This window comes from Phocoena sinus, chromosome 5 (genome assembly GCF_008692025.1).
Source record: "Phocoena sinus isolate mPhoSin1 chromosome 5, mPhoSin1.pri, whole genome shotgun sequence".
Taxonomy (NCBI): Eukaryota; Metazoa; Chordata; class Mammalia; order Artiodactyla; family Phocoenidae; genus Phocoena; species Phocoena sinus.
In genome coordinates, this window is record NC_045767.1 from 88,050,999 (window position 1) to 88,123,087 (window position 72,089).

The 72,089-nt window shown below is 35.9% G+C and overlaps 1 protein-coding gene across 5 annotated transcripts; it reads right to left on the bottom strand.

Moving 5' to 3' along the window:
* Positions 1 to 17,625: 17,625 nt before the first annotated feature.
* SULT1E1 (sulfotransferase family 1E member 1) lies at positions 17,626 to 43,148 on the bottom strand. Of its 5 annotated transcripts, none has more exons than XM_032631774.1 (9): positions 43,067 to 43,142; positions 42,379 to 42,465; positions 39,056 to 39,217; positions 37,118 to 37,243; positions 36,020 to 36,117; positions 25,606 to 25,732; positions 23,400 to 23,494; positions 20,345 to 20,525; positions 17,626 to 18,453 (listed from the first exon to the last, which is right to left on the bottom strand). In XM_032631774.1, coding segments are annotated over exons 2-9 (903 nt in total). In that variant the 5' UTR covers positions 42,380 to 42,465; positions 43,067 to 43,142; the 3' UTR covers positions 17,626 to 18,340. The 5 variants fall into 5 exon arrangements, with proteins under 5 accessions (XP_032487665.1, XP_032487666.1, XP_032487667.1 ...); XM_032631775.1 differs by having other exon boundaries at positions 42,379 to 42,475; positions 43,067 to 43,127; XM_032631776.1 differs by having other exon boundaries at positions 42,379 to 42,448; positions 43,067 to 43,102.
* Between the last annotated feature and the right edge of the window lie 28,941 nt (positions 43,149 to 72,089).

Here is a 72,089-nt window from a genome sequence, read left to right on the forward strand (position 1 = left end):
TTAAGCTCAACTTCCCAATCTTAAAACAGAGATAATGACTTATTTACTTTATAGAGCTATTGTGATGGAGAAATCAGAAAATGGATGTAACATGAATGTTCATAAAACATGGTGGGTGTATTTGGTAAATGGTAGCCATTATTAATATTATCATTATTATTATCCCCCACAATCTGCCTTAATTTATGTCCTTATCATCATTCACCCTGTACTCAGGCAATAGTCTTAAAATTAGTCTCCTTATCTCTAAGCTCACTTCCTCCCTTTCACCTGCTAACTATCATGATCTCTGTAACACCAGATCACAACCCCACGTTGAAAGGATAAAGTTTAAAGAGCTTTGCCATGGTTTTTCCAATTAAACTTCTCTGACCCTCTCTAGTTTTTACAAATGATAGATCCACCCCCTTACATCTAGCTGTTGCATGTGCATGTTTCTGTCTTTGAGCTGATACTCTTATTTCTCTTGTCTATCCAGGCAACTCATTCTTTTCTCAAACTCTTGTACAAGTTTCACATCCTCTGAAAAGCTCTCCTGGTGACCTAAAGAAAAATTAATTACTCTTTCTTCTCCATTTCCATATACTAAATATACTGATATTATTTTATATATTTTAGTATGTTGTTATTATCTGTTTACAATGTGTTTCCCTGATTAGAATTTAGGTTCCTTGTCCCTAGATTGAAATATATATTTGACTTTGTAATTCCAAGGCCTTTACTGTAATGAGATTAATAAATGTATATTGAAATGAAATGAAGTTTCTCTAATATTCTAGGTGGAATAATCAGGGTTTTAATTCTTTTATCTTCCCACTATAATTTTGATTATCAAGTTAGCACTTTGGGATATACTGGGAAGTATCAGTAGGTCATAGACCCAATCAACAAGGAGTTTACATTCTAATTCGTTATTCAAAATACATACACATTCACACACACATTTATATACACACACAACCCTGCTTTCAGTGCATATATTATGTTATTCAATCATTGAAAAAATCTTCTAATTTAAGTTCTATTATCCCTATTTTACCAAGAGGAAAATCAGTATAGAGAAAGCTTAAGTAATTTGCCCAGGTCTCATTATCAGTTAGTGGCAGGACTGGGTTTGAACCCACATAGTCTGACTACAGGGCCAGCAATCTTAATCACTATTCTACACTACCTTCTAAATATAAACACTGAAATTTTAATACAACATGATATAGGAGAAGTGCCAAGTTATGGTAAGGTGGTTGGTTGGTAGATCTCTAGAACAAGCTGTGCTTTGATTTTGACCGCAACGTTTGGCTAATTAGAGATTCAAAAAATATTCAAGGTAGAAAAAATAAAGAAACAGTATTCTTTTTTGCTCAATATCACACACACTAAAGTGTTTCATATATATGGAAAAGACTACTAAAGTGCATAGGAAATTACTTTTAGAAAAACTGGATCACACTAATGATTTCTTTTAATAATATTTGTTTTCCTTTAATACTCATATTTTTACCTGATTATATATAATTTCATTCAGAACCATTTCTAAAGGGAGATATTATGCATTTTAACCTTGTTTCATGTATGAAAACTGTACAATGAAATGTTTTAATTTAATTTATACACAGGGTTTTGTAACTTTTGGAGTATTTGTGTTTTTTCCCATATCTGGTTATTATGGATCATACATTGAGGGTGAACTAATCACATCAGTGTATTTTAATAATTCCTGAACTGGATTCAAATTTTGCATGAGTTTAATATTCTAAAGTAACATTATGACTCCTAAAAAACTGAAAAGTATTATTAGAATAAGTACAGTCAAATTTAACTTACCTTTAAACTCCTGAGAGCTTTTATTTTTGTTTGCGGTACGCGGGCCTCTCACTGTTGTGGCCTCTCCCGTTGTGGAGCACAGGTTCCGGACGCGCAGGCTCCGCGGCCATGGCTCACGGGCCCAGTTGCTTCGTGGCACGTGGGATCCTCCCGGACCGGGGCACGAACCCGCGTCCCCTGCATCGGCAGGTGGACTCTCAACCACTGCGCCACCAGGGAAGCCCTGGCCCTGAGTCTTAACTTGAGGATATTCATTTAAAGCTCCCAGGAGGGGCTTCCGGTGGTTGAGAGTCCGCCTGCCGATGCAGGGGACGCGGGTTCGTGCCCCGGTCCGGGAGGATCCCACGTGCCACGAAGCAACTGGGCCCGTGAGCCATGGCCGCGGAGCCTGCGCGTCCGGAACCTGTGCTCCACAACGGGAGAGGCCACAACAGTGAGAGGCCCGCGTACTGCAAACAAAACAAAACAAAAAAAAAATGAATCAGGGGCAGAAAATCATTAAAAGGTTGATACCCTTCAGTGGTGTAAAACTTACACTGTTTAAGAGAAATTGAGTTGGTGAAAGCTCAGGAAATGTTGAAAAAAGATTGTTACTTTCTTTAGTTTACTCCTCTGAAAATGTTCCTTGAAATATAACTATCTCTGGAGGATAATTACAAGACCTGGGAAATAAGTTAGTATCCTTCACGCTGATAAAAGTCAATGTTAGACCACATTAACTTAAACAAAACTATTCACTCTCATGTCCATTAAACAGTTAAAATAATGCAATATTTTATCTAAGGATATGATGATGTGCCTTTATCATAAAAAATGGATATTAAACTAATAATAATCAATACATTATTCTTTTAGAAAGTGATACTTTGATATTCAGCAGATCTTTTACCTTAACAGGATAGATTTTATTAGCTCCTTTTTAAATAGGTGAAAGCTAAAATACTTTAATGTTAGTAAAGCTGTATTTGTAGGACTCTTCTGAGCATATCCTTGGGAAGCTGAAGAGAGGCATTTAGTACAGCTCTTCCACGAACCAGCTGAGTGACCCTGAGCTGCTTACCTCATATTTATTTTTCATATGACCATTGGTAGTTTATCTCTGCGATAAAATAATTCAATTATGTGGCTTTCAACTCTTGTTTTTTGCTCTTTTTTTTGTTTGCTGTATACCTAGAAATGAGGCTATGTTCCTTTCCCACACTCTGTGTCTTATAAATAATCTCAGTCTATATTACAATCATCAAATTTAATTGGCTAAAACTACATGGAACAGCATCATGCCATGGGCTATGAATAAGCTTGATATTTACTGAATACTTACAGGCATTATAATTTCTGTACCATACATTTTCACTTGAACCTAATAATAGCTTTAAAATTCATATAACCATTAGAAATTTTCAGAGTTTAATGTAACTTGCCCAACTACACAAAACTTATGAATGGTGAAATCAGGCTTCAAATCTTGGGAAGTAACACACTAATGGTGAAAGCATTTAGCTTTGTTGCTGGAAAGGCCATTGTTAGAAAAATTTTAAATTTACCACCTATGTAGCTTTGGGCAACTGAACTTTTTTTTGAGCATAGAATTCTTCATTTTAGTTGATAGTATCCAATTCATAAAACCATTGTCATTGTGTCATTTTCATTGTTATATCTCATAAATGAAATAATTTAACACGTATAAAGATGCAGCATGCTGTCTGGCATGTAAAAATCACTCAGTATAAGTTCAAGTATTACCAGGATTATTATCACATTATTGCCACTCATACCATCATAATCTCAAAGTTCATGCTCTTTATTAACGTCAACACTTCTTCAAATCAGCAGAAAAATACATTCTCTTTAACCTAAAGAACAGTTCTCCATCCTTCAGTCAGTTCCACGCAAAAAGAGATAACGGGTCTAAGTTTTTATATTTGATCTCTGCTTTATAATCAGTCTTCAGCAAGTCATTAACCCTATTAGTGCTTGGCAACTTTAGCCTTTGACTAGAGATAATCACACTTCATCTTATACAGATGTTCTAAGGTTAAATATATCCTATTCTTTGATATACTCAGTAATTAACTGTACATAGTCAGGAAGTACTGTATGCCATTTGCTATTAGGTGCTCTTATTGTCAGGGTCTTTTAATATAGGTATTTTATGGTGAAGAGCTAATTATACTCTTCCCCATCGGGGTCCCTGGGGTCTAATAAAATCCAGAAAACAGCTTTCCAGTACCATAGCAATGGAAGAGATCAGTGAGACCATCATCTCAGTTCCTGAAAGCATAAAAAACTCCACTTATAATAGACCTTACTTGTTCGTCAGCCTAAATGAAATACATTATTAGAAATAGGATAATAAATATGGATCCTCTTTAAAAATATAACTGTGTATGTGTGTGTTTGCATATGTGGGTTTCTTTTATCTTTATTTTATCTCTGTTTCTTTCTTTAATGATTTGGTTTTCCTGTCACCTTAGTGCTACATGATTTTACCTAAAGTTTTAAGTAGGAGATTGAGAAATAGACAATATCCTGCAGAGCTGGTTGTAACACAGGTTGAGTCAAAGTTTCCTATTTTGTAAAACCAAAAGTAAGCAAGGGAAGATTGGTGGAGAAATAAACGTATAAGCAGCATCTACTAGAGATTGAGCCAAGTTCTCAAAAGGACCATTCAAGTATGATTTTGAATAATTCATGTACATTTTCTTTGCCATAATGTTCTCATCTGTAAAATGGGAATTATTTTATGCCCCATCACATTGAATAGGTGTGAGAATTAAATGAGTAAAGTACTTAGAGCAATGCTTGATTCAGAGTAAAGATCAATAAAATATTAACAACAAAAAAACCCTATAATAATAATTTAGCCTTACAGCAATTTTTGAGATGGATGTTATTTATCCTTATCTTACAGAAAAAGAAAGAGGCTTAGAGAAGTTATGAACATTTCCCCAAATCAAACAAGTATGTAATGAAGTAAAAAATCATAACCAGTTTTATAAATTTTGGAGACTATTGTGTTTTTTTTTTTTCAGTTAAATAATTCCTTTTTTTTTAACCTAATATGAAAACATTTAAGGTTTTGAATTTGCCACTGATCACTGCTTTGCCCAAATCCGAGAGATTTTAATATTTCCAGTTTTTATTATTCACTACATAATTTATGCTGACTTATATGATGACTGCTGACCCAATAAAATATTTTAAATAAAATGAATTTGGTTTAGTTTTAATTTTCTTATCAATTGCATTTTACAATAATGTTTAATTAGACTCTATATGTTAATTTGCTGGTCTAGAGAATACAAACATCACAAATTCTACATTTTATATTTGGTTGTGATTTTCTTGTGCCAATAAATGATCATTATGTTGCAAGTTGTATTACCTATTGATAGTATAAGCATAAATGTGGGTATTTATATATACACACACACAAATGAATTCAAAAGCAATATATTTTTAAATCTTCAAAATCTTTTTTAAACATTTAATCAGTTGGATAGATTAATATTGTGTTAAGATCACCCTCTGCACATATGTTTCCATCAGTTTTTCTCTAAAATTTAACATACACAGGTGAAAAGAACTAAGTCAGGAATGACTGAGACATGACCTGAGGACTTCCATGTTTGCTACCCATGCGGAAATTCCACTGAAGATTCTAAAATAAAACTTCTGGTTACTTGTTGAGTTGCCAAAAGAAAAGAATAATGCTGAGAACTGGACTCTTTTGGACTAAAGAAAACATATCTCTCCCTAATAAAAAGTGAGATGCATTCCATAACCCAATCATGTGTACAGATTAAATTTACCCTCCAATCCAAATTCTTGGTAAAAAACTTGTGTTAAGTCAGCATTAAGTTCCTCCTTTTTCCTATAAAATTCCCTATTCATTTTCCTCTAGTGGGACACTATTCTGGGTTCCTCTGGCATCTGTGGTCCTCGAGTGAAGTTCTAATAGCCCAAATATAATGCCTTTTTGCCTCTTTATACTTCATGGTCCTTTCAGTTGACACACAGCATGTGAGTTTCCTTTTTACTTTGAAAGTGTGTTATTTAAAGCATAAATTTTTGATTGTTTTATGTTTATTATGGAATATAATATTTATTATTATAGATACACCTTTCTACCACTTAATTTGTTTTGTTTTGAACTCTGTCTTGAGACAATAGTATTGTTAGGTTTCTTTTTTTTTCTTTTTTTGTCTACATATGTTATCTATTTTTCAACTAATCCTTTAAAAAAATCCATATGTATGTGTACATATGCATACACATATGTATATAAATATATTTATGTAGTTTTTATTCTTAGACAATATAGATGCACTTCTATTAACAGAGGTATTTCATTATTCTCCTTTAAAATATGTTTCCTTCTTCCTTACCCATCTGCAACTTCTAACAATACTGTAACTTTTATAGCATGAATTTCTTTTGAAGATAGAATACAAAATACAGAGTCTTTCTTTGAGAAATAATGATATTTATATAGGTTAAAAACTTTGATAATATCTGCTAACTTGAGAAACCTAGAGTTAAGGATAGCCTTAAGTCCACATTTTCAAGGACAAAGTGATCCATGTTGGCCTGAATCAGACCCAAAGAAAATTAGCTGGGCAATGGCAGATCCCTTATTGTTGAACCTTTTCCCAAAGAATAAATTTCTCTTCTCTAGGAAAGATTAATGTTATCTTCTTCCACTCTAAAATCTACTTTCAGGATGTGATGAGATTAGATGAGATAGGTACATTGTGAAGCTTAACAAAGAATTCAATTCTTCAATTCTTCATAGAAGTAGATGACTACCTGCTTTAACCCACTTGAGTATCTTAGATTGTAACACTTTAGATGCTGCCTGGCCACCAGTCCTCTGCTGCCTGGCCACAAGTCCATGAAAGTACTGAAAAAGAGCAGGACCACATGGTCCTTGCCCCCCATGTCCTCCATCTGCATTTCATCTATGGAAAAACTTTAGCCAAAGAATAAAGTTTAATCAGAGAGGTGAAAAAATGAAGAAACAAAGGAAAACAGTCCAACAAGGCTAAATAATAATAGTTTAGTCATTAAGCATAGCCAAGGACTTTTAGTTATACCTCAAGGGCTATAGGTAATATTTTGAGCCACATCCTGTGAGCTGTTTGGCAGATACTGAAGCCCCACCAGGTGGAGGAAGATGACTACATGATGATCAAATTGAAGCCATGACATAAGCTGCTCCACTTCACACAATTCTGAAAACTGGCATCAGAGAAATGGGAACAAACCCGGGCACTAAAGATTAACTGTACTGAAAACAACCAAGATGACGCTGATCAGACCACTGCATTACTGATTTTGAGATTACTGTCAGAGCTGACCATGTTGTTCTGCTTCCTCCCTCCACTTATACAATCCTGAAACTCCCCTTTAAAAGCTCCTGTCCCCTAAGCAAAAATTGGGAGTTGGTTCTCAGGCAGGAGTCCACCTTCTCCCCTGGTTGCTGGCCTTTTAAATAAAGCAAACTTTCCTTTCCTACCAATACTTGTCTCTCGAGTATTGGCTTTCAAGCAGCGAGCAGCTGGACCTTGGTTCAGTAATAGTATTCTGCAAAATTTTAAAGGCTTTTGAAAACTACTTCCTATCAACTTTTGAAATCACTTTCAAAAACTCTTTCATGGTTATTTGTATCAAGTTTCAGACCACAAAAGGAAGTCACTCTTAGATGCAATGAACAAAGTTATAAATTTGCTAATGCTCAAAGGAGAACAAAGAATCAAAATGATGTTGAAGAGTATCTTCTTAATATGCTGGGCCATCATGAAATACTAAATGAGTCATGTGACCCAGAATGAATGTTTTTTTTTCAATCACATGAAAACCTCTTTTAGTATATACGTTGATAGTTAACAAATCTATATGCCATTAAAAATACAATTTTGGAACATTTTCAGAGCATTGGCTTACAAATTAAACATATATATATATATTTTTCCTGCATCTGAGGAAAATATTTAGATTAAAAAAATTAATAAAACAGTAATTGTGAAACATTTATCGATTGAAAAAATCTTGTATTAACTGGTCACAGGCATTAGGCTAAATCGATGAATCTGACTTACTAGAATTTTATTTAATTTAAAATATTTGGGTTTAAAATGTATTGAACCTTTTTTCATTTTTTGTTAAAATATAAGGTTAGGGCTTCCCTGGTGGTGCAGTGGTTGATAGTCCGCCTGCCGATGCAGGGGACACGGGTTCGTGCCCCGGTCCGGGAAGATCCCACGTGCCGCGGAGCTGCTGGGCCCGTGGGCCATGGCCGCTGGGCCTGCGTGTCCGGAGCGTGTGCTCTGCAATGGGAGAGGCCGCAGCGGTGAGAGGCCCGCGTACCACAAAAAAAAAAAAAAAAAAACCACGAAAACCCAAAACCCTCACTTAAACGTGATTTATCCTTACCTCTAGAAGTGCCAGCATAAATTCAACAAGCAACAGCATGCTCCCTGTGTAGGATCAAAGGGAAACGGAAATGCAGCCAAGAAAATGTGGAGCATAGTGTGCATATTAGATAATGCCTGTACCATCTAGAGGCAAGTCTCTATATCACCTTTCTTAGTCACCTAGTAATAGTAGTGACTCTGGTAAAAACACCTGATTCAAAATAGAAAAAAAAACTTGTTTGAAACTCTTGTCATTTTCCATATGACCAAAATATTTTCTATTACTTGGTTCCTTTTTGTCTCTAGATACTGAAATCATGATACTGACAAAGGACAAAGTTTTTAAAATCTTTGAGTTTTTAGATCTGTACAATAATGGAATTTGAAGTTGAAACCTCTCATTCAATAAAATATGAAGATGTAAATATTTTTTATTGTCATCTTCTGTGAACATCCTATACAAATATTTTATTTGAATCCCTTGGAGAAAATCTAGATTAAGATATTTTCTGTCCTGTGATTCAGGGAAGAAAACAAGAAACAACTTGAATGTCAAGCTGCTACAGAGTTACAGAAAGGCAGAAAAACTAGAGGCAATTAGATGCTTTTACAGTTTAGTCTGAAAAGCAAGGGAAAAGTATTCCTAGTTTGCCTGTCTACATGCCTTGTAACCAGAAAATGATCCTCAGGTTCTCAGCATGCCCCATGTCTGCCCCATTTCTCTCCTTGCAGGAGACTGGGGATTTATAGTCTAGAAAAATGGCAGTGTAGGGATTCAGGCATTAGGATCACTAGATATAGCCAAGGAAAATGTGTCATAATGAAAACAAGGGAATTGTGGTAATATTACTGAACATGAGGGAAAACTAATATTTAGTTTGTCCCTTATTTTCTTTCGCATTTAGAAACAACCAGCTCTAGGACAAAATTACTCTCTTTTTCTCTAAACAAAAATATTTCCGCTTTTTAGATTGTATTTTTGCAGACAACATATATCTTACATTTTTCATATATTGAAATACTATTATTTTTAGCAGCTTTCCTAATTATATATGTATTACAATTTTTAACCTTTAAAAACTTTAATCTCTAATGCAAACAAAGAACTGTTTGTTATATTAGCATTTTTTGATTGGCAAACTTATGAACAGATCTTAAAACCTCTAAAAATATGTATATTTTCACAGCATAATTTCTCTCTTTAATGTGATATAAGATGTCCGTTTAACAAATCCAAACATCTTTTTTTTTAAATTGAAGTATATAGTTGATTTACAATATTGTGTTTGTTTCAGGTGTACAGCGAAGTGATTTAGTTATATATACATATGCATTTTTTCAGATTATTTTCCATTGTAGGTTATTATAAGATATTGAATATAGTTCCCTGTGCTATACAGTAAATCCTTGTTGTTTATCTATTTTTTTTTTTTTTTTTTTTTTTTTTTTTTTTTTTTTTTGCGGTACGCGGGCCTCTCACTGCTGTGGCCTCTCCCGTTGCGGAGCACAGGCTCCGGACGTGCAGGCTCCGGACGTGCAGGCCCAGCGGCCATGACTCACGGGCCCAGCCGCTCCGCGGCACGCGGGATCCTCCCGGACCGGGGCACGAACCCGCGTCCCCTGCATCGGCAGGCGGACTCCCAACCACTGCGCCACCAGGGAAGCCCTATCTATTTTATGTATAGTAGTTTGTATCTGTTAATCTCATACTGAAACCGCACTCCTTCTCTGGAGGGACTTGAAACCAACCAAAACTCAGATTGGGACTTGAACCCATGATCACTGAATTAGGAGAGGACTCAAACTCATTGTTCTTTTTAATTGAAACTGCTCATCTGGTGTCAGGACTTGCCAAAGCTCAGGTTCTTTTGTCTCAGCACAGAAAGATTCTAGCCAGAGGCAAAGTGGCAGGCAAAGATTGAGTTTATTAGCATTCAGAACGCATGTGAGAAATACTAGCCTGCAGGCGAGAAGGCTCTGCCCTTAGGTCTGAGAGGACTTTATTTTTATAAACAAAAGAAAAATGGGGAGGGGGAGAAGACCACCTCCTTCCTTATTCTTGGGCAGACATCAAGGCTTACATCATTAGCTCCTCCTTTGACCTTATAAGGTTTAACCAAGACTGTCATGGTGCTATTTAAGTCATATGCATATTAGCTGAAGGGTGGTAACCTATAGTGATATATAGTAATTCACCTCAGGTTTCAGTACAATGTCCCCTTTCACCTAGTTTTTTTTTTTTCCCCCTTTCACCTATATTCCTGTTTTGGCTATATACAGAAATGCTACTCTTCAAGGACTATTAACTCCCTAACTTACCATGTAAGAAGATTCAGACAGCTTACCTATTGTTTATCAGGATTTGTGGTTGGAGTGTGTCTGGTGATTGGTTGCACCTGGTGTTCCTGCAAGGTAATGTAAATTGTTTCTAGGTTACTGGATTCTTTTCTTGAGTGGTCATTAAATTACAAGTCTCCCAAACCCCCTTAAAATTCCCTTTCTTTAATATGTTAGTGTGATTTCTAAACTATTTAATTATCTTACTCTATTCTTATAAATACTCTTAATTTATCCCTCCTCCCCCTCCCTGTCCCCTTTGGTAACCATAAGTTTGTTTTCTATGTCTGTGAGTCTATTTCTGTTTTGTATATAGATTCATTTGTACTATCTTTTAGGTTCCACATATAAGTGATGTCATATAATATTTGTCTTCTCTATCTAATTTACTTCACTAAGTATAATATTCTCTGGGTCCATCCATGTTGCTGCAAATGGCAATATTTCATTCTTCTTTATGGCTGAGTAATATTCCATTGTATACATACCAAATCTTCTTAAGCCAATCATCTGTTGATGGGCACTTGGATTGTTTCCATTTCTTGGTTATTGAAAATAGTGCTGCTATGAACATTGGGATGCATGTATCTTTTTGAAGTAGAGTTTTTGTATTTTCTGTATACATACCCAGGAATTGGATTGCTGGATCATATGGTAGCTCTATTTTTAGTATTTTTAAAGAACTTCCATACCATTTTCCACAGTGTCTGCACCAATTTACATTCCCACCAACAGTGTTATAGCGAACTCATCTGAACATACTAATTACTAGTAGTGAAGTTGAATTTGTAATAAAAAAATTATAAATATATACACACAAGACAACAAAGTCCCCAAAATATATGAAGCAAACCCCTGCAAGGTCCTTCTCCATTTTAGTAAGACTTTTCCAGTTAATTTGATTGAAGTATGCAGCTCACTTAATTTGACCTCATGGGAAAGAGTCAGGAATTAATCAACTTGACTTCACTGTCTTTATTCCCGTCTTTATTCCCTCAGATCTCCGGGCAAATAGAAACCAGAGGGCCCAGAATCCTGTTGATGTAATCCATATGCATCAGCCTCCAGTTCACAGAACAGGATGAAAAAAAAGTGGGGAATGAATCTGGAGGGGTGAACTAAAGATATACAGCATGGCAAACTTGTCCCATTTTTCAGAGGGAAAACCCTAACAAAACTATAATTATTGTTTTCCTAAAAAGCATTGTCAATTTGATTGGTGAAAAAATGTGTTAAATATTTTTCTGTATGGATACATTTTGTAACTAAATATTCTCTCTAGGAATAAATCTTATAAGTTTGCGTCTCCCTAGGAACATATATATGTGTATAACAGATTCACTTTGTTATAAAGCAGAAACTAACACACCATTGTAAAGCAGTTATACTCCAATAGAGATGTTAAAAAAAACCAAAATAAATAAATCTTATAAGTTTGCAGATCATATGTGTGTGTGTATAGAAATCAAGATTGAAATAAATGAAAATACATACTTAAAGATGAATTATTCATAGCATAAGACTGTGAGTTTTTGAGAGAGAGTATCATATCAGTGGATTTTATCAACACTATCCTGGATTTGATAAGGCTGAACCTAAGGGTAAGATTATCTCAAAGCATAGATCTCTAGTTTCTCATCACTAGATTTTATTTCAAATCACTAGATTTGGCATTATGTACTATGGATGATTTTTTTTTTTTTTACACTGGATAGATTGCCACAGAGATGATCATCTCATGGCAAGTTGACTAACATGACCTTAGCCCAGCTAATACCTCCCTTGTTTAATTTGCTCTCTCTCTTTTTTTAAAAATTGAAGTATAGTTGACTTACAATATTATATTAGTTTTAGTTGTACAACATAGTGATTCAATATTTTTATAGATTATACTCCATTAAAAGTTATTACAAAACAATGGCTATATTTCCCAGTACTGTGCAATGTGATATAGAGAACAAACTAGTGGTTACCAGTGGGGATAGGGAAGAAGGGAAGGGCAAGATAGAGGTATGGTTTTAAGAGTTACAAACTAGTATGTATAAAATAGATAAGCAACAAGGATGACCTTTAAGGTGTGGATCAATTTGATGTTTTCACTGTGGCCCAAGAGTCACAAATGGTTCTTACACTTTGGGCCAAATATTGGGAGACTCAGAGGTCTTAATGTGAGTACTGTGTGATAAATTTAGCATTTTCTTAACAGGAAAATAAAAAAACTGAATTTTAGGGATGGCAGGGGGTTAAGAATGAAACTACAAAGTGCTTGAACTCTTGAAAATGCAATTCTTCCTGTAGAATATCAGATAGATAGCAACAGTTCTGATTATGAAGGCTATAAAAAGGTAAGAGAAGATTGTGGAAGTTGATGTTAACCTTGGCAAATATTCACTGTCCTCCACTTTGCTGGGAAAGGAGTATATACTTTCCTGCCCAATAACTTTGGACTTGGCCATGATATCTTTGCCCAATTAATTGTGAGCAGAAGTGAGAACACGCCAATGATGCTTTAAGAGACATTGGATTTTACAATGGATCTCTTGTTCTTTACTGTGTCTAACTTGAGAATGAACATGTACCCCAAGGGGGCTGCTTCTTCAGCTTGGGTCCCAGAATGAAAAACATGTATCAGAGTCTCAGCCTGTCTAAATCCTGGAAATGCATGGCAGTATAAAGGTAATATGAACTAGGACTAGCCCTCTGTTATTGTAGGTAATGAGAGATTTCAGATTGTTTTGTTTCTTTAGTAAAGCTGGCTAACATAATTGCTTCTCACAGACCTTCCCTAAAATAGTTGCTAAGTTGGAGACTGGTTTAACATTTTTCCTATAAGTAGTTGTTCTAAAATATGTACAATTAATCTTTCCCTTTATAGACAACTTTGGTCTTAATATTTAGAGATTTGAAAAAAAGTACTATATAATTCAGTTAAAATTAATGTTCGATGGTTTCAAGAGTTGATATAAATGAGAAAAATGACATTTTCACTGGTATAAGTAAGGAATTTATTTTTTAACTCTTTTTAATAACAGAGATGTACATATGTACCTCGGTAGACATTCATTCATTCATTCATCTAATATTCATGGATATATACTGTACACAAGTCACCGTACACAAGGCTTTGTATTGATCAGTGAATAAAACATAGTCCCTGCCTTCGTGGAGTTTAACTGTGTTTAGATTGGAGAGAGACAAAATAAATGTTATCTTTGATTATTGATCAAGCTGGAGTCTGATAGGTTATGTGCATCTTAATGTCACCTTTCTCTCTTTATAATTGATTAGCATTGTCTGGAGAGGTACACTTAGTATCTGCGATATCCAGTTCTACACTGGATTCGTTATATACTATAGTGTAACAAATTACATACACTAAAATGTAGTAGCATAAAGCAACAAACATTTATTATCTTACGCAGTTTCTGAGGGTTTAGAATATGGGAATGACTTAGCAAGAGAGTTCTGGCTCTGGGTCTCTCACAAGGTTATAGTCAAATTGTTGGTTGGGGTTCCAGTCATCCAATGGCTTGACTAGGATTGGAGAATTCAGTTTTAAGTTCTTTGACTTGCATGGCTGTTGACAGGAAGGCTTAGTTCCATTCCAGTTATTGACAAATGACCTAATTTCTTTGTCATGAAGGAATGTCCACAAGGTTGCTGAGTATACTCATGACATGGCAGCTCTCTTTCTTCCTTTGCAATCTGTGTGCTATTTATTTATTTATTTATTTATTTTTGCCTTATTACAGTGGCCAGAGCTTCTACTACCAGGTTTAATAAGAATGATGAGAACAGGTATTCTTGCCTTGTTCCTGATTTTAAGATGAAAGGATTCAGTCTTTTCACAATTGAGTGTGATATTAGCTGTAGGCCTTTTACAGATAGTCTGTATCAAGTTGATATAGTTTTCCTCTATTCTCAAATTGCTGAGAATTTTTTTCAATGAATTCTATAAAACGATTTTCCTACATCAATTCATATGGTCATATGATAACTCTTCTTTAGCTTATTAATATGGTGATCTATATAGATTGATTTTCAAATGTTGAAAACTCCTTACATATCTAATATGAATTTCAATTGGTCATATTGTGTGTTTTGTTAATATATATATTGCTAGATTCAGTTCACTAGTACTTTTGTTGAGGATTTTTGTGTTTAAGTTCATTATGGATATTGACCTATGGTTTTCTTTTTTGTACTATGTTTGTCTGCTTTTAGTATCAGGATAATATTGGTTTTATGAGTTGGAAAGCATTCTTTTCTTTTTTGTATCCTAGAAGAGATTGTGTAAAATTGGTCTTAACTCTTCTTTAAATGTTTGGTAAAATTCTGCACTGAAGTGACGTAGGAATGGCTATTTCTTTTTCAAGAGTATTTTAATTAAAATTCAATTTTTAATAGTTACATGACTATTCAGGTTATATATTTCATCTGGTCTGAGTTTTGATAGCTTGTAGCTTTTAAGTAATTGGTTCATCTTTTTCTAAGTTGTCAAATTTATGTGCATAAAATTGTTTATAGTGTTTTCTTATTATCTTTTTATTGGCTATGTAATCTATGGTAACATCTCTTCTTTCCATTCCTGATATTGATGATTTACATCTTGTATCCTTTCATCTTTGCCACTCTTGCTAGAGGATTGTCAATTTTATTGACTTTTTTTAAGAACTAGTTTTTAGTTTATTAATTTTCTCTATTCTTTTTTTCTGTATTCAATTTCACTTATTTATGATTTCAATTTTTATCATTTCTTTCCTTCTGCTTCTTTGGGGCTTATTTTACTTTGGTGAAATAATGAAAATACTGTTCCATAAATCCAGGAGAAACAGAAATCTAGAGAATCGAACCCTGCTAATCCCATAAAGACTTCTGATTTTCTGAAAGGTGGCTGAGAAGCTGAGCATAGCTTTTGACAGCCCTATGGGTTTAGGAAGATAAAAGTTGGATTCTAGGCCCCAGAAAAAGATAGGGGAGAGGTCTTGTATAACCACTGTGCTTTCAATTGAATCCTGAAGACCACATAAGTTCAAATTCATATTTCTTTTCTTCATATTTCTTTTCCTTGAAAATGGTAACATTACTAAGGGCTAAAGAGTTACTGGGGTCTAGCGGGCAACAGCATGCCTGGGTGAGGAAAAAGTGGCAGTGAATCTAGGGGTCAAGTAGGTGGCAGGCAAGAGCAGATAGTAGCATTATCATGAGGTTGGTTACTATGGGGAAAGAGGGGTGTGATTAAGCAAAAAATAAGTACATTAAAGATAATGGGAAATAATTTAGAAATTTGGAAAATGAAAAGATTGTATAGTATTATTGAAGTTATAGGTGTAGATGTAAACTTGTATTTTTCATAGTATATATACTTTGATTCAAATTACATATATATATATAGAGAGAGATTTATCTATTCATTTACCCCTATGTATCTATATGTCTATCTATCTATAGAGAAAGATATTGAGAAATGAAGAGTGCCATAGCTGTGCCCTAAGGTGACTCAGAAGCAATGACAGTCTAGAAACAATGAGCACACAAAATACTCAAATCTTGATTTCTAAATGGTATCTTCCACTAAATTAACTCAAATTCCTTGGAAAAAATAGCTTGTTCCAAGGCTGATGCAAGGAAAATACATAAGTCAGATAATAAGTTCTCAAAAGATGAAAAGAGAATGTCAAGAAGGCACAGAGCCAGTTTGAAGGGACTCCCACTGGCCAGAACTGAGATAATTTGAGTATCAAATAAATTTTGATATGACATATAGTAACTTTGAATTAAATGGGAAGTCATGAGTTCATATTGATATGAATAAATAAATGAGGGGAAAGAAAAATTCCTTTCTTATAATGCCATGCAATAAATTAAGAATGATAGAAATAGAAACTATTGGCAGAATTTGCAATCATTTTAGTGGTGAAAGATTTAGGCTAAATAATCAATGGATGCCAAATGCAAGGGAATGAATTATAGCCTTAGATTATCTCCCCACAAAATACTAATCAATCACAAAGATAGAAAAGGTGACATTATGTTAGAGAAAAAGGGCAGACACTAATTTAACCAAATGATCAAGTTTGACAACACCAGTGTGCAACAGGCTGGTATTGCATGCCCTCTGATGTGATGTGCTGAGAGAGCCACAATTTTTCTGTATGTCCTGAGAGTTGAGATGGGCAAGATTGGAAGATATTGTGCAAAATTAAAAGTCTATATTCTAAAACTGCAAAGGTCACGAAACACAGAAAATACTGAGCAGCTATTGAGACTGAAGGAGATCTGAATTATGATAATAAAATGCAACATGTTATCTCAGATTGGATCTGGGACCAGAAGGAAAAAACAAAAAGCCTTTGATGAAGCAGTTGGGATGGATGTGATTGCAATATATGGATTGGACGATAGTACTGTGTCAATATTGATTTCCTGATTTGGATAGTTGTGATTATACAGGAAAGTGCTTTATTTGGGGGAAATAGACACTGGCATATTTTAGGGTGATTATGTCTTTATCTTAGATGGTTCAGAAAAAGAATAATGATAATGAATGAGTCTGAATGTGTGTATAGGTATATTCATGTGGTATGTATGTAACAGCTGTTCCCTCCAGAGACTGAGATTCTAATTACCACCTCAACCCAAACAAAATCTTAAAAATTTTCAAGACTCTTCAATTTTTGTATAATGCATAGAAATGTTACACTAAAAAATAGCTTTTATTCTGAAAATCATAATTATTAAAAAAGGGGGCTGAGAAATTCCTAGCTTTTCCCCCAAAGAGTAAGAAAACATATATCAGTTTCTCCCTAGATTTGATCTTTGAGTTTAGGAAGTAATGACATTCTATTCTACTAAAGACCCATAGTGAATTTTTTAAGATCTTGTGTGTCTTCTGATTTAGAGAAAGGAAGCACTGACTGTTAAAAGAAACATGCTATAGAAAAAAATGATCAAGAGAATAGAGAAAAATAGGAGACATAAGCCAAAACAACATTGTTTAAATAAAAAAAAAATTCTTCTTTTACTTTTGTTTGTATTTTATTTACTGGCATATATCACGTTCTTTAAAACTTTACAGAGCTTAATTTTATAATATTGTGTATATGACAGAAATAATACTAAAGCGTAACTATATCAAATTAGCTAAAGACATTCAAGCATAAATAACACTCGTTGGGATTATTTATAAAGGTCTGGAAATCAGTTCTGTTATGCCCCAAATTTACATTAAACTAAGGTAAATTCCAAATTAAGCCATTTTGCAGAAAGTGAAAGAAAATATCAGGAAGGAAGTAACAGATCTATTTATACCCTCATATTTATTTATTCTTTAGTTCTTTCTCTCAAGGTTTTCAAATTCCATGTAAATATATATATATTTATGCATACATGTATATAAATGTATATATATATATATATATATATATACTAACAAATGGAAAAAAGTAACAACAAAGTTAAAGAATTTGGAATGTTTGATTATTTTTGATGAGGCTTTAACAACTTCAAAAATTTGTGTGTTCCTACATCATTCTCATAGGTTATAGATTTGTGTAATAATTTGTAATAAAGAAAGAAAAGGAAAAACATTTTAAAGATAACAGCAGGGAAAAAAATCTTTCTTGCTTTTTTATATGAAGATCTCAATAATCATGTGAACCTGATCATGATCTTTCACATGACTCACTCTCTACTAGTCTAAAATAAATGAGGTAAGGAATGATGAGAAGAACACTTTAATCTCAGATGTGTCAAGAAAACCCTTCCTAGATCTCGGTTCGTAACTTCAGTGTAGACCCCTTCATTTGCTGCTCATAGTGCATGTCAAATTTCTCATTTAGGGCTACTGTAAAGTAATTCTTCCAGTCTCCTGCAATCCCTGTAACAAAAGAGAAAAAAAACAGTAAATATTATGTCTTCCAGCCAGAATAATGAAATTTTCTAATATACATCACTTTCATTAACACTAATCAAATTTTATTCTTGTAATCCTTAATTATAGAAATAAAATATATACCATAAATACTATATATTTGCGACTGCAAACAAGGATTTGTCCTGATTGTTAAAACAAAACAAAACAAAACAAACAGCAAATTTATTTCTCTGACCTTCCCCTGTTATGCTATCAATACTTCACTTAATTTTTCTTCTCCAATTTCCTCTGAAATGCTGGGGCTCCTGAGATCCATGTTTTACCTACTCCCAAGATATTAAATATCATCTTCATGCTGATAATATTAAAATGCAGACTTACGTCTTCATATCCAAGTGCCTACCTGATATGACCACTTTCATTCCATATGAGCATCTCAAATTCACTCAGTTTAAAAATAAATTCATTTCCTTCCCTACAAAATTGCGTTTTATTGGTGACTTTTTCCATAACCTGGTTAATGGCAACAGCAGGTATCTACTGCATAAACTTAGCAGTTATCCTTCAACCACAATATGTAATTCCTTATTTATATTCAGACTTTCTTCATAGCCATTGCCTTCTCTCCATTTCTGCTGCCACCTACAGAGAAGCTCCTCAGCGTTTCCCACTTGTGTGTTACAATAGCCTAGCAGGCTCTTCTTTTTGCTTTTCATCACATCCAACCCTCCCCTGACAGAAGGAAGTCACCTTGTATTTTAAATTAATCAATTGTTCAATTGCCCCTTTAGCTCAAGGAGATCTAAACTTTCCCAATGAAAAGACCCAAAAAGCAGAAGATAGAAAATGTGTCTTGAGAATCATGTGGGTTCTGAAGGTATAACAGTACAAAGCCCTTTACAAACATGGCCATTATTTTAAGTTTGTTGTTTTATCTTAAAAATATATGAAGACATTATGGGAAAAGAAACTGAGATAATCTGAGGATTCAATAATTTAAATTTACTCTGCATGTTAACTCTCTTTCATGTGTGCCCTATTTTCACCCAGTGGCAGGTTTGTTACTCCAATTGTTTTCAAAATTCCTGACCCTCTCAATGATAATTTGGTTCCAAGAGCAAGATTTTCTCTGTTCTGTTTCTGCTTCACATATCAGTAAGACTGGATGTCCCAATACTCTGCATATCCTACATACCTTTGGATTTATAAACTGACTATATCTCATCAAGACCACCATGCCTCCTCCCAATAGATGTCACTTCATTGTATTTTGATATTTTTGCTAAGCCAAGCTGTATTTACCACTAAGTGTTTTGAAACTTAGTCTTTTTAAAAACAGCTTTATTGAGGTATAATTTATATACAGAGAACTGTACATATTTAAATTATACAATTTGATAAGTTTGGAAATTTGCCATTTAGTCTTGAAAAATGCCTTCCACTTGGTTAAGGAAAAGCTGACTAATTGTTCTAAGCTTGTGTCTTCATCTCAAAATTAGATAATAGAATTTTCTCTTAACTCTTGCATTAGAATTTTAAAAAATTAGAATATAAAATTTATATGATGTATGTGATGCAGCACCAAGGCACAAAGACTTAATAAGTAATAGCTAGTAGAGTGTGGTATTAGTGCTAGTACTGAGGCTGGGGTGGCTGCTGGTCATTCTTAATATAATTTGCTGCATATACGAAGTAATCAACAAGTAATGGTAATTTATTAGTAGTACTACTAATATTTTATGCTTCTGCAGAACTGGTCACTCAAATGTGAAACATCTCTGAAGAAAACAAGCAGGGTCCACAGGCATGAAGAGACCTTAATAGATGTTTGCCTATAACTATTTCAACTTATGATTTCCTACAGCAATGGAGGCAAATAACATGACTATCTCACCCTTTCTCATGAAGGGAGATACTTTTTGGTTCATGACTTCATCCGGTAGCATTGTGTAATTGGTAGATGGATTGTTCTTCATCTCCTGGAATGAAGTGTGTTTTATAATCTTGTCCACAAGCTCATCTGATGCCTTCTTTCCCAGAAATTCTATCAATTTCATCACCTCTTTTCTGATATTCTAAGAACAAAAAAATATTTTGAAGACTCAGTTACTAAAATTGAATACATTACTTTGTGGATAAAAAAGGACACAGAAAGAAAACTTTTCTTCCCTCCTCTTCCCCCCACTGATATTGGAATTAGGATTCTAGTGAGCAAATCAGTTCTTGGGGAAGTGGATTTTTTAACTTCTCTAAGCATAATTTTCCTCATTCATAAAATGAACATAAAAGAAACTTCAAAGATTTTTAGAACACTAAATGAGATGGTGTTTATAAAATATTTATTTTAGTCGCTTATGCATAATACATGCTCAATAAATACTATCTATGAATATAATAAACACTCTTAAAGACTACAGTCCCCTTTGACAGATCAAGTTTGAGGTTGAAAATATGCAGACAGCTTTCAATTTTCTTTTAATTTATTGATGTAACTAGTGAGAAGCAAAGGAACCAGAAAGATTAAGAAAGGATGTAAAAAGTCAAATACTCAACATGGAACAATATCAGATTTTCATGAACCATAGCTACAAACATCCCCATCTCTAGTCACTTCTATAGCATACCCTATTATTCAGCTTAATCATTCAATGCAACGATTCTCAAAAGCAACTATAATGCTTATTCTGGTGTATAGTTCCCTTTACACAGAATGCTGTTCTCTAATTCTCTGTCCTACAAATTACAGCTTGCCTGTCAAACTTCAGCTTAAGTATCACCTTCTTTGGGATAATTTCCTCGACTATTCCAATTTGAGTTAGATAACTCTATTTTTGCTCCCATAAATCCCTATATAAATCCATTGTACCATATACGTATTCTCACGTTTTTTATTTACTTGTTTTCCACAAAAAAAGGTAGTATCTCTACATAACAAGGTTACTGTCTTTTTCTCTTTCTACTTGATATGTTGTAGAAACAAGAGAAAACATTTATTCTTCTGTTCCTCATTCACTCAAATAGAGAAGAAACCTAAACACGGCCATTTTTGACCAAAATAGGGAGTAAACGGACATGAACAATTTGGAAGGGCGAAATGGTTGGAGTAACTAATACATTTTTTTCGTGTGCCTTTTAAATTTACTGTCTTCAATATTCTCGTTACAGAACACAAATTTAAGTAATAAAATAAACTACAGATCATGGCTGCTTCTCATTCCAATTTGTTCTGTGTTAAATTCTATCAAGAAGTAATAATTCAGTTTCTAAAATAATACTTATGATTTTATTTTAAATTTGTCCTCATCAAAACAACTCTAGAATTACTGCCACATGAATCTTAATAATTGTGCAAAGATGTGTACAAGACATGGATATCAATTGCTTTCTTGGTACTAATAAAGAATGAGGGAAGATATTTCTTACCCCTTAATAAAAAGACCCAGTATTTTGTCTTTCATTTTAAAATTATTTGATATGTGCACATATGTGCTTTAAAGAATAAAAATCAATATAGCACCCTTACCTACTACCCAATATATGCAATAAGACATTCATAATTGGTTGAGTTTTTCCATTTGCAAGTTTCCAACTTCATTCTTTTCATTCTCCATTTCAATTTCCACAAACAACAAAAAACTTGCTATCCTGAAATTGACCTAATCAATCCTGTGCTTTACTCTGTAGATTTGAGACTCATGCATGTAACCCTAGACAACATATGGTTTGGTTTTACCCAATTGATGTGCACATTTGAAGTGTATTCCTTTTCATTGCAATATAATATTTAATTGTAGAATAATAGTATAAATCATGTATTGATTCCTGAATATATGTATATTTGGGTTGTTTCCAATTTTTATGGTCGTGGGGAATGCTGCTATGAAGGTTGCTGTATATATAAACTACTACACACAAGTCAGTGTTTCTCAAGAGCATATATCTACTAGTGGAATTCCTGAGTCTTAAATTATGTGCATGTTTGCCCTCCCTAGGTAACACGTTGTTTCCATAGTGTTTGTATATTTTTATACTCTTAACAGAAATGTGTTACTTCTCACTAACATACATCCTGACTGGTATTTATTATTGTCAGACTTTTTAATTGCTGTCAATCTGGTGGATGTGAAAAGGCATCCTAGTAATTTTTATTTTGAATTACCCTAATTATTAAAAAAGCTTGAAGAAAAAACAGATTAAGAAGAAATTGTGATGTCCTCACTCTTTTTCATATTGTTGTTCCAGCATTCTCTTTACTCTCTTCTTCTGGAAGTTTGAGTTGATATATGTGAGACCATGTTAATCTATCTTATATATTCATTACCTCTTCTGAAGTATTCTGTTTATCTCACTGTGGTACATCCTGTGGACTTTCCTCAGCATCATCTTCTACATTAATAATTCACTATTTAGCCATGTCTTATCTGTTATTTAAACTATCTTTTAATTTTCTAATTTTAGTTTCTAAAATTTATTTTAGAAATTCTATTTTGCTGGGGGGTCTTCAAAATCTGCTTTATCAATTTTAGTAATCTCTTGTTTCTTTGTAAAATTTTTAATTTCTTCTTTTGTTTCTTTAAACATGTTCATCATAGTTATTTTATGGTCCTTGTCTGATAATTCCTACCTCTATGGATTTGGAGACCAGTTAACTCTTCTTGCCCATTGTGATTCCTTGTGTGCATATGTGTGTGCATGTTGTTGTTGTTTTGTTTTATGAACTCAAATTCCTTCTTTTATCTTTGGTAAATTTTTGAGACTTGGGTTTATATGTATTCACTTACAGAAGGTTTTTATTTACTAGCTTCAAATCTGTGCTAAAGTATCTGGATTATTTTAACTTTTGGAGTTGGCTGCATCATTTATTTAAAGGCAGAATTTTGTGTTTACCATGTTGTCAAATTCTAACATTTTGAGAATTACTAAGTTGCCATATGTTTTGAGTTTCTCACCTCCTTCATGTCTTCATAGAAAAGAAATAGCACTTGTGGATTCTCTCTCTTTTCCCACCAAGATTTTGTGTGTTCATACCAGGAACCATAAGGAACTAAAATTAGAGAGAAAAACAATGTGAGGACACAGCATCATCTTTATATAGCTTGAAAATGAGTCTTCAGACAAAGAAATATAAATAAATGATCATGGAATGAAAACTAGAGATCAGCTGCACATCTGAAGTAAATTTCTCTGCAGCAAAAGCAGCACAGTATGTTGAATAAACTATCCACAGAAACATATTCTCAACTTTCATTATTATGACATGGTTTATGACTCAGGGGAAAAGTGAAGGAAGACTCCATCCATTTGATTCAGAGCTCATGAAAGCATCTTTGAAAATGTTGTGTGTGTGTGTGTGTGTGTGTGTGTGAAATCAGGTTGTTAGTGAAAGGAGTTGAGTAGTGGAATTATAAACATTATTATGATCAGAATTCAGTCCAGGTCTCATATGTACCATTTAAAAACTAGCTTTGGGGCTTCCCTGGTGGCGCAGTGGTTGAGAGTCCGCCTGCCGATGCAGGGGACACGAGTTCGTGTCCTGGTCCGGGAAGATCCCACATGCCGTGGAGCGGCTGGGCCCGTGAGCCATGGCTGCTGAGCCTGCGCGTCCGGAGTCTGTGCTCCGCAATGGGAGAGGCCACAACAGTGAGAGGCCCGCGTACCGCAAAAACAAACAAACAAACAAAAAAACTAGCTTTGGTAACTGAAGCTAGCAGCTATATAATTTTTGTTATACCACTCACAGTTTAAATGGTAAGAGGTGCCCTCTTAAGGACCCTTAGTATCATTCTCACTCTAAAAAATTAGAAGATTTTGGAGATGATGTGGTATGACCATATACAGTTTCTTCCTTTCTCTTCCTTCATCTTCTCTCACATATATCCAAGTATTTTACCCAGTAAAAATCTGACATGATAATATAATGATGTGTGAGTCAAAGTACTCTGCTTTGCATTAAATCGTTACATACCTCTTCTGTTCTTTGACTCTACTGACAATTTTTATTTATTTATTTAGTATAGTTGGCTTACAATATTATAGTGGTTGTACAACATAGTGATTCAATATTTTAATAGATTATACACCGTAAAGTTATAATAAAATATTGACTATATTCCCTATGTTGCCCATTACTTCCCTGTGACTTATTTATTTTATAACTAGCAGCTTGTACCTCATAATCCCCTTCATCTATTTTGCCCCTCCCCATCCCCCTCCCCTGTGGTAAACACTAGTTTGTTTCTGTATATGTGGGTAGGTCTGGTTCTGTTTTGTTACATTTGTTTCTTTACAGAAAAAGTCATATAATGATTTTTATAGTGATCTTATTCGTTCATTTTGCAGAGGTACATTATCTTTCTCTGCCTTATAGCACCTGTTTGATAATCTTGGGACATGTATTTTATTCATGATGCTTTAGCATAAAATTTTCCAAATGTAGAGATAAGCATAAAGCACATATACCACATTTTCACTGAGTCAATATTAAATTTTGTGCATATAAAAATGGTGTTATTATCTTTTTTCCTTACAATGATTACTACAGGATTAGAATGGCCTTCTTTAGTTAATACTAGATTCTCCTGAACCCTTTATTTCTCAAATTTGAATACTCAAGTTGCTTTACTTGGGAGTTAAATAAAAAGACAAAATTTCCCAGAATTTCTGCTCAGGTAGCTCTTACACTGTTCTGAGAAATCTAGTTGAATTATTCAGACTGCACAGTAGTTAGAATGAGTAAGAACTTTGTAGATATTCAGACTTCTTTGTGAATTCTGGCCCCATGTAGTATCTGAAATTTTTCTTAGAAACAAATGAACATTTTCTCTCCTCTGTTTTTCCCCTCTTGTTCAATGAAGTTGAAATAACACACTGTGAAGTGCTTCTGTAATAAAAAGAGATGAGAGAGAATTGGACACACATACATCTGTATACTTATTTGTAGGCACCAAACTAGAGTATCCAGGTTCTGTAATTTTCCATCCGCATCTGGAAACTCTATGCTTGTGCTAAAGTTCAAGGCCTTCTAGAATTTCTGTGTTTTAATTAAGGACTAGGAAGGATAACAGACCAGAATGGACAACAAAAAATTTGCCCAGAGATGCCATTTGTCTTGTATCATTTACCTTGAAAGAATTCAGAAAAAGAAACTGTTCATACCTTCTCCATCCATGAATTTTTCCACAAAATCTTGAAAAGAACCAGGATCTGGATTAGCAGTCACCATTAAAAAGAAATAGTAATAAGAAACAACCACATCCTTGGCATTCCGGCAAACATAGATGATCTAAGAAGATGAAATTAGATATTAAATCAGCTAATATTTTTCAAATATAGTCTCACCAAGATTTAAAAAGGAAATGTTTATGTTTTCAACTATAAACATAACACATATTTTTTGTAGAAAATATATAAAATTATAAAGAAGAAAACTCCTTAAATAATCTAAAGTGACAGCATCTTTTGCATTATTGTTCAACGTTCGTTCTCACTTTTCATTTTTGTGCCATATTCATTTTTATTTCACATATTTTATTTGAGTGTCTCAAATTCCATTGATATAAAACGGATGAGGCAGATTATTATCCCCAATTTATAAGTACAGCAACTAAACTGAAGCTTAGTCAGAATACATGGTTGAGAATAAATGTACACAATGAGAGTAAAATGTCTTCTGGCCTTTATGCTACACCACTATTCCTTATAGCAAAAAAAAAAAAAAAAGTCCTGTTATTTTTTTTGCTTGCAATCTTGAAGAAAAAATCATGTTTATGAGGTTCTTTTTAAGTGCATGTTGCTGCCAGTGAAAAAATATAATCTTCACTCACACCTTGTTTAGTTTCCATTTTATATAGCGAGGAAACATCAATAAATGAACAGACAGGTAGCCTTGGTTTTAGACGCTGGTTCTGGCACTAATTTCTACCATCTTGTGCAAAGCACCAATCATTTTGGACCTACATTTTCTATCTACTAAACAAATGAGTTACATCAGATCGTTACAGTCTTTTCTAGGTCAGACACTCAGTGCTGCTGGAAAAGAGCTGCAAAAGTAAACTTCATCTCTCTGGTCTTCCACTTCCTCCTTCAGGCACCTGAGAAATGCCATTGGGAATGGCTGCTCTTGACTCTCCACTTTTTCCTGGATATGATTAGGCTCATAACCTGTCTTAGTCAAGTTAATACATTTTCAAACAATTTTAAAGAAATCTTTTTGTTTACTCTAAGAAGTATGGTTTTCATTTTTAAGGTCCCACTATAAAACGCTCCAAATGCTACAGTAAATAAAGTGAACTTTCTTTTCTCATTAAAGCTATCTTTAGCCATATTGAACTTTTCCAACCTTACTTAAAACTCTCCCTAGTCCTTTTTGCCTATTAGCTGAATGGAACTCTGCCACTATTTCCAACGCTTTACTTCATAATTTTCATCCCTTTTTTTATTCATGCTGTTCCCTCTGTCTTGAATATTCTCTGCATCTCAAAATACTATCCATGGATTGGTTCAAGATGGAGGAGTACAAAGATGTGTTCTTACTCTCTCTTCCAAGAGCACCAGCATCACAACTAACTGCTGAACAATCATTGACAGGAAGACAAGAAGACAAAGAAAGATACCCCACCTCAAAAGACAAAGAAGCTGAAATGAGATGGTTGGAGGGGAGCAATCATAATAAAATCAAATCCCATAAATGGGGGGGTGGGTGACTCACAAACTGGAGAAAAATTATAGCACAGAAGTCCACCCACTGTAGTGAAGGTCCTGAGCCCCACGTCAAGCTTCCCAACCTGGGGGTCCGGCAAAAGGAGGAGGAATTCCCAGAGAATCAGACTTTGAAGGCTAGTGGGATTTGATTGCAAGACTTAAACAGAACTGGGGGAAACAAAGACTCCACTCTTGAAGGGCACACACAAAGTAGTGAGCACATCAAGACTCAGGGGGAAGGAGCAGTGACCCCACAGGAGACTGAACCAGACCTACCTGCTAGTGTTGGAGGGTCTCCTGCAGAGGTGGGGGGCATCTGTGGCTCACTGTAGGTACAAGGACACTGGCAACAGAAGTACTCCTTGGCGTGAGCCTTCCTGAAGTACACCATTAGCCCCACCAAAGGACCTGTAGGCTTCAGTCCTGGGTCACCTCAGGCCTCACAACCAACAGGGAGGCAACCCAGCCCCACCGATCAGCAGACAAATGGATTAAAGTTTTACTGAGCTCTTCCCAACAGAGCAACACCCGGCTCTACCTACCACCAGTCCCTCCCATCAGGAAGCTTGCACAACCCTCTTAGATAGCCTCATCTACCAGAGGGCAGACAGCAGAAGCAAGAAGAACAGCAATCCTGAGCCTGTGGAAAGAAAACTACATTGACATAAACACAGACAAAATGAAAAGGCAGAGAACTATGTACCAGATTAAAGAACAAGATAAAACCCCAGATAAACAACTAAACGAAGTGGAGATAGGCAACTTTCCAGAAAAAGAATTCAGAATAATGATAGTAAAGATGAGCCAGGACCACGGAAAAAGAATGGAGGCAAATATTGAGAATATACAAGAAATGTTTAACCAAGACCTAGAAGAATTAAAGAACAAACACCTGAAAGAATTAAAGAACAAACAAACAGAGAAGAACAATACAATAACTGAAATGAAAAATACACTAGAAGGAATCAATAACAAAATAACTGAGGCAGAAGAACGGATAAGTGACCTGGAAGACAGAATGGTGGAATTCACTGCTATGGAACAAAATAAAGAAAAAAGAATGAAAATAAATGAAGACAGCCTAAGGGACCTCTGGGACAACATTAAATGCACCAACATTCGAATTATAGGGGTCTCAGAAGGAGAAGAGAGAGAGAAACGATCCAAGAAAATTCTTGAAGAGGTTATAGTCAAAAACCTCCCTAATATGGGAAAAGAAATAACTACCCAAGTCCAGTAAGTGCAGAGAGTCCCAGGCAAGATAAACCCACGGAGAAACATGCAGAGACACATAGTAATCAAATTGACAAAAATTAAAGACAAAGAAAAATTATAAAACCATTAGGGGAAAAATGACAAATACCATACAAGGGAACTACCATAAGGTTAACAGCTGATTTCTCAGCAGAAATGCTACAAGTCAGAAGGGAGTGACATGATATACTTAAAGTGATGAAACAGAAGAACCTACAACCAAGATTACTCTACCCGGCAAGGATCTCATTAAAATTTGATGGAGAAATCAAAAGCTTTACAGACAAGCAAAAACTAAGAGAATTAAGCACCACCAAACCAGCTCTACAGCAAATGCTAAAGGAACTTCTCTAAGTGGAAAACACAAGAGAATAAAAGGACCTACAAAACAAACCCAAAACAATTAAGAAAATGGTAATAGGAACATACATATTGATAATTACCTTAAATATGAATGGATTAAGTGCTCTAACCAAAAGACACAGGCTCACTGAATGGATACAAAAACAAGACCCATCTATATGCTTTCTACAAGAGACCCAATTCAGATCTAGGAACATACAGACTGAAAGTGAGGGAATGGAAAAAGATATTCCATGCAAATGGAAATCAAAAGAGAGCTGGAGTAGCAATACTTATATCAGACAAAATGGACTTTAAAATAATGTTACAAGAGACAAGAAAGGACACTACATAATGATCAAGGTATCGATCCAAGAAGAAGATATAACAATTGAAAATATTTATGCACCCAAACAAAGGAGCACCTCAATACAAAAGGCAAATGCTAACAGCTATAAAAGAGGAAATTGACAGTAACACAACAATAGTGGGGGACTTTAACGCCTCAATTTCACCCATGGACAGATCATCCAGACAGAAAATTAATAAGGGAATACAAGCTTTAAATGACACAATAGACCAGATAGACTAAATTGATATTTATAGGACATTCCATTCAAAAACAACTGATTACACTTTCTTCTCAAGTGCACATGGAACATTCTTCAGGATAGATAACATCTTGAGTCACAAATCAAGCCTTGATAAATTTAAGAAAATTGAAATCACATCAAGCATCTTTTCCAACCACAATGCAATGAGATTAGAAATCAATTACATGGAAAAAAGCATAAAAAACACAAACACGTGGAAGCTAAGCAATACGTTACTAAATAACCAAGAGATCACTGAAGAAATCAAAGAGGAAATCAAAAAATACCTAGAGACAAATGACAATGGAAACATGACAATCCAAAATGTATGGGATGCAGCAAAAGCAGTTCTAAGAAGGAAGTTTATAGCAATACATTCCTACATCAAGAAACAAGAAAAATCTCAAAAACACAATGCAACCTTACACCTAAAGTAACTAGAGAAAGAAAACAAACAAAACCCAAAGTTAGTAGAAGGAAAGAAGTCATAAAAATCAAAGCAAAAATAAATGAAATAGAAACAAAGAAAACAATAGCAAAGATCAATAAAACTAAAACGTGGTTCTTTGAGAACATAAACAAGATTGATAAAACTTTAGCCAGACTCATCAAAGAAAAGAGGGAGAGGACTCAAATCAATAAAATTAGAAATGAAAAAGGAGAAGTTACAATGGACACCACAGAAATACAAAGCATCATGAGACTACTGCAAGGAACTCTATGCCAATAAAATGGACAACCTGGAAGAAATGGACAAATTCTTAGAAAGGTATAGCCTTCCAAGACTGAACCAGGAAGAAATAGAAAATATGAACAGAACAGGCACAACTAATGAAATTGAAAATGTGATTTTAAATCTTCCAACAAACAAAAGTCCAGGACCAGATGGCTTCACAGGTGAATTCTATCAAAGATTTAGAGAACAGCTAATACCAATCCTTCTCAAAGTCTTCCAACAAATTGCAGAGGAAGGGACATTCCCAAGCTCATTCTATGAGGCCACCATCACGCTGATACAAAAACCAGACAAAGATATTACAAAAAAAAAAAAATTACAGACCAATAACACTGATGAATATAGAGACAATAATCCTCAACAATATACTAGCAAACAGAATCCAACAATACATTAAAAGGATCATATACCACGATCAAGTGGGATTTAACCCAGGAAGGCAAGGATACTTCAATATACACAAATCAATCAATGTGATACACCGTATTAACAAGCTGAAGAATAAAAACCATATGATCATATCAATAGATGCAGACAAAGCTTTTGACAAAATTCAACACCAATTTATGGTAAAAAAAAACTCTCCAGAAAATGGGCATAGAGGGAACCTACCTCAACAAAACAAAGGCCATATATGGCAAACACATAGCAAACATCATACTCAATGGTGAAAAACTGAAAGCATTTCCTCTAAGATCAGGAACAAGACAAGGATATCCACTCTTGCCACCATTATTCAACACAGTTTTGGAAGTCCTAGCCATGGCAATCAGAGAAGGAAAAGAAATAAAAGGAATACAAATTGGAATAGAAGAAGTAAAACTGTCACTGCAGATGACATGATATTATACATTTAGAATCCTAAAGATGCCGCCAGAAAACTACTACAGCTAATCAATTAATTTGGTAAAGTAGCAGGATACAAAATTAATGCACAGAGCTTCACTGGTGGTGCAGTGGTTGAGAGTCCGCCTGCCGATGCAGGGGACACAGGTTCGTGCCCCGGTCCGGGAAGATCCCACATGCCATGGAGCGGTTAGGCCCGTGAGCCATGGAAGCTGAGCCTGCACATCTGGAGCCTGTGCTCTGCAATGGGAGAGGCCACAGCAGTGAGAGGCCCGCATACCAAAAAAAAAAAAAAAAAAAAAATTAATGCACAGAAATCTCTTGCATTCCTACACACTAACAATGAAAGATCAGAAAGAGAAATCAAGAAAATAATATCATTCACCATTGCAACAAAAAGAATAAAATACCTAGGAATACACTTACCTAAGGAGGCAAAAGATCTGTGCTCAGAAAACTATAAGAAACTGATGAAAGAAATCAAAGATGACACAAACAGATGGAGAGATATACTATGTTCTTGGTTTGGAAGATCGATATTGTGAAAATAGCTATACTACCCAAAGCAATCTACAGATTCAATGCAATTCCTATCAAATTACCAATGGCAGTTTTTACAGAACTAGAACAAAAAATCTTAAAATTTGTATGGAGACACAAAGGACCCCATATAGCCAAAGCAGTCTTGAGGGAAAAAAAACAGAGCCAGAGGAAGCAGATCCCTGAGTTCAGACTATACTACAAAGCTACACTAATCAAGACAATATGGTACTGGCACAAAAACAGAAATATAGATCAGTGGAACAGGATAGAAAGCACAGAGATAAACCCATGCACCTATGGTCAACTAATCTATGACAAAGGAGGCAAGGATATACAATGGAGAAAAGACAGTCTCTTCAATAAGTGGTGCTGGGAAAACTGGACAGCTACATGTAAAAGAATGAAATTAGAGCACTCCCTAATACTATACACAAATAAACTAAATAAATTAAACAAAATGGATTAAAGACCTAAATGTAAGCCTGGACACAATAAAACTCTTAGAGGAAAACATAGGAAGAACACTCTTTGACATAAATCACAGCAAGATCTTTTTTTTTTTTTTTTTTTTTTTTTTTAATGCGTTACGCGGGCCTCTCACTGTTGTGGCCTCTCCCGTTGCGGAGGACAGGCTCCGGACGCACAGGCTCAGCGGCCATGGCTCACGGGCCCAGCCGCTCCGCGGCATGTGGGATCTTCCCAGACCGGGGCACGAACCCGTGTCCCCTGCATCGGCAGGCGGACTCTCAACCACTGCGCCACCAGGGAAGCCCAGCAAGATCTTTTTTGACCCATCTCTTAGAGTAATGGAAATAAAAACAAAAATAAACAAATGGGACCTAATGAAACTTAAAAGCTTTTGTGCAGCAAAGAAAACTATAAACAGGACAAAAAGACAATCCTCTGAATGGAAGAAAGTATTTGCAAATGAATCAATGGACAAAAGATTAATCTCCAATATATATAAACAGCTCATTCAGCTCAATATTAAAAAAAACAAAAACCCAATCAAAAAATGGGCAGAAGGCCTAAATAGACATTTCTCCAAAGAAGACATACAGATGGCCAAAAGGCACATGAAAAGCTGCTCAACATCACTAATTATTAGATAAATGTAAATCAAAACTACAGTGAGGTATTACCTTACACTGGTTAGAATGGCATCATCAGAAAATCTACAAGCAATAATTGCTGGAGAGGGTGTGGAGAAAAGGGAACCCTCTTGCACTGTTGGTGGGAATATAAATTGATACAGCCACTATGGAGAGCCGCATGGACGTTCCTTAAAATACTAAAAATAGAATTACCATATGAACCAGCAATCCCACTACTGGGTGTTAACCCAGAGAAAACCATAATTCAAAGAGACTCATGCACCCCAATGTTCATTGCAGCACTATTTGCATTAGACAGGTCATGGAAGCAACCTAAATGCCCATCAACAGATGAATGGAAAAAGATGTGGTACAATGGAATATTACTCAGCCATAAAAAGGAACGAAATTGGGTCATTTGTAGAGACATGGATGGACCTATAGACTGTCATACAGAGTGAAGTATGTCAGAAAGAGAAAAACAAATATCCTATATTAACGCATATATGTGGAATCTTGAAAAATGGTACAGATGAACCGGTTTGCAAGGCAGAAATAGAGACACAGATGTAGAGAATAAACGTATGGACACCAAGAGGGGTAAGCGGGGTGCGGGTGGTGGTGGGATGAATTGGGAGATTGAGATTGATTTATATACACTAATATGTATAAAATAGACAACTAATAAGAACCTGCTGTATAAATAAATAAATTAAATTAAATTAAAAATATACTATCCATATTTAAACCTTTGCTCCAAGTACTCCATAAAAGTTTTTATTCTCCAGGATGTGGGGCAGGGGAAGGTGGGAAGTTAAAGCAATTCCTCTTTCCTTAAACTTCCATCAGTTTGTCTTATCTCTTTTTTGGAAGATCCTATTTTCTTCCCTAACTTTTCACTGCACATGCTCTTCCTGCCTTCGAGGTAAATCTAGGTCTTTCCACTCACTTCTCTCAAGTCAAAGTTTCTAGTTTGCCCACAATTCACTTGGGATCATAAGCTATCTTAAAATTCCTACACTTGAAAATCCCCTGATCCTATAATAATTCATACTTCAACCAGCTGTGACATTTTTAAGCTTGTGGTCATTCCCTTGCTTTAACTGAAGATTTGAACACCTGCCTTATAGTGTTACTCTCCATACCAAAACTTTTCACCACACTGTATAATTTTAGTGTCTGTATGCATGAACCATCTGATTCTCTAGGTTCATGTGGTCATTGATCATTACCTCTATTTTACTTCAACTAACAATATTTTTAGCCAAATCTTGAAACTTGTCAGTACCCTAAAGTTTCTGAAGGCTTGTCCTTGAACACCATGTTTTCTTCCAAGACAGTCCTGTTTCTTTATTATTTCTTTCTTATCAGGAATATACCTCTTCTGCAACAACTCCAAGTTCTCAAGTTTATTGACCACAATTGTTTCTTTTATCTATTAGCGTGTTCCCTTTTTTTTTTTACTTTCTTCTTTTTTATCACTTAAAGTTTCTAGTCCAACACTTCAAACACACTTTTACTAACAGTCTCAATCCACTTCTCTTCTTGTCTACCAGTGAATCACCCTGGAAGTACCCAGGATGTGAATCCATCCAGTTGTCTCCTAGTCTTTGATGATCTGTGAGATGATCAGCAGTTTTGTGAAGACTGAGGCTATTATAAAGGTACAGTATGTATTTTCATTTAAAAGTAAAGGGGGGGGAATTCTCTGGTGGCACGGTGGTTAAGAATCCACCTGCCAATGCAGGGGACATGGGCTGAAGCCCTCATCTGGGAAGATCCCACATGCCATGGAACAACTAAGCCCATGTGCCATAGCTACTGAGCCTGCATGCCACAACTACTGAAGCCTGCGAGCCTAGAGCCCGTGCTCTGCAACAAGAGAAGCCACTGCAATGAGAAGACTGTGCACTTCAATGAAAAGTAGTCCCCGCTCGCTGCAACTAGAGAAAGCCTGCGCACAGAAATGAAGACCCAACACAGCCAAAAATAAATAAATAAATAAATTTATAAAAAATATACTTTTTTAATTTTTAAAAATAAATAAATAAAGGAGGTAACATCAAGGCTTCATCCCATTCTCAAAAGAAAAAAAGTAACTTGGCCAAATCTCTTGAAAAAATAGTAATGACATGTTTCCCAAAAGATATATGAATAATATTTATTAAAGAGAGAGCTCTTATGTATGGAATGATTTCAGCAGCATGTATGTGATCTTTCTAAGATTGCCTATGATAAAAACAAACAAACAAACAAAAACCATTGGAATCTTCAAAATTTTGCACCATGGATCTCCAGAAAATGTCATATATGCCCTGTTACGTCAGTGTACAAAATGGAAATGTTTCATGACTCAGATAGATCCCCTTTTTGTCAATAATGACTACGTATAGTACTTTAATATCTTATATGTTTAGTATGGGTCATAGTGTGTCCTAATAAAGCTACTAAGGTCTTGAGAAATGGCTTCAGTGTTTTAAGACAACGTTTTGCCTGTACTTTAGGATTCCATGTATTATTCTTTCTAAAAAGCAAAATTGATCATATAGATCAGCAGCTTAGTATGGCTGTAACTCCTCATTATCATCAAAGTGGAACCCAAACTTTCTAAATTGGCTTCCATATCTGTTATAAACAAACCCAGCTTATCTACCTTCACTCATCCAGCCAGTATGGACACTCAGCTTTCCAGCTAAATTGAACTGGTTTCACATCCCACCTTGGGTTGCCTCTGGGATTATATAGACTAATTCCTATACATCCTTCATATATCAACTGAGATGTTACTTGCTCCTGGATAACTTCTCTTCCCTCAATGTCTGGGCTAGAATTATTCTCTTACTTGACTTATAGTACCTTATGTATTGTTTCTTTATTTGTCACTTTGCCCCTGTGGACCATGTGCCCATGAAGACAAGGATTGCATGCATCTTATTAATTGTCATATTGCTGGCTCAGGATAGGCACTCGGTAAATAATTATTATGCTATTTTTGTCTGGTTTGTCCTTGTCTAGTTCATTTGCATGCCTCACAATGCCAAGCACAATAGTTTTCAAAAAGAGTATATTGAATGCAATTACTAATAACAGCAAATACAAAAGTAGCTACCATATATTATTTATAACATGCTAGGTACTATGTTAAGCACTTTACAAGAATTATTTTAGTTAATCCTTATAACAACTCTATGCAGAATGCAATTATTATCTCTCTTTTATAGATGAGGAAACTGAAGCTTAGATAGTTTACCTGTTTTTCTCAGAATTACCTCTGGAGTTAGAACTGAAATCTAGATTCTTTGACTATACTGACTATGATCCACATTTAAAAAATGTCTATAGATTCAATGAAGGAATAAGTAAACAAGTGTGTAAAAGACACAGTTAGGATGCTACATAACTTTATCATTGTAAAATTCTTTGAGTTCGGTGAAGTTCTAAGAACACTTGACTCTGGTTACCTTACAGTTCTTTTCCCAAAATGAGGCTGGAAGAAGCTCAGGTGGCAGATGAGACTTCACTATTCTAGGAGATGCCATCTGTTTTAATTGTTTTACTCCTAATTTTTTAAAAAAACAAAAGTTAGACAACTTCAAAAATTATAAATATTTATATGGATTTTCATAGATTAAAAAAATAAAAGTAACTATATATTCTATATTGTTTTCATAATAATAATACATATTCACTATGACAGAAGTTTAGGTAGAGAAAATTATAGAGAAAAAATAGATCAAATAAAATTTCACCTTTGAAAAAAATCATTATTAACGTTTTGGTAAGTATCCTTCCATACAAAGATGTCTATACGCCCAGACTCACAGCCATACAAATACCACACACACAGATGAAATATTTAATATCTTCTGATCACATTTTTCTTTTCTTTTAAGATTTTTTTCATGTGGACCATTTTTGTAAGTCTTTATTTAATTTGTTATAATATTGCTTCTGTTTTATGTTTTGGATTTTTGGCCGTGAAGCATGTGGGATCTTAGCTCCCTGACCAGGGATCAAACCCGCACCCTCTGCATTGGAAGGTGAAGTCTTAACCACTGGACAAACAACGAAGTCCCCTAATTGCATTTTTCTTGATATATTATAGCAACACTTCAATGTCAAGAAACATATGTCATCGTAACATGTTTAATGATTTCATATCACTTTTAACTCTTCTTTTGTTGACTAACATATATATTGTTTCTAATTTTTCATAATATTAAAAGAATCTGTGATAAAAATATTTTTGCATATATCCTTGAAAATTTTATGGATATTTTCCTGCATTTAAAGTACTGTTGCATACATCCCATAAAGAGATATGTGTTCACATATTACTAGGCTCTGCTGAAAGCATGTCAGAGCTATCCTTATTCTCTCTATTCCAGGCATATGCTATACCATAAACTCTGTCAAGATTTAAAATTAAATTTACATTCTTTCTTATGTAGAAGACATAATACTAATTGCCACTTTTGCTTATAGTCTCTTTCCTTGTACCATTTACATCCACACTTAAAATATGTGTATATAGCTTTTAAAATTAACTTAAGCATTACCATTCATCACCTTTTCGGTTCTGCATTCCAGGTAAGGAATTCGATTAAAAATGGCATCTTCTTTGCACTTTTCCACATCACCCTCTGTATAAATCATGTATACAATTTCACTAACCCATGTTGTGCCTGAAAAAATTAAACAAATCTGAGTCTCCCACTGATGATGGATAGCTGATGATGCAGGGAGTGATAGATTTATAGTTGGATAAAATAGGAAGTTACCAATGCAATAGTATTTGAAAGATGCCAGAATAACCACAGGACTCAAGAAATATTTTCTCTAAAATTTAATCTTGTAGGATCTTAACATAGCATCAATAAATAAAGAACATTGTAATAAGATACACCTGTGGTAGAAATCTGAATTTGTCGATGATGAATTGTGACATTGTACAAGCTAACAGTCTTGGAACTAAATTTTTACATCTAAAAAGTAACCATGCTTTCATCCACAAATTTTCTAGATAGCTTCTATGCCTCAGGTTGAGTCCTACTACAGAGTATATAGAAAAGAATAAATCTGGTCCTTGTCCTGTGATGTTCAAAGGTCCTCTGAAAAGTCAGAAAGAATGCTCAATAATTACAGCACTTCTTTTTCCTTAAGATGTTGTAATACAGATGGTCACAGGGATTCAAAGGACTGTAAAGGTGGAACTTTGTGTGCTTCTGCTGCTGCCGTGATGTTTCCACAAGAAATGCCTTCAAGATACCATGATAATTGAGCTTAGCTTTAACAAACTATTGGCATAAATTCACAAGTTTTGTAAGGTAGGAAAGTGGTCTACCAGACAGAAGATCTGTTTGTTTGCTTTTCTTAATCAAAGGCCAGATACTTACAAATAGTAAAGAGGCAAGGAAACAAATTGGATGTAGATTATAAAGACTAAATCAGAGGCTACCTGAAGGGATGTGTGGAGATGAGCTTACAGCAGCAACCAGACACTGAGTCTAAAAAGCCTTGTAGTTCATACTAGAGTTCAAGTTGTTTTCTAAAAGTTTTTCAAAGGCATTAGCATACATTAAGCAAGAAAGCAAGATTATCATGGTTATATTTTGGAAGAATTCCTCTAGAGCCAAAGTAAATAAAACAATGGAGTGAGGGGTCAATAAGAAAGGTGACAAGAGACCTGTAAGAGACTGACTGTGAGGCATATCTAAGAGACTAAATGGGCAAAACACATTGATTGACTGAATATGGGAGATGCAGAAGTAAGAGAAATTGACTCTGGAGTAGCTCTCAGGTGTCCTCTTCATGTGACTGGTTTTGTGCTGACATAGATCTAGACAAGAAAGAGAAATGCAGGAGCTCTTTACAGTCAGAGTAGTCAAAGACATATTTAGTGTTTGACATACTTGTGTTAATTGGAACAGTTAGAGAAGATAGAGATAGAGAAGATAGAGAAGAAGCCTGTACTGGACCTTTCTAATTTCTAAAGATCTAGGATTGTAAGACTCCAGAGTTATGACTAACAAGCTAATTTCAGGAAGAAAGATGTTGCTTGTAAATAGAGTTTCAGAGATGGACTTTATAAAGAGGAGCTGGTTAGCTGAAAAATTGTTAAGTTTTAAAAAATCTGTGAAAATTGCTTATACTTTGTCTATACAACAATGACAATAATGAAATAAGGTAAACACAGTGGGTAGTTTTAAATTTTAGTTATGGTTCCATATTCATCCATCTATATTATGTGACTTCCTAAAGTGGCCAACAATACCCATTTGTCAATTTGCTGCTCAAATTATAGGTACAGATTGTGGTCTTAGAATAGAGCTATCATATGCACTTTTTCTATGTCTATACCAAAACTGCTATATCTGTCCTTATTTAATATAGAGAATGAGTGTGGGAGGGGTGAATGGCTCAATATTTACCAGTCAAGGTGGGTTTGTCATTTCTAGGTGAAAAGGGAAAAACTTTGACCTAACAAAGAGACTTACCAGATTTGGGATAGGTGACAATGACAAGGTCATCTGGCCTTGCCTCAAATGCCTCCACGTCATGCCAATATTGGATAAATTCTTTATACAGTAGAATTCCATGGATTCTGCCAAAGTAATCTAAATAGGCAGGTTTGGAAGGATTCATCATATAGTGGTACACTGAAAGAAAAAAAGGTATGCTTTCCACTTTGTATGTACTTTAAAGTGTTTTAACATTAATAATAGCCCTGTACATTGAGTTTCTCTTGGGTGTCTAGCATTTCTTAGCTGTTGAGCATATGGGGTAAAGGCATATTAAAGAAGGATATAACATAGCCTTGGTGTTTTAAGAGTTTCTAATCCTATTAATAAGTCTAACATATGAAAGAATAAGTACAAAGCACAATAAAGTAAGATGTTTCAAAACTATGTACAAAATGCGTGATACATTCAACAGAGCCTTCGATTTCTCTGTCAAAATTGATGGGGCATATAAAAAAGCTAAGAGATTGAGAAAATACAACAATACTTTGGCAAATAATCACTTTGATTAATTCTGTATACATTAAATAACAATAAAGATTGATGGTCACATTTGATAGCTATTGCCAAATATCAAAGTCAGAGCTTCCTTAGTTCCTGAATATGTTTCATTTAATGAAAAAAAAATCAAATGCTTGTTGAGTGTATTAAAAAGAAGATGAAATTAATGACACTGTAATGGATATGTCTAAGACGGATTCTTGAGGGTAGAGAAGATTCCTGTGTGACCCCTAGCATTACTTATACTTTTCTCTCTCACTTGATCAGTAAAGAAGTCGACACTCCCATTGAGTGATTTGTGTGACAATTATAAGGTTAAACAACATGGTTATCATTGACAGTTCCTCTCCTGATCCCATGTTAAATCATCTCATGTTCAGAGTTAGTCTTAAAATTTTTAATTAAGCACACTTTCCTTTATTGGCTTTCAACTTCTTTCACTACATTTTTACTCCCCAAACTTACCCCGTTCTGAGTTTGTGATATAGTATCTCAACAAATGTTGTCCTTCTTTGATATTAGCATTACAGCTAATATCCACCCTTGCCCAAAAAACTGCCAGATAAGTTGTTATACGCCTATACATTTGTGACTGCTGTGGCTTTTAGTGTCTTTTTCATAAAGTTCATACCATAACAGAAGCCTCTTGGAGGCAGTAGTTCTTTTAGTCACCTAATGTGTTTCCTTTAATACAGAGCATCCCAAACTATGAGAAGTATACTCTAAAGAGGAAGCGAAATTAGCAGATATTGTAACAAATGCATTAACCCAAAGGAAGAAATAACTGATGGTAAAATTTTAGAAAGATGTGACCTACAAATCAAACCAAGTATTTAGACCACTGACTTACACTGAAAGCTCCTTCTGGTAGTGTTTCCCCTACTACATTTCAGGCTAAACAGTGGAGATGAAAACTTTCAGATGTTACCTCCCATCTCTCCCCCACTAGCACCAGGCACTCAAACCCATTGATTCCATCTCCATTATTTTCTTCTTTTTTCTATCTTCATGGTCACTGCCCTACTTAGGAAGCTCAACAACTACTGACTGAATATGAAAATAGCCTTCCAGCTGGCCTCACTGTAAGAAGTGCCTATTTTTTTTCTACAACCACCCTAGGAAAGAAAATGCATGTTATTTATTAGACACTTTTTGCCAGACATGAAAAGTTTTATTTTAAAACCTTATGCATATGTCATAAGGTTCTATGAAAAAGCAGACATCATTATAGATCAGGTTACATTTGTCCTGCAGGAGACTCTTTGAGGATTGAACCATATCCATTTTACACAAGGAAGGATAAATTCGCACACATTCATGCATTCATGTAAACATGCACATATATAAATATCCTTATTTTTGACATGTTGAAAACATTAAGTGATATAGAGAAAATGAAAGTGCTCTCTTTATTCTACACATAAGACATGATCATTCCTAATAATGCTGTTTTTATGTTTCTAAATATTTAAGTATATATAAAATCTATACACTTATGAATGTAGTTTAATTTGTATTCTATTTTACATTCATTTGTATTCTGTTTTTATACTGAACTGTATGATGTGAACATATTTTGCTGCTGGTACATAAATTCTGTTTTTATTCTTATAAATAACACATAGCAATCCATAGTATGGATGTAACATAGATGATACAACTCTTTATTGTTGCGAATCCTTGTTGTTCCTTTTTTCCAATATAAATAGAACTGCAAGAAATTTCTTCGAGCATATGTCTTTTCACACTTATCTTTGCAGTGATGATGGAATTGCCAAAGTAAAAGGTATACACACTTAAGAAATTGGCAATTGTCTTTAACAAATCACTAAAAGAGTGTGCACATTTGCATGGTATATGAAATTGCCTATTTTCTCACTGCATCATCAGTATTGGAAATTGTTGTAATCTTTCATAATTGAATATATATTATTTAAAATCTGTATTTCATAGATATTTTATAATTTTTCATATTTCTTAAGTTTATTGGTTCTTTTAATCATTTTGATCGATTTTGCCCATCAAGAGTGTTGTTTTGTCCTAACTGATGTATAGCTAGTAATTTATTATTTATTTATAAATTGAATATATCTGCAGTTTTCCCATCATGTATTTCCAGTTGTCTTTAACTTTCTTACTGGTTTGCATAGAAGTCTATTGCTCATAAAATCACTAGAAAAAACTGTGTGAGGAAGGCATCCCTTGCCCTGTCTGTTGATTTGTTTATTCATGTGAACAACTTTCTTGATGTTCTGCCAGGTTTGTAAGAATTGGCTTATAGTCAATCAGGAGTAGCTGATTTATTATCAAACAGTTGACTGACTTCTGGCTGACCCTTCATGGTCAGTTTGAATCTGAGTTAAACTAGGTGGCATATAATAAAATCTCTTGCTTTGTTTACCTAACTTCTTTTAGTAAATTATCTCACATCACAATGTATAGATTCACCTCTAGCTGCTTTTTTCTTTCTCAAAAGACATTTCAGTTAGAAATTGTCAAGTTCATTTCCTAACTGAGTATGTAGGTTACTGTTGTCTAGAAACATGAACAAAAATTATTAAAACTGTGATTCATAAATTCAGTTGAAGGAAGAAATATTTCTCTTATTTCTTCTTTCCTTCCTCTTTTTCTTTCTGGGTTTCTCCATCCTCCCCTCCTCCACTCTCAATCTGCCTTTAATTCAGCAAGTACTCTCTGTCTGAGTTCCTCTGTTGTTACCAAACCCAGTGATAAGTGCTGAATACCAGGGTGAGTGTAGATGCAAAGAGCTCACTTCAGCCTCACTTTCTTCGACTTACTTGGATTTGAGCAAAGTGGCTGAAACTGGAGAATATCCTCTTGTATATCATTCTATCCAGAACCTCAGCACTGTCACAAAATAGATGCTAAAAAATCCTATTAAATTCAATTATTTAATTGTTAGATCAAATCTCTTCGGGCTCTCTAGGTTCCACTAAAGTCTCCTAGATAAAATAAGTACTATCCTGACAATGGTCTACCTGTCAACAACTTACCAAGGACTTGGATTTCTGCTCTTGTGTATCCGATATCTCTCACTTAAAAGTGATAGTAATATTTTCAAGGCCTCTGGTGGTAATAGACTTCTTCTGATATATTTCACAGAAGTAAACACCTGACTAGAATTCAGTCTCCCCTCTAACTTTTCTACTCTGTTGCTTTGTTTCCTTATCAGTAAAATAGAGAACATCTCCAACATGCAGGACTTACAAGGTAATTAGGATACTGTAGTTTTATGTTAAAACTCTTTAAACAGCAAAGCATTATATAAATACAAGATACTATTTTTAATGATAAATGATTTAATAAAGCTTTACCTGTTGTACATTATTAAGTGACTAAAGTATTGATAAAAACTTCATTATCTCTATATTTCCTTTTTAAAACAGTTTTGTAATAAATAATTTGCATTCTATATTTGCTATATCTAAAATCTAAATATTTATGTCAGCAATAATGAGATAAAACCTGTCCAGACGGTCTTGTGAAAGAAACTTGGTGATCCAATCCAGTTTTCTTCAAATCTCCACTCAGGTTCCAAGCTGCAAAAAAAGATGAGAACTACTGTGCATTTGAAATGTTTCTGGTGAGCTTTTATTCTGAATGCCAGAGAAGGAGGCGGAGATTAATCTGCAGGGCTAGGCCTTCTGGAGTTTGTGTTGCAACGGAGTAATACAAATATGGAATCATACCTGCAGATGCAGTGAGCCACACAGAGTCATGTTTATTCATACAGAGATGTAGAAATTCTCCTGTTATTTTTCATTCTTGGTTCATTATCAAATTTCTAAACCTGCCAATAGCCATCTGTGGGTTGAGGAGAAGGAGGGAGAGGAAGTGAAGGCAAAGAAGAGGGAGAAAAATGTAAACATGATGCAATAGAGTATAAGAGAGCTTGGAAGACAGCGTCTCTTACTCATTCACTGATGAATAATCAAATAGGCAGGCTTGATCTTTGAGAGAATAAACTTACTAGGGGAGTAAGAAACAGAGAAGAAACAGGAGGGCATCGAGGACCCTGGATTAGGAGACCTAGATTAGTTTAGGGAGACCTGTCAAAGAAGGCATTGTAGTACTTGCTTGTGTCCTAAGTCACTTGGAAAGCACCTTCTATTTAAAAATCTTTGCCTTTAACTCTTAAGCATCCCTGAAAATCAAAAACAGGTGACAGCTAAGGAAAGAATGTAAATGGCACTCACCTTTGGATTATTATTATTTTATTTTTATTTATTTATTATTATTATTATTATTTTGCGGTACGCCGGTCTCTCACTGTTGTGGTCCCTCCCGTTGCGGAGCACAGGCTCCGGACGCACAGGCTCAGCGGCCATGGCTCACGGGCCCAGCCGCTCCGCGGCATGTGGGATCTTCCCGGACCGGGGCACGAACTCGTGTCTCTTGCATCGGCAGGCGGACTCTCAACCACTGCCCCACCAGGGAAGCCCCTGGATTATTATTTTTAAAATCTCACTTCTCTCTGCTCCCAATCACATGTTCAATGATGTAGTGTGAAATTTCCAGGTAAAGTTAGCCATTGGCACCATCGGAATTTAGATAAGAGAATGAGAAAAATGGACTTGGAGTGCATTATGCTAAGTAAAGTAAGTCAGACAGAAAGACAAATCCTGTATGACATCACTTATATGTGGAATCTAAAGAAATACAACAAACTAGTGAATATAACAAAAAAAAAGCAGACTCACAGATATAGAGAACAAACTAGCTGTTACCAGTGGGGAGAGGGAAGGAGGGAGGGGAAGGATAGGCATAGAAGCTTAAGAGTTACAAATTGTTAGGTATAAAATAAGCTACAAGGATATATTGTACAACACAAGGAATATTGCCAATATTTTATGATAACTATAAATGGAGTATAACCCTTAAAATTGTGACTCACTATATTGTACACCTGTACTTATATAATATTTACCTCAACTATACTTCAATTCAAAAAAAGTCCAAGGGTTTTGGAACGCATGAATCCTTCACAGTTTTTTCTTTTCATGTCTCTGCACCTACTCTGTCTTCCGCTGAGGATATTCTCCTTTGCTCCCACCTTATACCCCCATCAATACCTCCAACCCAGTTAGTTCAAAGCCTGATTAGTTCTCCTTTGTCTCTTGACTCTAATTTGATTGCACTTTCTTTTCCTGACTCTTGCAAGACTGAATATCCCTCCAAGTGACCTTTGAAACCTTGCACCACATCCTATTTAGCATTTACCTCATTGTGCCATAATTAAAATTTACTTGTCCAACTCCCTTATTAGTCTGTGTATACATTTAAAACAGAGTGCTATTCTGTAATTAGCTCACTGCATGGCATTTAGCAGGCTGGGCATTGAATGCATATTAACTGAATGAAAATGGCTCATGTGTTCAAGAAAAAAAAGGAGTTAAGAGAACTGTGGTTGTTAATTGTAAAAGACATTAATATCCAGCCCTACGACATAAATACACTACCATGTGTAAAATAGATAGCTAGTGGGAACCTGCTGTATAGCACAGGTAGCTCAGCTCGGTGCTCTGTGACCACCTAGATGGGTGGGATGGGGCAGTGGAGGTGGGAGGGAGGGCCAAGAGGGAGGGGATATAGGTATACATATAGCTGATTCACTTCATTGTACAGCAGAAAGTAACACAACATTGTAAAGCAATTTTACTCCAATAAAAAAATGCAAAAATCAAAAACAAACAAAAAATAAAACCAAAAAAAACCAAGCAAACAAAAAAATAAAATAAAATGAACAGTTAGGTGGTTTTTGAAAAATGATAATTTTTCATGATAGAAAATCAAAGTAGAGCAGGCTTAACCAGGGGCTTATTTTTAGATTGTATATTATTTGGTCTTATGTAGTTGGTCATTTTATTTTTTATATGTATTTGAGTTGAATAAAATGTGTTAAAACATTTAATTGTTAAATATACAAATTTCATATGGCCTGTATTATTTAACACTATTGTGTAGCTTCTTAATTTTTAAATTATCATTATTTAATGATAAGGATCTGTGATGTTTCCTTCATTGTTTACCAAGATATTCTTTGATCTAAGAAGTCAGGGTATGAGCAAAGGCTAATATGAACAAATTTAACCTTCTCTCTTATCTTTCAAGCCATCTCTCTTGTCTTTCACTCTCTTGTCTTTTCTTTCTGTATGACACACTTACTTCTTTTAGATCTAATTTGAGGGTCCTAACATTTGTTTTATAAATAACAAGATTTCGATATTTATAATGAAAAACTGTGGCAGTGTGACGGAGTGGTTTTTATTGTTATTATTAGTAGTAGACTTTATTTTTCAGAACAGTTTTAGGTTTACAAAAATGATCAGGTAGGGGTTTCCCTGGTGGCACAGTGGTTTAGAGTCCTCCTGCCGATGCAAGAGACACGGGTTCGTGCCCCGGTCCGGGAAGATCCCACATGCCGCTCTGCGGCTGGGCCCGTGAGCCATGGCCACTGAGCCTGCGCGTCCTGAGCCGGGAGAGGTCACAACAGTGAGAGGCCCGCGTAGCGAAAAAAAAAAAAAAAAAAAAGAGCAGATAGTATAGAGAGGTCTGATATATCTCTTATCCCCTGTTTACTTTCTCCTATTTATTAACATCTTACATCAATGTGGTATATCCGTTATAATTGAAGAACCGTTGTTGAAACATTAGTATTAAATGAAGTCCATAGTTTACATTAAGTTTCAATTTTTTGAATTGTACATTTCTGTGGGTGTTGACAAATGCTTAATGTCAAGCATCCACCATTATGGTGTCATACAGAATAGTTTCAACGCCACCCCCCACCCCCGACACAAAAGAATATCTATTCATCCTGATTGCCCTCCTGTGAACTGACAATCAGTGATTCTTTTACTGTATCTGTAGTTTTGTCTTTTCCAGAATGCCATATAGTTGAAGTCAAACAGCATGTGTAGCCTTTTTAGATCAGCTTCTTTGACTTAACAAGGTACATTCAAAGTTCTTCCACGTCTTTTGGTGCCTTGATAGCTGAATTATTTTAATTGCTGAATGGTATCCTGTTGTCTGAAGGTACCAAAATTTGTTTAACCATTCACCTCTCGAGGGACTTCTTGGCTGCTTCCAATTTTCACGAGTATCTATAAAGCTGCTATTAAGATTCATGTGCAGGTTTTTGTGTGGAAATAAGTTTGCTCCTCATGTGAGTAAATATGTAGAAGTATTATTGTGAGATTGAATGATTAAGACTATGTTTAACTTTGTAAGAAACTGTCACTGTTGCTGTACCATTTTGCACTCCCATCAGTGGTGAATCAGAGTTCCTACTGCTCTAAAGCCTCACTAGCATTTGGTATCGTAAGAATTTTGGATATTATCTGACTAAGAGTTAGGCTGTATTTAATGTTTGCTATAGTGTCACATACTTGAATTTCCTCTAGTGTCCTTGCTTTGGTCTCCTCTGTTATATTTTTCCTCCCCTTTATGAGACAGGAAGCCCAGAGGGGGCTGCAGTTGAGTATTTCCCTTCTGCCGCGTGAGATAAGATTATGGTAAGATCTTTTTCTTTAATGAGTAGGCCCTTATTGTGGAGGACACTCTAGGTTTGTTTTTTTTTTTTTATGTTTTCCTTTGGCGAAACATGTTGGTTATAAAGTTTATTAGAAAGACACAGAGCAAAAATAGCCATTGAAATTCTGAAAAGAAGAACTCTAGGAAACACTTCCTTAAATATTTAAATTTTTCAATGAATTTTGAAGGGTGAAGAAAATGAGACAATTACCTTTCAACAGAACAAATACTAGACAGAATATTTAGCTATATTTTTCTTTTTATCTCCAATTCTTTCTCATAGATGGAACTTTTATTTATAAGCAGATTTAGGTTTCAAACTATCCTCTAACATTCAGGAAGACTTTATTAAGTAGATGAATCTATGCTTTTTTTCCCGTGACCCTCAAGTTTGAAGAGATTTCTCATATTTGAACTAGGCTTAAATGTATTTCAAAAATAAACACAGACTCAAATCAAATACATTGACATTGTCTCTGTACATATTAATCATAGAGACATTATGAGCTTTGCGTAGAAAGTAAGCCTAATATTGATGAAATAATGTTCCTCTTGGAAAATCTGTGTAACTGTAATTAAGAAGGCAGGACGAAGGATAAGAGCTCCTTTAATATGTGGCTGGATATACCCAATATCAAACATCTAAATAAATGATCCAAAGTTCAATTTATCATCTGTATCTCTATGACTAGAATTTTTACTTTCATCTGTTTATATTAAGATACTAATGACTATAGACACTTTTCAAAACCTTTTACTTTCAGGTACTTTTGAAATTTGCATTCTGATTTTTTCCCTTTAGGTTTTTTTTTTTTTTTTTAGATTGTTATTCTTCCCCTCTCACTGTCTGAACTCAGGGGATTTTTCTCCATTTGTTCTTCAACATGATAACCTGGTGAGACTCTTGGAAATAAAACTCACAAAAGCCTGGGATTTTTCTCTGACTGGGCCCTCAGGAGTTTTTAACTCTTAAACTAAGCCACACTGAGCCTCCAGCATTCCGTCAGTTCCTACCGGTTACTGGCTCCACTGGCTTTCACTCTCATTGGTTCTCATTCTATGTATTCTCCTGTTTCTCCAGTTTTGGGGACTGCAGTTTGCCCTGTGACCTCATTTCTCTGATGGATCTAAGACACATTGTTGATTTCTCATTCAGTTTTTTTGGGTTTTTTTCTTGTTGTGAGGATGTGATTGACTATTTACATGCTCTTTATATGTCAGAGCAAATCCAGTAGTTTGACAGCACTTTAATGCATCTATGTGGCTTCACTTTTTGATAGTCTGTGAGCCTAAAAATGTAAAGTGACTACAGTCTTCTCCCACTTGTGAAAAGTCCCTTGAGAGTCTTATCAGGAAAGAAAGACATAACCACTAACTTTTCAGTAGTGTTCATTAGAGCAGATAGCTTCTTTGAAATGCCTGATACTTGGAACGCCAGAAATTTTTAAATGATTTACAAAACTCGACATCTTTGTTTATCTTAGTAAAAGAAGCACGAACCCGTGTCCCCTGCATCGGCAGGTGGACTCTCAACCACTGCGTCATCAGGGAAGCCCAAGAAAATCTTTTTGAACTCAGATTTTTTCAACATCAAATTTCGTACTTTATTTTTCAGTCCTATCAGATATATACCTGCTATCCACTTGATAGTTACCTTTAAAGCTCAAACAGTAGTTGTTGACCTCTAAATTGTACTGTGAATTCCAAATTAGCCTTATCCAATTATTTTAACAATGTTGTACATTTGAAAGTAATAAACTACATATAAAATAGACTATAATTCATAGTATTTTGCTACATGTGTCATGACATTATTAGTGTAATATTGCTGTACTTTAAATATGGCACTGGTAATTTTGTAAATACTTTAAAAATCCTTACATTATAGTCCTATTTTTCATGGATTTCTTTATTTTGTAAGGATTTTTTACCTTAAGTTCAAGCAAGTATCAGCTTCCAGGAAGATTATGAAATCATATGTTCCTCTTACTGTTTTGATTCCATTCCCCCTTGATGGCTCTAATTCTCAAACATGATATCAATATGCAGGTTCAAGTTTCCTCATTTTACCATTCCTGAACATTCTACTCCCAATTCTTGGAAAATTAAAAATTATTTTGAAAAAATATTAATACTATACTTCTTTTATGGTAAGTCAGCCCTGTTACTGGTCTAATGTTAGCCTGTATCTAGTAACTGGGCTCTTTCTTTACTCATGTGTCTGCAGCAGCAACAATGACAAGAAGAAGAGGACATAGTAAAATTTACAAAATTTATATACTACTCAGTTTGTGTACAGTTATCTATTATCTTCATATTTATCCAATGGAAGTATGTCCTACAACTATGTCCTGAGATATCAGGTGGGAGGACACACCTGTTATATTGGAAACCAACTACACAAAGACGTATCATGGTGAAGAGAGAGTGAGAGAAACCTGGGCTAATCTTAAACCCTTTCCAGAAGTCATGGTCTTCATCTTTAAAATGATTCAGATTTGAATTAGATTTCTTGATCAAAAAACACCCATGTTATCACAGAACAGATAGGCAGAAAGTGCTAGGACAATGGAATTCAGAGAACATGGGGTAGTAGGTAATAGAAAGGTAGGTATTAAGAGTCAGGAATTGGAGAACAGGGTCAGAAAGAGCTGAGCAGATGATAGACGTCTTGCTATAAACCTGGAGCTCAGGAGCAGGACTAATTCCCAGAGAGAAAGAAAAAAAAACAAGTCTGAATCCTATATAAGAGGAGCTTAAGGTACCCAGATAAAGATTCAGATGTGGAAGAAAAGTGAGAAACCTGGGATATAATGGAATATAATGCAGGTTTTATCATAAGACAGAATTCCTCACCTGATTTGTAAAACTGCTAAAATTATCTCAAGTTTCATGAGGGCTTATTTCATCCCAGGAACTATGCTAAGTACTTTTCATAGATTATCTCTTTTTTCCCTCACATCAATTAGTGCTTTTATTCTCATTTTAAGACAAAAGAAAAGAAGTTCAGTTAGGTTAGGTAAGTAGCAAAAATTTACAGCCACTAAGTGGCTGACTTGGGATTTGAACCCAAGCCAACTGATTCAAAAGCTCATTCAAAGAACCCTGTGACAAAGGACTGTAGCAGTTAAGTACACCTCACTTCCCTGCACTACCTCTATCTTCATCTTCTCACTTCATCCTCATTCTTAGCAGGATTGGCTTCAGGGCATGAGGAGATGCCACAGCTGTGGAAAACAGAAAGATTTTGGGGGAGTGAGAAGAGATGGATTTTTAGATATCCCCCAATTGCTTAGTCAAGTCCAGTAATTCTCTAATCTTTAATCAGCATATTGAATTCCTACTTTATTTTCATCTTTTTTTTCACTAGCTCCCAATAGTTCTGTCTCTGATGAGATTGCCTAGCTAGAGTTGAGCCAATTCTGAAAGGGATAATCATTCTAACCTACCTAAGGGCTTCTGTCTCTGTGCATAGAGAATCAGGTGTAATTTCCATATTCCTTTTGCTCACAGGAATCTCATAGTCAACTACACCAGGGGACTGGTGAACTGGGGCAATTCCTGAAGATCTGAAGCCACAGAAATAACTTGCACCTATGCTGGTCCACTGCAACTGTAGGTTTCTGCTCTGATCTCCACTCTGTAGTCAGTCTACTTTCTACTATTTTGGCCATCTTCTAAGAAAGAATTCCATCTTAATCCATTCCTCTACTTCCTCAATTTCGGAGGTAACTGAGGTAACTGTTATAGTGTATATTCTTGAAATGTTACAAACAGGGAGAAAAGAAGAAAAATGGTGGCAGATTTATAATTTGTAAGAATGAGTTCCCTCTTTGTTTGTTATGGGTTGAATTATGTCCCCTCAAAATATATGTTAAAATCTTAACCCCTGGTACCTCAGAATATTAGTTAAGAGGAGCCTTAATCCAATATAATGATGTCCTTATAGTTGACAGTGTAAAGATACAAGGGAAAAACTCCATGTGAAAATAGAGGTAGAGATTGGAGTTATGCATCTACAATCCAAGGAACACCAAGGACTGACAGATACCATCAAACCCAGGAAGAAGCAAGGAAGGATTCTACCTACAGTCTCAAAGGAAATATGGCTCTGCTGACATCTTGATTTTTTTTTTTTTAACATCTTTATTGGGGTGTAATTGCTTTACAATGGTGTGTTAGTTTCTGCTTTATAACAAAGTGAATCAGTTATACATATACATATGTTCCCATATGTCTTCCCTCTTGAGTCTCCCTCCCTCCCACTCTCCCTATCCCACCCCTCCAGGCTGTCACAAAGCACCGAGCTAATATCCCTGTGCCATGCGGCTGCTTCCCACTAGCTATCTACCTTACTACGTTTGTTAGTGTGTATATGTCCATGACTCTCTCTCGCCCTGTCAAAGCTCACCCTTCCCCCTCCCCATATCCTCAAGTCCGTTCTCCAGTAGGTCTGCGTCTTTATTCCTGTCTTACCCCTAGGTTCTTCATGACATTTTTTCCCCTAAATTCCATATATATGTGTTAGCATACGGTATTTGTCTTTTTCTTTCTGACTTACTTCACTCTCTATGACAGACTCTAGTTCTATCCATCTCATTACAAATAGCTCAATTTCGTTTCTTTTTAAGGCTGAGTAATATTCCATTGTATATACGTGCCACATCTTCTTTATCCATTCATCCGACGATGGGCACTTAGGTTGTTTCCATCTCTGGGCTATTGTAAATAGAGCTGCAATGAACATTTTGGTACATGACTCTTTTTGAATTTTGGTTTTCTCAGGGTATATGCCCAGTAGTGGGATTGCTGGGTCATATGGTAATTCTATTTGTAGTTTTTTAAGGAACCTCCACACTATGGTTCTCCATAGTGGCTGAACCAATTCACATTCCCACCAGCAGTGCAAGAGTGTTCCCTTTTCTCCACACCCTCTCTAGCATTTATTGTTTCTAGATTTTTTGATGATGGCCATTCTGACTGGTGTGAGATGATATGTCATTGTAGTTTTGATTTGCATTTCTCTAATGGTTAATGATGTTGAGCATTCTTTCATGTGTTTGTTGGCATTCTGTATATCCTCTTTGGAGAAATGTCTACTTAGGTCTTCTGCCCATTTTTGGATTGGTTGTTTGTTTTTTTGTTATTGAGCTGCATGAGCTGCTTGTAAATTTTGGAGATTAATCCTTTGTCAGTTGCTTCACTTGCAAATATTTTCTCCCGTTCTGAGGGTTGTCTTGTTTATGGTTTCCTTTGCTGTGCAAAATCTTTGAAGTTTCATTAGGTCCCATTTGTTTATTGTTGTTTTTATTTCCATCACTCTAGGAGGTGGGGCAGAAAGGATCTTGCTGTGATTTATGACATAGAGTGTTCTGTCTATGTTTTCCTCTAAGAGTTTGATAGTTTCTGGCCTTACATTAAGGTCTTTAATCCATTTTGAGCTTATTTTTGTGTATGGTATTAGGGAGTGATCTAATCTCATACTTTTACATGTACCTGTCCAGTTTTCCCAGCACCATTTATTGAAGAGGCTGTCGTTTCTCCACTGTACATTCCTGCCTCCTTTATCAAAGATAAAGTGTCCATATGTGCGTGGGTTTATCTCTGGGCTTTCTATCCTGTTCCATTGATCTATCTTTCTGTTTTTGTGCCAGTACCATACTGTCTTGATTACTGTAGCTTTGTAGTATAGTCTGAAGTCAGGGAGCCTGATTCCTCCAGCTCCTTTTTTCGTTCTCAAGATTGCTTTGGCTATTCGGGGTCTTTTGTGTTTCCATACAAATTGCGAAATTTTTTGTTCTAGTTCCGTGAAAAATGCCAGTGGTAGTTTGATAGGGATTGCATTGAATCTGTAGACTGCTTTGGGTAGTAGAGTCATTTTCACAATGTTGATTCTTCCCATCCAAGAACATGGTATATCTCTCCATCTATTTGTATCATCTTTAATTTCTTTCATCAGTGTCTTATAATTTTCTGCATATAGGTCTTTTGTCTCCTTAGGTAGGTTTATTCCTAGATATTTTATTCTTTTTGTTGCAATGGTAAATGGGAGTGTTTTCTTGATTTCACTTTCAGATTTTTCATCATTAGTATATAGGAATGCCAGAGATTTCTGTGCATTAATTTTGTATCCTGCTACTTTACCAAATTCATTGATTAGCTCTAGTAGTTTTCTGGTAGCATCTTTAGGATTCTCTATGTATAATATCATGTCATCTGCAAACAGTGACAGCTTTACTTCTTCTTTTCTGATTTGGATTCCTTTTATTTCCTTTTCTTCTCTGATTGCTGTGGCTAAAACTTCCAAAACTATGCTGAATTAGAGTGGTGAGAGTGGGCAACCTTGTCTTGCTCCTGATTTTAGTGGAAATGCTTTCAGTTTTTCACCATTGAGGATGATGTTTGCTGTGGGCTTGTCATATATGGCCTTTATTATGTTGAGGAAAGTTCCCTCTATGCCTATTTTCTGCAGGGTTTTTATCATAAATGGGTGTTGAATTTTGTCGAAAGCTTTCTCGGCATCTATTGAGATGATCATATGGTTTTCCTCCTTCAATTTGTTAATATGGTTTATCGCACTGATAGATTTGCGTATATTGAAGAATCCTTGCATTCCTGGAATAAACCCCACTTGATCATGGTGTATGATCCTGTTAATGCGCTGTTGGATTCTGTTTGCTAGTATTTTGTTGAGGATTTTTGCATCTATGTTCATCAGTGATATTGGCCTGTAGTTTTCTTTCTTTGTGACATCCTTGTCTGGTTTTGGTATCAAGGTGATGGTGGCCTCATAGAAGGAATTTGGGAGTGTTCTTCCCTCTGCTATATTTTGGAAAAGTCTGAGAAGGACAGGTGTGAGCTCTTCTCTAAATGTTTGATAGAATTCACCTGTGAAGCTATATGGTCCTGGGCTTTTGTTTGTTGGAAGATTTTTAATCACAGTTGCAATTTTAGTGCTTGTGATTAGTCTGTTCATATTTTCTATTTCTTCCTGATTCAGCCTTGGCAGGTTGCGCATTTCTAAGAATTTGTCCATTTCTTCCAGATTGTCAATTTTATTGGCATAGTGTTGCTTGTAGTAATCTCTCATGATTTTTTTTTTTATTTCTGCAGTGTCAGTTGTTACTTCTCCTTTTTCATTGCTAATTCTATTGATTTGAGTCTTCTCCCTTTTTTTCTTGATGAGTCTGGCTAGTGGTTTATCTATTTTGTTTATCTTCTCAAAGAACCAGCTTTTAGTTTTATTGTTCTTTGCTATTGTTTCCTTCATTTCTTTTTCATTTATTTCTGATCTGATTTTTATGATTTCTTTCCTTCTGCTAGCTTTGCGGTTTTTTTGTTCTTCTTTCTCTAATTGCTTGAGGTGCAAGGTTAGGTTGTTTATTCGAAATGTTTCCTGCTTCTTAAGGTGGGCTTGTATTGCTATAAACTTCCCCCTTAGAACTACTTTTGTTGCATCCCATAGGTTTTGGGTCGTTGTGTCTCCACTGTCATATGTTTCTAGGCATATTTTTAATTTCCTATTTGATTTCTTCAGTGATCACTGCATTATTAAGTAGTGTATTGTTTAGCCTCCATGTGTTTGTATTTTTTACAGATCTTTTCCTGTAATTGATATCTAGTCTCATGGCGTTGTGGTCAGAAAAGATACTTGATACAATTTCAGTTTTCTTAAATTTACCAAGGCTTGATTTGTGACCCAAGATATGATCTATCCTGGAGAATGTTCCATGAGCACTTGAGAAAAATGTGTATTCTGTTGTTTTTGGATGGAGTGTCCTATAAATATCAATTAAGTCCATCTTTTTTAATGTATCATTTAAAGCTTGTGTTTCCTTATTTATTTTCATTTTGGATGATCTGTCCATGGGTGAAAGTGGGGTGTTAAAATCCCCTACTATGAATGTGTTACTGTCGATCTCCCCTTTAATGGCTGTTAGTATTTGCCTTATGTATTGAGGTGCTCCTATGTTGGGTGCATAAATATTTACAATTGTTATATCTTCTTCTTGGATCGATCCCTTGATCATTATGTAGTGTCCTTCTTTGTCTCTTTTAATAGTCCTTATTTTAAAGTCTATTTTGTCTGATATGAGAATTGCTACTCCAGCTTTCTTTTGGTTTCCATTTGCATGGAATATCTTTTTCCATCCCCTTACTTTCAGTCTGTATGTGTCTCTAGGTCTGAAGTGGGTCTCTTGTAGACAGCATATATAAGGGTCTTGTTTTTGTATCCATTCAGCAAATCTGTGTCTTTTGGTGGGAGCATTTAGTCCATTTACATTTAAGGTAATTATCGATATGTATGTTCCTATCCCCATTTTCTGAATTGTTTTGGGTTCGTTATGATAGGTCTTTTCCTTCTCTTATGTTTCTTGTCTAGAGAAGTTCCTTTAGCATTTGTTGTAAAGCTGTTTTGGTGGTGCTGAACTCTCTCAGCTTTTGCTTGTCTGTAAAGGTTTTAATTTCTCCATCAAATCTGAATGGGATCCTTGCTGGGTAGAGTAGTCTTGGTTGCAGGTTTTTCTCCTTCATCACTTTCAGTATGTCCTGCCACTCCCTTCTGGCTTGTAGGGTTTCTGCTGAGAGATCAGCTGTTAACCTTATGGGGATTCCCTTGTGTGTTATTTGTTGTTTTTCCTTTGCTGCTTTTAATATGCTTTCTTTGTATTTAATTTTTGACAGTTTGATTAGTATGTGTCTTGGCGTATTTCTCCTTGTATTTATCCTGTATGGGATTCTCTGTGCTTCCTGGACTTGATTAACTATTTCCTTTCCCATATTAGGGAGGTTTTCAACTATAATCTCTTCAAATATTTTCTCAGTCCCTTTCTTTTTCTCTTCTTCTTCTGGAATCCCTATAATTCGAATGTTGGTGCATTTAATGTTGTCCCAGAGGTTTCTGAGACTGTCCTCAGTTCTTTTCATTCTTTTTTCTTTATTCTGCTCTGCAGTAGTTATTTCCACTATTTTATCTTCCAGGTCACTTATCCGTTCTTCTGCCTCAGTTAATCTGCTATTGATCCCTTCTAGAGTATTTTTAATTTCATTTATTGCGTTGTTCATCGTTGCTTGTTTCATCTTTATTTCTTCTAGGTCCTTGTTAGCTGTTTCTTGCATTTTGTCCATTCTATTTCCAAAATTTCAGATCATCCTTACTATCATTATTCTGAATTATTTTTCAGTTAGACTGCCTATTTCCTCTTCATTTGTTAGGTCTGGTGCATTTTTATCTTGCTCCTTCATCTGCAGTGTGTTTTTCTGTCTTCTCATTTTGCTTATCTTACTGTGTTTGGGGTCTCCTTTTTGCAGGCTGCATGTTCGTAGTTCCCGTTGTTTTTGATGTCTGTCTCCAGTGGCTAAGATTGTTTCAGTGGGTTGTGTAGGCTTCCTGGTGGAGGGGACTAGTGCCTGTGTTGTGCTGGATGAGGCTGGATCTGGTCTCTCTAGTGGGCAGGTTCACGTCTGGTGGTGTGTTTTGGGGTGTCTGTGGCCTTATTATGATTTTAGGCAGCCTCTCTGCTAATGGGTGGGGTTGTGTTCCTGTTTTGCTAGTTGTTTGGCATAGGTTGTCCAGCACTGTGCCTTGCTGGTCGTTGAGTGAAGCTGGGTGCTGGTGTTAAGATGGAGGTCTCTGGGAGATTTCCGCCGTTTAATATTATGTGGAGCTGGGAGGTCTCTTGTTGACCAGTGACCTGAAGTTGGCTCTCCTACCTCAGAGGCAGAGCCCTGACTCCTGGCTGGAGCACCAAGAGCCTTTCATCCACACGGCTCAGAATAAAAGGGAGAAAAAGTAGAGAGAATTAGTAGAAGTATGAGGAAAGAAAGAAAGAAAGGAGGAAAGGAAGGAAGGAAGAAAGAAGCAAAGAAGGAAAGAAAGGAGGGAGGGAGGCAGGGAGGAAGGAAGGAAGGAAGGAGGGAAAGAAGGAAAAAGGACAGAAAGAAAGAAGATACAGTAAAAATAAAATAAAGTATAATATAGGTATTGAATTAAAAAATATTTAAAAAAAAAAGGGACGGATAGATCCTTAGGACAAATGTTGGAAACAAGCTATACAGAGAAAATCTTACACAGAAGCATACACATACACCCTCCCAAAAAGAGGTAAAGGGGGGAAAATCATAAATCTTGCTCTCAGAGACCACCTCCTCAATTTGGGGTGATTCATTGTCTAAAGGAGGGAAGGAAGGAAGGAAAGAAAAAAAGAAAGAAAGAAGGTAAAGTATAATAAAGTTATTACAATTAAAATTAATTATTAAGAAAAAAAGTTAAAAAAAAAAACCATGGACGGATAGAGCCCTAGGACAAATGGTAGAAGCAAGACTATCCAGACAAGTTCTCACACAGAAGCATACACGTACACATTCACAAAAAGAGGAAAAGGGAACAAATTCATAGATCTCGCTCCTAAAGTCCACCACTTCATTTTGGGATCATTCCTTGTCTATTCAGGTATTCCACAGATGCAGGGTATATCAAGTTGATTCTGGAGCTTTAATCGGCTGCTTCTGAGGCTGCTGGGAGAGATTTCCCCTTACTCTTCTTTGTTTTCACAGCTCACAGGAGCTCAGCTTTGGATTTGGCCCTGCCTCTGCGTGTAGGTCGCTGGAGGGCGTCTGTTGTTTGCTCAGACAGGACGGGGTTAAAGGAGCCGCTGATTCGGGGGCTCCGGCTCACTCAGGCCGGGGGTGGGTGGGGGAGGGGCACTGCGTGCGGGGCGGGCCTGCGGCAGCAGAGGCCGGCGTGACGTTGCTCTAGCCTGAGGCCCGCCATGCGTTCTCCCGGGGAAGTTGTCCCTGGATCCCGGGAACCTGGCAGTGGCGGGCTGTACAGGCTCCACGGAAGAGGGGTGTGGAAAGTGACCTGTGCTCGCACACAGGCCCCTTGGTGGTGGCAGCAGCAGCCTTAGCGTCTCCCGCCCGCCTCTGGGGTCCGCGCTTTTAGCCGCGGCTCGCGCCCGTCTCTGGAGTTCATTTAAGCAGCGCTCTTAAACCCCTCTCCACGCGCACCAGGAAACAAAGAGGGAAGAAAAAGTCTCTTGCCTCTTCGGCAGGTGCAGACTTTTCCCCGGACTCCCTCCCAGATAGCCATGGTGCACTAATCCCTTTAGGCTATGTTCAAGCCGCCAACCCCAGTCCTCTCCTTGCGCTCCGTCCGAAACCGAAACGGGAGCCTCAGCTCGCAGCCCCGCCCGCCCCGGCGGGTGAGCAGACAAGCCTCTAGGGCTGGTTAGTGCCAGTCGGCACCGATCCTCTGTGCGGGAATCTCCCCGCTTTGCTCTCCACACCCGTCGCTGTGCACTCCTCCGCGGTCCCGAATCTCCCCCCTCCGCCTCCCGCAGTCTGCGCCCGTGAAGGGGCTTCCTAGTGTGTGTAAACTTTTCCTCCTTCACAGCTCCCTCCCACTGGTGCAGGTGCTGTCCTTATTCTTTTGTCTCTGTTTTTTCTTTTTTTCTTTTGCCCTACCCAGGTACGTGGGGAGTTTCTTGCCTTTTGGGAGGTCTGAGATCTTCTGCCAACCTTCAGTAGGTGTTATGTAGGAGTTGTTCTACGTGTAGATGTATTTCTGGTGTATCCGTGGGGAGGAAGGCGATCTCTGCATCTTACTCTTCCGCCATCTTCAAGCCGTCCCCCTGACATCTTGATTTTGGACTTCTAACCTCCACAACTATGAGAAAATAAATTTCTGTTGTTTTAAGCCTCCTAATTTGTGGTACTGTGGCAGCCTTAGGAAACAAATGCACAGCCACTGTTACCTGAAGGTGAAGTATAGTTCTCTACTACAATAATCTTACAATTGACCATGTAACTTGCTTTGTCCAATAGAATATGAAAGGACATGACATAGGCCATGTCTGAGCAAAATCTTGGAATGTCTTTGTGTGTTTTGGCTGTCATTCTTTTTGTTATCCTCCACCAAGAGAACATAATGTACCAGATAATACCTCCTCCTTCATCTTCAGTCTTTGAATGAGAAGACAAATGAAGCTCAGCAGAGCCCAACTACACCATAACTGAGTTGTAGCCTTCAAGTGGCATGAGCAAGAAATTAATTTTTCTCGTTATAAGTCACTGATGTTTTGCAGTTGTCTGTTCTTTCAATAAATGCCAAATGAGCAAATCATAGAAAATAAAGCTGTATCTTTCTAAATGAACCAATCTGATTAAACAAATAATGGTCAAATTAATTCATGCCATGATATATATGATACTATATATGATACTGATTAATATAAGGGAGGTACACTGCATTTTAGAAAAATATTACAGAGCACAGTAAAGTAATCTAGTATTATGGGCCTTTGCACAGATTTAAGGAAAAAAATATGGTTTTATAATACAATAAAGATATCTTGTTTTATCTAGGACATAAGGCATATGTAATTAGAAGTGAAGAGCTATAAAAGGCTTTAAAAATTAGGGTTGGTATTATGAAGAGAATTGGACAATACCTAGAGCTAAGAACATGGGAATATCCGACCTTGGATAAGGATAAGGTCAGATTACTGTTTCAAAAGAACATTTACTCTGACTGTGAAATGGAGAATGTCCCTTATAGATTGTAATATTGTCGTTTTTAAAAAAACAAACAAATCTGGACTTAATAGAAAGAAACTTTATTTAAAAGAATTAAACTATTTTAAGATGACAGGGGATTGGGGGTGTGTGGAGGAAGAACCACTGCAATAGGGAGAACATTCTGACTGATAGATCAGCAAGCATCTTAAGAGTCAGGCAAGGTATATATTATGTGATCTCACTTATGTGTGGAATCTAAGAAGTCAAACTTGTAGAAGCAGAGAGTAGAAAGGTGGTTACCAGGGAGCTGGTGGGTGGGAGAATGGGGAGATATTGGTTAAAGGGTACAAACTTCCAGCCATAAGATGAATAAGTTCTGGGAATCTAATGTAAAACATGGTGACTATAGTTAATAATACTCAAAAAAAATACTCTATTGTATACTTGAAATTTGCTGAGAGTACATCTTCAGTGTTCTCACCACACAGACAAAGTTAGCCGTACAAGATGATAGACATGTTATTTAATTTGATCATGGTAATCATTTCACAAAGCCTGCTTATATCAAATCATCACATTACACAACTTAAATGTACACAGTTTTTATTTGTTGGTTATACCTTAGGAAAGCTGGGGGTGGGAGAGCTAAGCAAAAGGTTTTTTTCTTTCATACGGAGAAGTCAACAAGGTTAGAAAGAACCATGAGTGGAGAAGTGGGATGAAGGGTGGTGTGATGGAATAGAGAATCAGAGAATGTCTCACCCTGAGGCCAGCCTCTTCTCAGATGGGCTGTTAAAAAGGGGTTGTTACTACTCAGCCATGTAAAAAGATGAAATATTACCATTTTTAACAACATAGATAGATCTTAAGGATATTATGATAAGTGAAATAAGTCAGACAGAGAAAGACAAATACTGTATGATTTCATTCATATGTGGAATCTAAAAAACAAGCTAACAAAAACACAAAATAAATGAACAAACCAAACCAAAGAAAAATGAACACAGATACAGAGGACAGAGTAATGGTTACCAAAGGGGAATGGGTGGGGGAAGAGGGGAAAATGGATAAAGAGGCTAACTGTATGATAATAGATGGAAATTAAATTTTTGGTGGTGAGCACAGTGTAGTCTATACAGAAGTAGAAATATAATGTTGTACACATGAAACATATAATGTTCTAAACCAATGTTACCTCAATAAAAAAATAAATTTTATAAAATGGGGTTGTTTATTGATTCAGGCAGATGGTAGGACAAAGTTCAGGCTTCTGGGAGAAGGAAAGAATCATAACCAAAGTTTAGTCAACAAACATTTTGTTCAGTTAATCATTTACAAGGCAAGAATGGAAATGTGGAGGGTAACTGTGTCTGTGTTACCGGTAAACAAGGGGGCATCTGTGACTCTTACCAAAGTCATATAGGAAAGGGTGTTTCTTTGCAATAATCCCTTTTCCAGAGGACAACAGGTAAAGTTCAATGTTGTCAGCATAACTGTGAATTCACTGAGATGAGAAATCAAATGTAATTTTTTCCCTTGAAGTTCATGGTGCCCTCCATAGAATACCAAACAAGATAGTGAATGAAAATAGACCTGATAGTGAGGCTACCTGGTCTCCTTTTGATGAACTGAGCAATACAAGGGTATGATTTTAACTACTATTTCTTAATATAAAAGAGAATAACACATCTTCTCTTACTATAAGGAATGGGGCAAATATGAAAATCTTTGGAAACGCTTTTTAAATTGCAAAACATCAGACATGAGTTTAATATGTGTAAAATGAATATTGGCTGAACAAATGAGTGTGTGCAGAGGTGCAAGGGGACAGAAAGAGCCCAGTGTTCTCTCTGCTAGTTTGTTAGAACATACTGCTTCCTCGGCCCTAGCTTGCCTCCACATCTTTCTTAAGTAGGAAAGAGTAAATTAGGTTTAGCTTGCCAGAGATAGCAACTTTGAATTCTATGCTGTCCAGCACATATCAAAAGCCAGGTTATGAAAAACAATATTTATAGAGAGCTGTTTGAGGGAGCGAATTCTATCTGTTTCTCTGGATATTTTAAAATGCTACTTTTGGATTAAGGCAGGCCGTCAAAGAGCTATGTACTTACGCTCACTTATTTTGTCTTCTCATAGAATAATTTCATTGAGCCAAGACTCGATACAGGGGTTTGATGGAGTGGCTTAGAGCTCTGACTCTAGACTTGGGGCAGACCTGAATTTAAATGCCAGTTCTGTCACTTAATTGTTGTGACCTTGAACAATTGATTGACGCTTCTTGAGGTTTATCTATAAATTATGTTCATATAGTAACTTCCTTATAGGGTTTCTGGAAGATTATATGAAATTATATATTCAAAAAGATGATCACCTTTTCTGGAAATAATAAACATTTTTGGATATGTTTCCAGCAAAAAATGATGTTCTGAACTCTACAGCTTTAGAACCTCAAAAGCCAATTTTGTAAAAGTGACCCTTTTGGTCACAGATGATCAAGAAGGAATTAGATATTCCCCCAGGTAGGGCTAATCAGATTATGACCCCGAAATCTAAGCCTAGAGGTTCTATAGGATTTGGGGTTGGGCTCTTAAACAATTCAGTTATGGCACCAGAGCAGCAAAGTTCTGTTCGCATTGCAAATTGAAGAGTAGATAAAGCCATACAGGGAGAGAAGAAAAGAGAAGATGTGAGAAAAAGATAAAACCTTGGGAGCTTTTCTCTTTGGTCTCAAGTGTCTTTCTGAATGCTGCACCCCTGACCTTAGGATCCAAGATTACTCTCATGGGAAAACTGTGTGTCTAGTTTCAGAAGCTGTATATTTCTATCACAGACTTCTTCAATTATTTATTCTATTTTTATTTTTTAAAGATTTATTATTTATTTACTTATTTTATTTATTTTTGGCTGCATTGGGTCTTAGTTGTGGCACATGGGCTCTTCCTTGCAGAGTTTGGGCTTCTCTCTAGTTGTGGTGTGCAGGCTCCAGGGTGCGTGGGCTCTGTAGTTGTGGCACATGGGTTCCAGAGAGAGCATGGGCTCTGTAGTTTGCAGCACTCAGGCTCTTTAGTTGAGGCACGTGAGCTCAGTAGTTGTGGCGCGTGGGCTTAGCTGCCCCACGGCATGTGGGATTTCAGTTCCCTGACCAGGGATCAGACCCACATCCCCTGCAAAGAATCTGCATTGCAAGGCAGATTCTTTACCATTGGACCACCAGGGAAGTCCCCTTTTTTATTTTTAGAAAGGAAAATTGAAAATTGGATCAGAATAAGATTAAATGAAAAGGAGAGATTTTATATATGATCCGTGCATGCATGTAAGGAGTGTACTTTATTGATGAAACCAGCATCCTATACTACTTTAGTATTTAATTAATTTAAATGGAAATCAAGGCATACTCAATTATTACTAAATTTAAATATTCTCTCAATAGTTTTTTCTCATCCAGCATAAACTCATCAACACAAGTTGAACCCTCATTTGAAAAAATCTCTAATTGAAAAAGTCAATTTATAATTGTTGGGGAAGGAAAAAACTTTATTCTTTTAGGTTCTTCTGACTGAACTAACACTTAAATTGACATGAAGCATTAACAGAAGAAAAATCAAATTTAACTGCATATGCATAGAGCTTCCATAAGACTATGAGGCCCAAGGACAAGTTAGGCAATTAAGGCTTATATGCCCTCTGAGAGAAGAAGGGGGTAAGGGTTTGAGGCTTCAGAGAGGAGGAAGTCAATTCACATGGAGATGGAAAAACAAATTTTTGGTAAACAAATGTTTGCTATGCCATAGAGACAGTGGGACACAGAGTGGACTTTGGTCTCCAGGCCCTGCTGAGTTTCCCTACCACAGTAGCCCATGTTCTCTGCAGATATCTCTGGTGAGAGGGCTCTTCCTGGACAGGGTCCCTTATCTAAATTCTTTTAGGCAGTTAAGGGGGAGGAAAAAAGAAAGACTTCCTGAGCCTTTTGATTCTTCAAAACTATCAGCTCAAACTAACTGTCAAGCCAAGGTGACACATTTTGGGGTGGCAAGTTTTGTTTTACCACCTAATCACTCAAAAAACTGGATTGTAGCTAAGCAAGAATAATTCCACTCAAGAGGATTTTACTAAAGTGAGTTTCATGAAGTTATTTCCAAAGATGCAGGCAAGATTAAGGGACCTGAACTAATAAGGAATAATGAGGCACCCAGAGACTGGCTTCAGTAGAACGCGATCACCACATTGGCCTGAAGGGGCTAGGGAAAAGGAGATTACGAGAACCCAGTGAGAGCTGGAGAAGAGGCCACCTCACAGGAGTTGACTTTTCTATATGACTTTCCTTAGAATCAGCATATCCAATTAAACTGTAAAACAAACCCTGTATTTTTATCACTTTTGTTTTATTAACTAACTTAGGAAGAATTCTTAACTGTATGAATTTTTGTCTATGTAAAATCACAGAATCTTTCAATTACTCGTCTTAATTTGCATCCTTCTGTAGGTTTCATGATTTTTTTCATTTAAGTCTTACGTGAATCCAGCTTTATGGGGAAGGGTGTTTCATCTTTGTTGCTGTTATTGCTGTTCTTGTTATTACTGCTGCTTTTGTAAATAGTTTTCTTCATTATCTCTTCTATCAAGTGATTCCCTTATTAATTGCAATCTCTTGGAGTTGCATTTCAGAGTGAGCTTTTCACCACTTTGATGGTGGTTACTAAGTGGTCACTAGTTAGTACTCTTCCTGCCCTTCTTCTTTTCACTTCTTCACTATCAGATTTGGCCAATCTCAACTCAAGGGAACAAGTTAACACCAAATGCCTTAAGTGTTTTCTCCACATTTACATTTTAATTTAAAAAGACATATATAGGGGCTTACCTGGTGGCGCAGCGGTTGAGAGTCCTCCTGCCGATACAGGGGACACGGGTTCGTGACCCGGTCCGGGAAGATTCCACATGCCGTGGAGTGGCTAGGCCCGTGAGCCATGGCCGCTGAGCCTGCACGTCCGGAGACTGTGCTCCGCAACGGGAGAGGCCACAACAGTGAGAGGCCCACGTATACAGCCATTGTACCAAGAAAAAAACAAACTATAAAACCAAAAATATTGTAATAGATGAAATGAATATTAAGTATCAATTACACTTCCTAGAAATAATCACATTAATTTTCCTTTTTTTGTCATATATGTATATATTTGTTTATTTTAGAATAGCCTCAAATATATTGTAGCAAAAGAAGGCATATGAATAAATAAATATAAGTCCTTTCAAACTTTAGATATTCAGGGTTCTTGTTTAAATCTCACTATCTGGGAAATGTTTGAGCAAAATTGATGCAATGTCAATGCAAAAAGAAAATTTCACTTATTAATTGTAGAAATATCAGCTCTTTGAGGGCAAAAACTGTATCTTTTCATTATTTGAATTGTTTATTTATAAAGTGCATTTCTATATAAAGAAGTAGAGTAACTTACTGTAGAAGACTTTATACCAGCTGATCAACCTCAGAATGTTCTGAGGTTTTAGACTATGCTTGTGTTAAACATTATTCATGACACTTCTTAGAGATTGAAGGTAGACTTTATTCAGGACTGCTGCAATTTGTATATGGATTATTGCAATAGAATTGTGCAGTAGGGGAGAGCTATTTGGTTGAGCTTTGAATACAGCAAGGAAATGTGGAAATTTATAGTCAAGGAGCAAATAAGAGGGGGCATGGTGGAAATATATGGAAAATTAGTAAGAGGGAAAGGTGTTATTCTTGCTAAACTGACCTAACAAGTTTCTTGCTGAAGGTAGGCCAGGATGATCAGATATTACCTGGGGGATAGTAGAGGATAAAGGAATTTGGGCAGATATTGAGGGTGATCAGATATTAATCATGGGGGATTCTGGCTAAATGGACTTAGCAAGATTCTGCCAAAACTAGACTCTCCAAGTATTAAGATAATCCCAAGATCAGGCCTAGTTGAGCAGAGGGCTCAGAGAAGCCCGACTAAAGTTTTGTCCTGGAAAGAATTCTTGTTCTACTAGCAGTAAAGGGTCATGCTGCTCTCTACTGGCACATATCAATATCTGCTGCTAGACTGACTGCAGCATTAGTTCATTTTTAGATTTCTGGACTGGAGCACAGTGAATATCAAAGATAATCCTAAAGTTTAAAGATAATCAATTCTACTAATTTTCTGCTGTTTTATTAAGTTCTGTAAGAGTAAATAAATTTTTGTTTCATTTTTTGAAGCAATTCAAATAGTGATTTAAAAATTAATTCGAGAAGCAATGTCTTAGCATCAACTAAGTGCCAGGTATTATGTTAGTCACTGAACACACATAGTTCAATCATAGGTAAATCTTACCTTCAAGGAACTCACACTATTTTAACTATCAGAAAGTGTCATTAAAGATAACAGTAACATACAAAGGAAGTACATAGAGAAAGAGTATGTGCCTTCACTCTCCCATCCATAATCAATTTCAGAAAAAACATTTTTTTCTAGCATCATTCCCTCAAGTTCTTGAACCAAACCTGATAGAGCCTGGTAGGAAAGAAGGATTTAAAATTATTTTTCTTATTTTAAGATCATTCCTCAGAAAAGTTCTTTATTCATGTTGTTATTACAACCTTTTCCATTAATTTCAAAAGTGTGCTAATCCACATGAAACCATTTATTCCATAGTCCCTTAGTGGGACTGGAATTCTATGCTGAACTTCAGACAAACTGGAAGAGATCCTGACACAGACCCCAATTCTATCTCCTTGAGGATCAGATGCTTTCCGTGGTCACTCTAATTAGTAGAAAAAAATTCTATGTCAAAAAAGGAAAATATCTAGAACCCCAGTACAAACCTTTCTCCTCTTGCCCATTGATTTGTAAATATTACCCTTTTCGCCCATAGATATGAATACTGCCCACAATTACACTCCAGCTCATCCCGCTCCACTGGACCTTGTGCTTTAATTTATGATACCCCTCCAAGGAGATGAACCCTACACATGGGTCAGGTACTTTAATTCAGGGGTTATTCCTCTTCTCCTCCCAGCCTGTCGGGCCATCAGAACAGAAGTTAATGTACGCTGAATGGTAAGGAAATGTTTCATACAAGAGGTAATATTTGAGCTAAGTTTTAAGGGATGGATCAAATTTCTCTTAAGAACAAAATGGAAGAGAAGAAATAACATTCTAATTAGAGAGAAGAGCAGGTGTAAGACATCTAATCACTTAGTACTTAAAAATAATGATGTGTATATATTGATATGAAATTATCTCTAAGACATTCTTGAGTGAAAAAAACTGGGAGAAAAACAATTCATAAAGTGTCATCTCTTTAAAGTAAAATGAACAGTTATATATTTCTTAATATATGTATACATACCTGGTTGTATATATATATATATATATATATATATATATATATGTATACATATCTGATTGTATATATATATATATATATATATATATATATATATATATATATATATACAGGCAAAATGCTTGCAAACTGATTTGGAAGAATCTCTGAAAAAGAATATGAAATTGGGTGGTACAAAAGAGAGACTTTGCTTTCTCTAATCATTTGAATTTATAAAATGTGATGGTGTAGGATTGTGTGTATTACTTGGGAAATTAAAAACTTGTTGAGAAGAAAGAATAAGAATGCTCAATAGAAGCAAAAGAACATAGATAAAAAGGTGACTGGATGGCAGGACTGCAGAGAAAATATTTTTTAATTTTTGTATAGTTAAGTCTTGCTGAACAAAGAAATCTGGGACCTAGGTTAAGAAACAAGCCTTGGCAGTTAAAAGATGACTGAGATTTACTCTCTGGGAGGTATGTGTTTACATTTGGAGACTTTCCTGGGCTTGCAAAACTGGAGGTATTTGACACATTCCAACCCCTCTGTAGACATTCATTTACATTCCAAAGGATAGGAACCTTGAAACCCTCTCCTTCATTTCTCAATTATAATTTGTTTAAATTAGGGAAATTTAGCTTTCCTTCCTCTCTCTGGACCAGAGGAAGGCAACATGTATATAAACTCATATTTATATTTTTCAGGTTCCACTCCTGTAATGCAAAAACAGTGTTCGTACTTGCAGGCGTGTCCATCTGGCTATCACATTACTTCAGAGAAAGAATTAGGGCAAAAAGGAATTAGTAAAGTTATGACGGTGAGTAATAGTACCTCTGATCTCTGCACCAGAAATTTTATGTTTACTTTCAGATAATATGAACAAATATAGGTATTAAAAACTTACCACAGCACTGATATTCAATTTCATTGAGCGTCATACTTTTGTGTCAGGGTTGAAGGTGGCTGTCTCCCTGGTGTTTTCTTTTTAAATCTCACCATTTTCAGAACAGAGATTGAAAGACATTATTTTTCCTTTTTTCGTTTCACACATATCTATTGAGGGCCTAGTAGGCACCAAAGTACAACAGTGGATAAGAGCAGATATAATTCCCCACAATCTGTTGAGATGAAGCTGGCAATAGACAAAATAAATGAGACATATAGAATTCCAAATAATGATTAGCATTAATTTCTAATAAGTAAAGCAAGATGATAGGATAAGGAGTAGTTTATTTTAAATTTGGTGATCAAGAAATTCATTTTTGAGTAGGTAGCATTTGAACAGAGATCTGAATAAGGAAAGTGAGTGAGCCATAAAGATATTTTAGGGAAAAGCATTCCAGAAAAGAGGGCACAGCAGGTGCAAATGTGCCAAGTATGTTTGGGGAATAGTAAGGCTGTTAGTATGGAAGGAGGAGAAAAATGGATAAGTAGGAGGATAAGAGGTTAACAGCAGTGGAGAGCCAGATTACAGAGGGGTTTGCAGTCTACTGTAACATCTCTGGTTGTTCTGGGAGAACTCATCACAGAGATCTGAGCAGAGGACTGAGAGATCTAATTTCTATTTTAAAAGATTTGCCCTGGTGACTGCACTGAAAATAAATGTGAGGTTGGAGGTCAGGCAAGAGTAGAGCAGAAAGAATAGTTGGTGTTTCAACTAAAAAACATACACACACAGCAGTGTGAGAGCTGTGAGTTCAGTTTTATTTGGGGCTTACTGAGGACTATAGCCTGGGAGACAGGCTCTCAGATAGCTGTGAGGAACTTCTCTGAAGAGGTAGTGGGGAGGTCAGTATATATACATGATTTTCATGAAGAGGGTACGTGAAACCAAGTCCACATCTCTGTAGAAGGCTGCTGCTAGTCACAGGGAGCAGAAGTCTCCGTTAATGATTTTAGTACCTCTCTAGGTATGAGAAGATGCAAGATTTTGGGGTCAAGAATTTCTCCTGAATATACCTAACTATCTGAAGGTTTGTTCTGCCAGTTTTCCCAGAGCACAGAGTGTCTCATTCCTAATCTCTACCCTGAACTCCTTTCAGGGTGTGTTAAAGGTCAGCAATCACAGTGGCTAATGACCTAATCCTTTTAGAGCCAGACGGCAAGCAACATTCTTTAGTTGCCAGGAGCTTTTGCAGCTATCCAGGCAATGGCCCATGCTGACTTGGATGAAAATGAAAGTGATGGATTTGGTAAGAAGTAGCCATAGACTCTACAGGATTTGGGAATGGTAAGTGAGAGAGTAAAGTAAAGGATGATTACAAGGTTTGGGGGCTGAGCAAGTCAAAGAATGTTTTATTTGGAATTCACTCCCTTGGATACAAGCTACAGGAAAGGGAGGATAAGAGTTCAGTTTTGGACTCATTAATTTTGAGAGGTCAAATAGATATTTACATGGAGATGGGTAGTAAATGTTGATTTTTAGGGGAGAATTCCAGCATAGAGATAACACTCTATATCCTATAAATGGTTTATTCTGTTCTCCACGAAGTATAATTTTCACTCAGTTTTTTGCTCAAGTATCACTTTCATAGGCATTTCTAGATCAGTTTATATCAAATAGTAACCTTCCCCCAAACTTTAGTCCTTTACTCTTCATTGTGATAATTCATAGGATTTATCTCTACATGGCATATTACACATTTGTAAGAATATGTTTGTTTGCTTGTTTTCTCTCTCCCTCCATAAGAATAAAATATAGGCTTCATGAAAGTAGAGGATATATTAGTCATAGCAGTTTCTCTGGTAATTACCTAGCACATAATAGTTGATCAATAAATACTTTTGAATCAAAGCATAAATAATGTTCATTTTGATACTTATATGTTTCACATGTTAATATTTTTTGAGTAAAATAACTGTGATTATTCATATATTTTTTCCCAAAACACCTACCCAAGCATCTAACATTATTAGGTATTAACCTATTTATTTAATTAGTAAATAAAGAACTGAATGATTCGTCATTGACTTTTATTGAATACAATTTTATTTTAACAACTTATTTTGCATATTTGTAGGTAAGGATGCTAAAAGCCTAAGGGGGCTGTCAAACAGAGAGCTTTCTGAGTATTCTGAGTGAGAGATTATGTAGGCTATACAGGTATTTCCTTATACCTGGTGTTCCTCTCCTTCCTGGACATTTAGAAAACTGCATTTCTTAGCCACTTTGTCTTTGTCCTTGTCACTGTTGCTCAGAGGGCAGTCCTATTGATGATTGCTCATTCAGACAAAACATGTATCCCTGGAAATGGAGCCCAGAACATGGTCTCTGACCCAACACTACAACTTAACCTATACACTGAAAATTAGAAGAGGCAGAACAATGGAAACTTTGAGTGTAGTTAAATATCTGTGGTGGTAGAAGGCTCTTGTGGCCTCCTATCAAAAAAGGAACATTCTTTCAGTATTAGCTAGATGCCCCATATTGATTTTGTGCAATAAAACATTGCTGTTGCAAGGGGTTAGAGATTAGGTAGAGGGAAAATGCACGAATTCATCAGTTGAGATAGTAGACTATACATCTTTAACTTATTTAGGTAAATCTCTAGGAGCATGACTGCTGGGTCATATGGTAAGGCAATGTTTAGTTTTGTAAGAAATTGCAGGCTGTTTTCCAAAATGTCCATATTATTTTGCATTCTCACTAGCAATGAATGAAAGTTCCTGTTGCTTTGGACCTTACTGAAAAAGAGATAAAAGCTTGATTTTTCAGGGAGTCAATAAAACGAAAAATTACACTGTGCCTTTTAGTAAATCACTTTTACAAGAATAATTACTGAATTACTCAGGAGGTAGAACAGTGGATCAGTAGCTGGTTTTACCACTTACTGCCTCACTCCTTATCATCTACCAAAGAAACTTTTCCAGTATAAATTCGACCTGTACCAGAATCCATCCGGCCACAAAAATTATGGAAAGCTTTGTTCTACCTGAGGACTCAAAAGAAGACAGCTTCGACCTTGGATTCAATGCATTGGGAAGTGACCTATTGGTTACAGAATCTTTTGAATACATGATGAAGAAGCAAAATGCAGTTGGTTTCAATGTCCATTGGAGGACTTGGTCTGTTGGCCCGTATCTGTAGAATTCTGAATCCCTTAAGCATCTGATTATACTTTGTAATGTATAAGGTGTAATGTATGTTTAATTGCTAAAATATTTTTTCTTCTTGCCGTGTGTTTAATTATCTTCAAACTATTGACTTTATAAGTTGAAGAGCTACCACTTGCTTGATAATTTCCTATCAACTCCAGCTTCAGATCCCACTGCCACAAAGTAGTATAAGCTGAATTCATTTCCTATCATTACTTTTAGAAAACACTTCTCCCAGTTTCCTGTCTTTTTTCTCTCATTTTAAGGATTATCATCATCTCTTGGATATCCTCATAGAGCAGAAAAAAGATACCATGATCATCCTCTCTGCAACCTTTTTCATGGCCATGTCAGGCACCCTGATACACTAAAAGGAAAAACAAAACAACTTTGATGGTGGTTTCTAGCCTGACTGCCTTTGGTGTCTGTTTTATTTAGTTCTGAAAAGAATACTTACTATTTTATAAATAATTCCATGTTCAACAAAGAATCCATGTACATTTGACTTCACTTCCCCTAGCAGTATAATTTATTAATTTATTCCATAATTGACAAACAAATGAATGAATATATCTGTGAATTATATAAATATTTTGCTATATGAAGGAACATAAAACAAGAAGGGACATATAAAACAGAGCTCTGAGAGTTATAGGTATAAGACATGCAAAAACTATTGTGAAAAAATAAACTTGAGATGCCCTTGATAGATGAGTAGAACTTTGGCAGGACAAGAAGAGTGGAAAAATAATTATGGCCAAAGAAAACAGGGTGAACAAATGCAGAAATGAAAGGTTAGCAGACATTTGGTCCTATCCAAAACCATTTGGCAGGAACCAAATATGCTCATGGATGTTTTGGATAGAACCGAATATCAAGGACCTTTTGCAGTAAACCAAATGTCTTATGGACCAAATGTCTTACAGACATTTTGGGCAGGACCAAACATTCTGCAAGGAAATAAAACATCAAGGGCATTTTCCTAAAACAATAATCAGTAAAGAATCAT

Excerpts from the sequence above, each read along its gene's own strand:
- SULT1E1 (XM_032631774.1), bottom strand. Across the intron at positions 20,526-23,399 it reads TCTATGAAGACATGAAGGAG|AATATCAGAAAAGAGGTGAT; the intron begins GTGAGAAACTCA and ends TTTTGTTCTTAG. Across the intron at positions 18,454-20,344 it reads ATCTCCCTTCATGAGAAAGG|GGATTGCAGGAGACTGGAAG; the intron begins GTGAGATAGTCA and ends CTTTTGTTACAG.